Below are 72089 nucleotides of genomic sequence, written 5' to 3'. Positions count from 1 at the left end.
TCTTTTTCCATTTGTCCCTCAGAATAGAAGTGAATCATAAAAATAGCTATTTGAAAATAGCCCAACTCTACAAACAAGGATTCTTTAGAGTCTTTCCAAGATCTGAGTAGTTCCTAGGTAGTGGGCCAGATTTTTTTAAAACTAGGTATCCAAAGCAACTAGTCAGTTTCTTTTGTTACCGCCTTTCCTCTTTAAATCTCATAAGATCACTGAATTTGGAAGTGTTCCTATTCAGCATTAAATGGAGTTCACTTATAGGGCTAATTTACTTTCTTATATGACTGCACAGATATCCAACCAAGACCAAAAAGAAGAAATAATGAAGCCAAACATTGGACTCACACTGTATATTGCATATGAGGTTAGAGTTGAATATTGCTTCTTTAATAGCAAGATCCATCAATCTGCACACTCAGGAAGTTCTGGAGACAGGAAAGATCTCCAGAAAGATTGTGCCAAGCCACGAGTTACTTCCTAAATGATCCACCCTACCTATGGGTTAAGCATTATGAGAAGCATAGTCCCTGACATAGAGAAGGCACTTGTTAATTGTTAACTCTTGTTGCTGTCATTGCTGTTACCATTGTTATTATTTTGATGAATACAGTTTGGGAGTGAGAAAAGCATCATTGGGTAGTCTCATTGCCTCTCTGCTTTTACTGGTTCTAGGATATCAGAGCTGGAATGGGATCTCACAATGGTGGAGTTTTATTATTGTCCTCTGACTTTCTCTCGATATGTGGAGGAACAAAAATAGCTCTCATGATCCCCAAACCAGGGGCTGATAACAACATTATCACACCTTGCAGACTCCTATGTATTCAGCAATTCTTGGTTATAGTATTAGTTCTTGGTTACTACATCAGCCAACCACACTGGCCTGTAATCATGCCCTTAGCAAATTCTGCTACAGTAAAGTGGCTAATGGTATATCCTGACCCTTTGGCATCTCTAAAAATTATTTCCCTCCACAGCTAATATGATGGTTAACTTACAACAACATGCATTGTTTTGCTTAATGTTGAACTCTACGTCAACATTTCTGACTCTCCAATCTGCAGTGCATAATTCTGACTTTGGCCCAGTAGCCAGAGAAATTGCTCTAAACAATTTATACCCAGTCAGAGCAGATGCTATGATTTCATTATTTTGGACCACTATCAGTTCTACACAGAGCTCAATGCAGCCACTATCCCTTGCCAGATTTATCTCTATCTCACAGTGTCAAATCGGAGTGGCAGACACAGCTTTATTGATATTGCCTTCTGGAAATTTCCCACTTACCAATATGTTTGATTCTTGGAAACATGATTTAGTTTATGCCAATAAAAATCCTATAACATCAAATGTGAGCAGAGGGCTTAAGATTAAGTTTTAAATTGTTCATTTCTGGTTCACTTGGCCGTTGCTAAATGGATAATTCTGAAAAATTAACTATAAAAATCTATATAGTTTTTGACAAGCACAGTTGGATTCTCATATCTACCACCCTCCCTGTCTGTCTTTTCCAACACTGATACTTCAATGACCACTCCTATTGACTCCCAAAACTACATCTCAAGTTCAGATTTCAAACTGAGCCCAAACCATAATAGGCAGCTGAGTATACTGTGTATATGAACCGGTTATTGAAAGAAGAGGAAATGCAAATGTCTAGTAAACATGAAGATACTCGACCTCTTGTAGTCAGAGAAATGCACACCAAAATGGGTTTTGATTTTTAAAAGTTTGTTGGATTGACTAAAATTTGTGGAAGGCTCAAGATTAAAGTACCATGCTCCTAACCCTAAGCCCCTAAATAACTTTCTAAGTTTTGATTTTTGTCTACAGTAGAGTTTTTAAAAATTATCTTTGGCACATGGGGTTCAGCCTCTGGAAAATCAACTAAGGCAACCTAAGTTTCAGCTCCCAGTAGCTTGTTGGAAATTAGAATATTTGCATGTTGACTAGGTAAGACCTGACAAGGTGGGCAATGAAACTGCCAATACCCTATTCCTTCATTGCTCTTGGAGGTTTTAAGCCATGAATTATGCTCTAGTGGTTTGATAGGAAGTGCTAAAAGGGATGGAAATAATATCCAATGCCTTTCTGTGGGCCATGTCCACTGGACAAGCATTATGCTAAGAGGGCAGACAGAGACATTTATGACACAGTCTTTGATTTTAAGGACCTCACAGCTGGGGTGACTGAACTAACAGACCCTGCAATTAGCAAACCATTGAAGGTGACACTTTGTGATGTGCTCTCACTTCTAACTTGGAGGTTTCATGAAACAGAGATGGCACTGGATGGCACAATCAAAGAAGTCATCCTGAAGAATGTGGTACGTGAGCTGGAACTCAAGTAAAGTTTGTGTAAATCTTCAGGGTGCAGAGGTAAGGCATTGCAGGAAGAGCTTCTACATTAGCATGAGCAGTAGGGCAGGATGAGTAGAGCTTGTTTGGGAAACAGCAAGAACAAAATCTTAATAAATGTGAAGGTTCTTGTTGAGAAGAAATAAACAATAAAACTATTCGGTTGAGGCTTGAAAACTCTCAAAAGCCAAGAAGAGAAGTCTGGGACTGATGTAGAAGGCCAGAGGCAAACATTTTATCTCAGTGAACATTTATTTTGAACATCTTTTATGTGTTCTCAGGATTCGGAGGAAACAGACAATTGGACGGGGCCCTGCCCTGAAGGAGCTTGCCAGTTACAGTAGACGATAGAGGCAAAGTGGAATCTTAGAAAGACAATTTCGGCAGGAGTGTAAAGAATAGATGGGGGATTAAGGAACCCTAAGCACCAAAGCTGAGGCAGAATCCAAACCCGAAAGCAAGGTGTGTCTAGCAGCTCGTTTTAGGGACATTGAGGTGTTTATAAACCCAATGTTTTCAGCTTTAGGTGCTTCATTTGAATTTTTGAGACAAGAGGATAAGTCAAGGTTGCTAGATTTAGCAAATTAAAAATATTTTTTAGGTATAATATATATATATGTCTTGTGCAATATTCATTGTTTATCTGAAATTTGACTTAGCTGGGCATATTGTATTTTGCAATGCATTTGTTTATTTTGGTCATTGTTTCTAAATGTCATTTATCCTCTACAATTTATGTGCTTGATTGTGCACTGTTTTCATTTCCAGGGGAAAAAGGAGAAGGGAAATGAGTTCTTCATAATTTTATTGTTTTGGCGTCAAAGATTGTAGTTGATTGCTACTTCCTACCTCTAACATCCGGCAAAACCTATTTAGTTCCCCAAATGCTTCCCAAAGCATAAACAAAACAAAATAAAATCATCAAAGATTCCAGATGATTGAGAAAGGTGTGGGGGATACAGATTAAAGAGTAACTATGAGGGGCCTTTGACAGAAATTTTATTCTTTCAGTGGATTCATAGTAATTTGTTTTTTGTGCTTCATTTACTACAGAGAGATTTGACTTAAACTCTGTTTTGTTACAAATTCTTGAAAACCGAGGATGTAGTTTCTAGCCTTGTCATATGTTTAATAAAATTCCACAGTCATAAAACCACTGGGAGCCTGAGGCAATTTGCCAACGATTGGATTTTTGTTAAGAAACATAATAATTGCCTAAAAGTACGGTTTAACCCAGGAAAATACAGATCACAGTGAAACGACACGTGGAAGATACACAACGGCATGGGCTGGCATCTCTTTGTGGCAAGCAACAGAAATCCCTTAGGAAAGCTCAAGTGAAAAAGCAGTTTATTTCAGGGAACTCCAATGTTGTTTTGCAGAAAGTAAAACTGAAAGCTTTGAGATACTCCTCTGTCTCTCTCTCTGTCTCCGCCTCTACCCTCATAGTATTACTGCATCCATTCCAAAATTAAGTCAGCACTTGAGTTTGTTTATACAACTTTCCCAGTCCTGTACCTGTGGCTATATAACTACAAGGTTGGTGTACAAATTCAAATCTCTCTGAAAGAAACTCTTGAGTGCCCACCTTTAATCAGGTGTTCATCAGTAGGACTTCTGTCCCATGGGGTCCTGGTCCCCTTAGCAGGGCACTGGGCATGGACTTAGGCAGAGGTTTGGACAGAGCAGCAAAATCCAGTATCATGATGATTCAGATGTTTTCTTTTGTATATTTTCCTCTAATTGCCCCTAACCAGAATAAAGAGCCTGATTTGTGGCCTGACTTTAATGAACTTTTGTATTTTTTATTAAGTTCTAAATCCACAGGAGTAAATCCTTCAGAACATTTGACTTTGTATTATGGGTTTTATGGTTTAAATTTCCCCTGAAGTTAATCATACCATGGAAAGTATTGGGGTGGAAGTGCTGTCCCTAATCATTTAAAAATGTCTTCAGTCTGTCTTAGATTTTCAAGACGCCCTTTGGCCTATAAACACTCCATATGATCATGATAAGCAAAGACAACACTTCATGCAGCTCAGTTTTAAGTGGGAGAAGGAGAAATCTCTTTAAATTAAACTCGTTAATCAAAGGCTTGAGGCTTAAGAAAGGACATTTCACTGAACAGCTGGTTATTGCTGAGTTTTCTAGAGATGATTTTTTTTTGCCTTCTCTCAAGTTGTGATGTTGTGCGTTGTGCAAGAATGGGAGTAGACAAGAGGGAGTGGAGATGGCCTTTTACAAGATTCCAGTTAAGCTTTTAATTTACACTGGTTATCTATACCGACTGATGTTCCCACATCATTATCCGTGAGAGAGTGAAGAGAAAAAAAGTGGCATTCTATTTTTTGCACCCTCTTCTCCTTGAGATCTTGCATCTTTTTTTAAAAAGCAATCGGATGGGCAGGTGAAGGGAGTGAAGAAAAAGGATGGCTTTTAATGGCTTTTGAAATCAAGATTCCAACTTTCTGCTTAAAGGCTGGCTCACAGTTCTGTGATGTCTGATGTGTTATTTTCAGTTCCACCTTGTATGTTTTAAGAAGTGTGCACTTTTCAGATTAAAAATGCCTTAAAGAAGGACAGCAGGGTATCTGGAGGTAGGATAAATAGGAGACAGATTGCTCTTCAAAATCTACCGGATTCATTTTATCAGTCAATTGCAACATAGCTGACCTCCAACACTAGCCTTAGGTTTCAGTCTACACAAGTCTAGGATAAAGAGCTCTCTATGAGGAGCACCCACAGGAAGTGTGTTGCCCACTTGGCAATACTGGGTCATTATTATTATTTTTGACTCTACCATTCCCCCCTTCTACTTCCAACTGGCCTTAGGATAGGTTGATGCCCTGAAGTTAGACTCTTAAGCTGGAGAATGACCCAATCAGAGTCTTGGAGGAAAGCCAGGTGTTGTACACCCGGAAGTCCACGTGTAGACACCAAATCAAGACCAGGATCTCATAGCCAAGGTCAGAGTGGCAGAAATCAAGACCAAAGTAAGTGGAAAACATATAGGGAAGTAGAAGAGAGGTGGGAATGGGAGGGTCTCAGGGAGCTGGTGTGAGGACTTGGGGTTTAAGTGTTGTGTGGGAATATTCTAGGCCAGTGGTGCTCAGCTGCAGTGCCCTAACATCATTGGCCTGTGACTCCTGGCAGTGAAGAGGATGGTGGGTGGGGCTGTTGAGCAAACCCTGCAGTGAGGCCAAAAAGTTGGCGGAGTCCTCTGTGCTGGGTTGCCACAACTTTCCTTTACAGTGTGGCACAGTTGGTTTATAAGAACAAAATTCCCCGAAGTTTGAGCCCTGGGCGTCCATGGATACCCACATCTCTGGGATGGATCTCTATGACTCTTTGACATGAAGACAAGCAATGAGCTGATGATGCCATGGCAGTGGCTATTGGAGGCACCTGTGACTGAAGGGCATGTGCACATACCTGAGTTGACCTTCATTCTTTGGTGCCACAGGGACACATCTGCCTACAAAGTTGTGTATGTCCTGCCTCAACATCATAGCCATAATCACAGAGACAAAAATCATGCAATTTTGTTTAAGTCTTGAGGAGGGACTCAAGGAGGAGGAACTGTGGATGTGTATTAAAATGTCCGACTTCTAACTCCCTGGGTGACTGGGCCAGGCGGGAGGCAACTGAGCGGCTGTGTCCAAATGTTCCATGAGGCTGGCCCTGCTCAAAGGAGGATAGGGGAGCAAGGGGGCATGCCAGATCAGAGACACTGTGGGAAAGCCATGGCTCAGACAGCAGGGATATCACACACACACACGCCAAGTCCAGAGGGTCTGAGGAGGGACCAGGTTAGGAACCAGATCAGGGCAGAAGTCAGTAAGAAACAGGAAGAGAGAGGAGGGGTGGTGGTTGGAGGAGGCAGAGAGATGTACTATTAGTTGCTAAAATAATCGGGAATGTGATTTATTAATTCAGGATATCATGCAGTCATTCAACAAGTGTCCATCCATTCATTGAACAAATATTTAAATGTCTAAAATGTTCTAAGTTCTGAGCCTAAATCTCGGGATACCCTATGACATGACCAGACACCAACAAGTACTGTGACTTGAGAGAGGGTTATGAGAAGATAACAGGGGCATCTACTGGAGAAAAAGTGACAGAAAAAAGCTGAGTCGATGCTCAAGAACAGGAGGCAGGGGGGTGGAAGATGCTTGTTTGAGGCAACGGGAGCAACATATGAGCAGGTGCCAAGAGAGCACAGCACTTTGGGAAAGCCATATAGTGTTCAGACAGGTAAGGGCATAGAGTGGAAGGTGGGGCATGGCAAGGGATGAGGATTCAGATGAAAGCTAAAGGGCTTCCTAAGCCATGGTAAGCACTTTGGACTTTATTCTAAAATCTGCCAAGAGCTGCTAGAATGGCTTTAAGCAAGAGAAACTCAATTTTAGCTGTGCTGGGGCAGACCACCCTGGCTACGAGTTGCAGAGTTCAGAGCTGAGACAGCAATGAGCTGGCCTGGGACGTGGCAGTTAAGCTGGAGAGAAACAGGCTGGAGAAAGATTCTGGTGTCAAAGTAACAGGGTTTGGTTATTGGCTGGTAACAGGAGGCGAACATGAGTCCTAGGTTTCTGGATTGGACAGTGGAAGGTGGATGGCAGTCCTTTATCTATTTGGGGAACCCAGAGGAGAATTGGGTTTTGGAAGGAAGGCAGTGAATTCGGGTTGCACTGAGCCAGTGCATGTCCTGGTGGATGGGTAGGGCTGTTCACAGGACCAAGCACAGGCTTATCATCAGTTAACAGCTATATGTTTTTTTTTTCTCCCTGGTATAGAAGAGAATCTTCACTGGGAATATAAGGAATTTGGGTTGGAATATGCCAGAGGGATAAACTTTGAGTTAAAAAATGTAGATGTACAATAACAAGATTTAGCTTCTGAATGCAGAGATAAACAAACAAAATCTTAATATCTCAGTGTAATAAAAATAACTCATAGAATTGCACTTGCACCAATGGCTCTTGTTTTATGATTTCCCCGACATGCTTCTGTAATAAAGCAATTGCTTTGTTATTGTGTTGGGGGGAGCTTCCTGCAGGGCACGCCTAGAAAATGGTGCACTTCACAAAAGATATGCCATCTCCCTGGGCTCTGATTTTTTTCTTTCTGGGTCAGTATTTCACTCTTGTCAGGATATTGCCTGATGCCTGCCTGTCTCAAACCCCAGAAGAGAGCCATCTGTCGAGCTGTGGAATGTTTTCAGCCACAAGTCATACATCATTATTCTAGCCAGGGCATGCTGTTGCTTGTAGAATTTTTTATAGGTGGAGGCCCAGCTTATGTTCGGAATTAGAGGCTCTCATCTGCCCGTGGCATATTGCAGCATGTGCTAGTAGAAATTCCCTCCTGGGTGATAACTTGAAATATTTGGGATGTTATTTGTTCAGGCATTCTATAACTCCTTTTAAACAACTCTTTCTGCATTACCATTCAATCTTCAAAAGCAGAAATTGTGTGTGTATGTGTGTGTGTGTGTGTGTGTGTGTGTGTCTGTGTGTATGTGTGTGTTTGTTTTGGATTGTCTCATACCAAAAGCATTTTCTATTTTCTCATTAGGAACTTTCTCTTTATCCAAAAGGAGAAAAAAAACCTGTGGAGCACACATTTTATATTTAAGCTTAAAAAACACGACCCACTTATACTTTAAAGGTTGTATTCTGGCATAACATATTTGTAATTTTAAACTTGTAAAGAGGGAACGTTTTAAAATTTAGCCTAGTATTAGTGATGTCTGCTAAGGAATAATTCCATTTATTAGCTTTCAAGTTAGATAAAAGCTCTAGCTTCAAGGAAAACGCAGCTAAAGGTAAAGGGGATGGTTTAGAGGAGAAATGCATTGTAGAGGCTGATTAGTTATGTGGGTTCATGCTACAGGAACTGAGTGATTATTGTCTTTCTTCTCTCTGTGTGTGGATCAGAGGGCTCTATTGCTTGAGTTGGGGAACAGGGAATACCGTAGCAATGAGCAGGTAGGGAGGGCTGAGCATGCTGAGTGGGTGGAAAAGTCCACAGACATCAGGAGTTTCCTTTTCTATAGTAATTAAAGTTTCACTGCAGAAGAAAAGCTTTAGGAATTTTAACATGTCAAGAGGCTAAAAATTCTGAAAATTTTTAGCTATAAGACAGTGAGGTGACACTGTACTCAATCCTGCAGACATAAATGGGGTTAAATCTAGAAACTCCTGATGAAAATCCTTCAAAGGTGCTTTATCACCCTGTGGCTAAAGCCCTTCTTAAGATGGCATGTGGAGCTTTTATGATTTGGCCCTGATTACATTTCCAGCCTTATTTTTTTTGCCTTCCTTGCCCATCTCTAACACCTTGTGCTGTGTCCTTCTTCCCAGTATTTATCCTTAGCTTTTAAAATAAAGCATACTATTGTGAAAAGAAGAATGCAATCAAATAAAATCCATACTTTTCTCTGTGTCTCAATTACAAATTCCTTGGAATAAACTAACAGGTCTTCCATAAAATCAAATTTGATTCCTATTGAAGTTGGGAAACATGCCATTGTCAAGCAAATATGGCTTGGAAATGAATGACCTTGCTACTTTTTCCCAAGGTCACATGGAAGTTTGGTGATGAAGAGGATCTTTGTTTTATTATCTGTAAAATAGAGATATTACAGTTTACTACATATGGCTATTGTGAGAATAAAATGAGATCATACTTATAAAAGACTAGGTAGGCATCATCCTTTATAAGCATAGGTGGTGCTAAATAAATAGTGACCACAAAATTTATCTAAGGGACTGCCTCGATACCTTCCAATGGGTGTGGTTTCTAGAGACAAGCATGAGCTCATAATGTTCTGACTTCCTTACTGTGCTTCTGAAATAGTCCTGTGTGTGTGTGTGTGTGTGTGTGTGTACAAAGGTGCTCACACACTTGCCCTCTATGTACAGCATGGCCTGTACATAGTACAGAGGCTGAGTTTTCCAAACCCTTTTCCCTCGTAATCTGCGTTTCCATCAACTTTCTATTGACCTTGCCATGCCATTCAGAGCATCACCTAGGTATTGCTGACACCTTTGAGCACATCTGATCAAAACTGTGGTTAGAGGGTAGAATATTTTCAGGGTCTGTGCATAATGATATAAAGGTTAAATAATAAATTAATTGATAGTTTAGAGCCCTCATTACGGCCATCTGTGTTAACTTCCCATTACAAATTAAGATATCTATTTTGACACAAGTTTAATTTTTCTAAAACACCTGTTCTAAAAGGCAGTATACATTTTACATAATGGAACTGGCAACATTTTGGAAATACTACACTTTACTAGAAAGTTAGTTATGTCCCAGAATAAATGTTATCCATGGTGTGTGTTGGGGAGAAGCTCTCATTTGTAATGAAGAAAGTCGACCCCTAAACAAAAACCCAGGCAGCATATATAAAATTCATCCACAGATTTCCTTTTCTTTCTCTTTCATTACTACTTTTTTTTTTTTAAATGAAGCCCTTTGGTTTTATTCTCACATTTTACAAAAATCATTGTAGAAGCATAGGTGTGATCAGTTAACAACTATTAAATTCTGAAAAAAACAACAAAGCTTCCATCTCAAATCATCCACAGAAATTGGAGCAATTTCCATTGTGGATTAGGCAGCTTATTTGTTTGTGCAATCCATTTTCCCCTACACTGGCTACTCATTTCATAAATAATTCTGGTAGTGTGGTTGCACAATATACTAGTATTTTGTTAGTTTTTCTACTAATCCAAATGGCATCATTCCTTTAATGCGATAAGTATCTTTGAAGACCAATTTCTACACAGGCTAAAATAAGAGAATTCTGGTTTACGATTGTTTTGCCATTTTCTAGGCACCATTTACTGTAACCAGGTAGCTAAAGAAATACCAGCATTTGCTTAAAATAAGACAATTTGCGAGGCCTGTCATAAGAAGTGAAAAGATTTCTCTTCCTTCTTGGTTTCCTTTAAACTATCCTCATAAAATAAAGGAATTGCCAGAAACTTTTAGATGCTTCTGCTACCTTCATGAAAAGGACTGCTTAATTGAAGTTACCGGCCTTCTTTCCTTTTCTGTTCAAAGATCACCTTTGCCCCATGGAAGGATGTCAAGGGAAAGATTTTTGCCTTTCAGGAGCAGCCTTAGAGAATTATAATCATCTGTCTCCATGTATTATATACCCTCCTTTTAGTATATTAAAAAGCAAGAAGATGCAAAACATGGCACATGTTCTTTACTACTTTTCAAATACAGGTTCTTTGAAGGCATGGTGGGTAAGTTCAGGAACGGATGGATTTAAATAAATTTCTGATCAATCCTAAGATTCTGTGATGTTGTCACTTGTATGATCTAAGGTGCTGCTCTAAACCTCACTTCTATGGGCTGACTGCCAACTACTTTCCAATGTTTATTTCTGCACTGTTCCATACTCAGGCAGTTTCTCATCCCTCTAACACACTTTTCCTCAAAGGTGGAAAGGCCTGCAGAGGAAGCTTGGCGTTTTAGGGGGAACACAAACGGTTTGCTGTGATCTGGATTTCAGATAGCTGAGTGGGGAAGTGTGAGTGAGAAGAGGCTGAAAATCACAAAGAGTCATGTCAGTCTTGCAAATGAGCTTGAACTTGATCCTAAGGACAGAGAAGCGGCATTGAGTATTTATTTTACAGACTAGCCATATGGTAAGAGTTTAGTTTTAGAAACATCACTGTTAAAATCTGGGTAGTGGGAATATGAGTGTTCATTTTACCATTCTTTGTACTTTTCTGTATTTTCAAAAGTCTGACTCAAGGAAATAGATAACTAAAGTTCATTTTCTGAGTATAAAGTAGAGAATAGATTAGGCAGATGCAACAAATATATATCAGTTGGAAATTAGTGACATTAATACACACAGGGGACAATGATGTGCTCACCATGCCAGTGCAAGGTTTCTGGAAAGCCAACTGGGTGAGTGCTAATGGTCCACACAGGAAGACATGGGGAAGATGACTATGGCTGCTTGGGACGGTTGGAAGTACCTGTGAGTCTTCTCAGTAGAGGTGCCACACAGGCAGTTGGATCTTTCAATATGGAGCTTGGGAGAAAGTTTTGGACCACAGACATTGATTCAGGCATTGCCAGTTTGTAGAAGCCATAGGCGCAGGGGAGATCACTACGAGAGTATGAGAAGAATGAAAAAATAGGTTGGGTGGGGGATGAAACTCAGAGGTACACCTGCAGGTGTTGGGATATTATAAGAAGTGGACAGAGAACTAGTTTCGTAAGGAAAAAAGCCATCAGTTGTGCCAAAGGGATCAAGTGAGATAATTGTGTTTTTTTTTTAATTTCAAAATATTAAGCAGGTACAAATGATTTTGTTACATGGATACACCATATAATGCTGAAGTCGGGGCTTTCACTGTGCCCACCACTGGGATGGTATTTATTGTACCCAATAGGTAAGCTTTTTATCCCTCACTCCCCTCTCACCCACCCCCTTCTTGGTTTCTGATGTCCTTTATATCTCTTTGTGCCCATGTGTACACATTGTTTAGCCCCCACTTATTAGTGAGAACATATTTTGTTTGGCTTTCCATTCCTAAGATACTTCACTTAGGATAACAGTCTCCAGTTCCATCCAAGTTGCTGCAAATGACATTATTTAATTCTTTTTCATGGCTGAGTAGTACGCCAGGGTCTCTGTGTGTGTGTGTGTGTGTGTATGTATATGTGTATGTATAATGCTGAATTTTCTTTATCCTCTCATGAATTCATGGGGACATAGGTTGAGTCCATATCTTTGCAATTATGAATTGTGCTGGAATAAACATTTGGGTGCAGGTGTATTTTTGATAAAATGATTTCTTTTCCTTTGGGTAGATACCCAGTAGTGGAATTGCTGGGTTGCATACTAGGGGTATTTTTAGCTGTTTGAGGAATCCCTATACTGTTTTCCATAGTGGTTAAGCCAGTTTGTAGTCCCACCAGTGTATAGACATTTTTTTTCTTTGCATCCAGGCCAGCTATCTGTTGTTTTTGACTTGTTAATAATGCATTCTGATAGGGATATGTGGTATCTCATTGTGGTTTTAATTTATGTTTCCCTGATGATTAATGATGATGAACATTTTTTCATATGGTTTTGGTCATTTATCTACTTTTTAAAAATTTTGTTCATGTCTTTTTCCCACTTTCTGATGGGGCTGTTTGCTTTATCTTGCTGTTTTGTTTGAGTTGTTTGTAGATTTTGGATATAAGTCCTTTGTCAGATGTACAGTTTACAAATATTTTCTCCAATTCTGTAGGTTGCTTGTTTACTCTGTTGATTATGTTCTTTGCTGTGCAGAAGCTTTTTAATTTAATTAAGTCCCATTTATTATATTTGCCTGTGGGTCTTAGTAATACATCCTTTGCCAAGGCCAATGTCTATAAGATTTTCCTATGCTTTTTCTAGAATTTTTATGGTTTCATGCCTTACATTTAAGTCTTCAGTCCATTTTGAATTAATTTTTGTATATGGTGAGAGATATAGGTCCTATTTCATTCTTCTGCATGAGGCTGTCCAATGTTCCCAGCACCATTTATTGAATAGGGCTTCCTTTGCCCAATGTATGTTTTTGTCTGTTTTGTCAAAGATCAGTTGGTCATAGGCATATGTTTTTATTTTGGGGTTCTCTATTCTGTTCCATTGGTCTATGTCTCTACATTTATACCAGTATCATGCTGTTTTGATAACTAATAACCTTGTAGTATAATTTGAAGTCAGGTAATGTGATGCTTTCAAATTTGTTCTTTTTGCTTAAGATTGCTTTGGCTATTTGGGCTCTTTTTTGGTTCCAAATGAAGCTTAGGATTATTTTTTCTAGATATATGAAATAAGATATTGGTTATTTTGGTTATTATTGGTTATTTTGTTATTGGTTATTTTTGGTTATTTTGGTTATATTGGTTATATTTGGTTATTATTGGTTATATTTCTAGATATATGAAATAAGATATTGGAGTTTGAGACCAGCCTCAGCAATGTAATTCATGGGAATTACATTGCATCTTTAAATCACTTTGGGCAGAATGGACATTTTGATAATGTTGATTCTACCAATCCATGAGCATGGGATGTTTTTACATTTGTTTGTGCCATCCATAATTTCTTTCAACAGTGTTTGGTAATTCTTATTGTAGAGATCACTCACCTCCTTCGTTAGGTAAATTCCTAAGTATTTTGTTTTCTTCATAGCTTTTGTAAATGGTATTGAGTCCTTGATTTGACTCTCAGCTTGACTGTTATTAGTGTATAGAAACACTACTGACTTGTGTACATTGATTTTTGTAACCTGAGATTTTGCTGAATTTATTTATCAATTCTAGAAGTCTTTTGATGTAGTCTTTAGGGTTTTATACGTACAGGAACATATCATTGGCAAACAGGGACAGTTTGACCTCCTCTTTCCTGATATGGATGCTCTTTATTTCTTTCTTTTGCCTGATTGCTCTGGCAAGAACTTCCAGTACTATGTTGACTAGAAGTGGTGACAGTAGGCATCTTGGTCCATTTCTTAAGGGAAATGCTTTCAACTTTTCCCTACTCAGTGTGATCTTTGCTGTGAGTTTTGTCATATGTGGCCTTTGTAATTTTGAGGTGCATTCCTTTTATGGACAGCTTGTTGAGGGCTTTTATCACGAAAATGTATTGGATTTTATCAAATGCTTTTTTCTGCATCTATTGAGATGATCATATGATTTTTGTTTTTGCTTCTGCTTATGTGATGATTCACATTTATTGATGTGTGTATATGTGTATGTTGAATCATTCTTACATCCCTGTGATGAAACCCACTTGATCATGATGAATTATTTTCTGAAGTGTTGCTGAATTCGGTTTGCTAGTATCTTGTTGAGGATTTTTGCATCAATGTTCATAATAGATATTGGTCCATAGTTTTGTTTATTTTGTAGTATCCTTTCCTGGCATTGGTATCAAGGTGATACTGGCTTTGTAGAAAGAGTTAGGTAGTATTCCTTCCTTCTGGATGTCATGGGATAATTTCTGTAGGATAGGTGCCAGTTTTTCTTGTAGGACTGGTAGAATTCGTCTGTGAATCCTTCTAGTCTGGGGCTTTTTGTGTTGGGCATTTTTTTTACTACTTCTTCAATCTCGCTGCTCATTATTGATCTGTTCAAGATTTCTATTTCTTCCTGATTGAGGCTTGTGTGGTTATATGTTTCTAGAAATTTATCAATTTCCTCTAGGTTTTCTAGTTTGTGTGTATAGAGGTTTCCTAGTATTCACTGATGATATTTTGTATTTCTGTGGTATCAGTTGTAATGTGTCCTTTTTCATTTGTGATTGTGCTTATTTGAACCATTTCTTTTCTATTTCTGGCTAATATGGCTGGTGGTGTATTAATTTTGTTTATCTTTTTAAAGAACCAAGTTTTTATTTCAAGGATCTTTTGTATTATTTTTTTGGGTTCTCCTTTGTTTAGTTCTCCTCTGAGCTTTGTTATTTCTTTTCTTCTGCTGGCATTAGGTTTGGTTTGTTCTTTTTCTAGGTCCTTGATATGTGACATCAGGTTGATAATTTGTGATGTTTCTGTCTTTTTGATGTAAGTATTTAAGGCTACAAACTTTCCCCTTAGCACTGCTTTTTCTGTATCCCATAGATTTTAAAGCTTGTGTTCCCTTTGCCATTTAGTTCAAATAATCTTTTGATTTCTATCTTAATTTCATCATTGACCCAAGGGTCATTCAGCAGCAAGTTATTTAATTTCCATGGCTTTGTGTAGATTTGAGAGTTTCTCTTGGAATTGATTTCTAGTTTTTTTCTATGCTGTCTGAGAAGACACATGGTATGATTTTGATTTTTCTGAGTTTTCTGAGACTTATTTTGTAGCCTAAGATATGATCAATCTTGTAAAATGTCTCATGTGCTGATAAGAAGAATATATATTTTGTAGTTTTTGGGTAGAGTATTCTGTAAATGTCTGTTAGGTTCATTTGTTCTGAAGTTCCATTTAAGTCCAGATTTTCTTTGTTGGTTTTCTGCTTTGATGATCTGTCCAGTTCTGTCAGTGGGGTATTGAAGTCCCTTGTGACTATGATGCTACTGTTTATTTCTTTGCTTAGATCTAGTAGAATTTGTTTTATGAATCTGGGAGCCCTGGTGTTAGATGCATATATACTTAGGATTGTTATGTCTACTTGTTGAATTTCCCCCTCTTATCATTATATAATGACTATCTTTGTCTCTCTCTTTTTTTTAACCATTGTTGGTTTAAAGTCAATTTTATTTGATATAAGAATGGCTATAACTGTTCACTTTTGGTTTCCACTTGTGTGGAATCTTTTTTTCTATCCCTTTACCTTGAGTCTATGTGAGTTCTTGCAAGTTAGATGGGTTTCTTGAGACAGCATATACTTACATTATGATTTTTCAACTATTCAACCAGTCTATGCCTTTTAAATGGAGCATTAAAATCAGTCATGTTCAGTGTTAGTATTGATTGTGGGATACTGCTCTGTTCATCATGTCAAATGATATCTTATTTTGTTTTCCCTTTTGTGTTATTGTTTTGTAAGAGCTGTGAGCTTTAACTTTGGGGTGCTTTTACACTGGTGAGTATCTATTGTGCTGTTCCATGTATAGTGAACTTTTGAGCATTTTCTGTAGGGTAGTCACAGTTGTGACAAATTCTCTTAATGTTTGCTTGTCTGGAAAAGTCTTTATTTCTCCATCACTTATGAAATTTAGTTTTGCAGGATACAAAGGTCTTGGCTAGCAGTTGTTTTGTTTAAGAAAACTAAAAATAGGGCACCAATCCCTTTTGGCTTGTAAGGTCTGCTCTGAGAAGTCTGCTGTCAGCCTGATGAATTTTCCTTTGTAGGTTAGCTGTTGCTTTAATCTTACAACTTGTAGATGTTCTCCTTTATTTTTGATTTTGTTCAGGTTGATGACTATGTGTTTTGGAGATGTCCTATTTGCTATGAATCTTCTCAGTGTTTAATGACCATCTTGCATCTGGCTGTATGACTATCTGGCAATATCAGGGAAGTTTTCCTCAATAATTCCTTGAATGGGTTTTCTATGCTTTTTGCTTATTCTTCTTCTCCCTCCAGAATACCTATAATTCATATATTGGCTCACTTTAAATAGTCCCATATTTCTCTTAGTGTTGTTCATTCTTCTTTACTTTTTCCTGCATTTTTGACTGACTGTGTTAGTTTGAAAGCCCTATCTTCAAACTCTGAAATTCATCCTTTTGCTTGGTCTAGCCTGCTGTTGAAGCTTTCTGCTGTATTTTGAAATTCCTTAAATGACTCTTCCATTTTTTCAAGTTCTGTTACATCCCTTATTAGGTTGTCTATCTCTTTAGTGACCTTTTCATTTTTGTCATTCATGTTTTAAATTTTTTTTTTTGCTTCTTTGTGTTGGTTTTCATTTTTTTCTTCAATCCCATTCATCTTGTTTTCCATCCATATTCTGAATTCCATTTCTGACATGTCAACAATTTCCTTTTGTTTGGGGTCTGTTGCTGTAGGTCTATTTTGATCCTTTGGGGGTGCTAAACTAGCTTGTTTTCTCACATTGCCAGAGTTCTTTTGCTGGTTTCTTTTCATCTGAAACCTCTTCTCTCACTTTAGGACAGGTAAGTTTGTAGTGTACCTGTGTTCCTTTGTTGTGAATGCTCCTATTTAATTAGAGGAGGGAGAAATCCCTAGATGGTGCATTTGTGTCCTATTCTGGAAGATTGGTCCAGCAGGCAAGGGGTGGTTATACTGAGATCTTGTAATGTAGCTGGTGGCTGTTTTGCACTGTCCCATTCCTCTGTGGTTGTAACAGTCCAAGCCAGTGCTGGGTGATCTTTGTGTGGAGTGGTAGGTTGGTCCCCAGCTGCTGTTGGAAGTTTGGGTTGGGGCTGTGTGAATCCCTCTCCATGGAGGTGGGCGTTGTAAGAGACTGCTCTGCCTGGGCTTCCCCATGGTGGTTGCAGTGGCTGCTGGTGTCCAGGCTGTGGGTGTTTGTTCTATCCAGGTCCAGGTATAATGGCAGCTTGTGGCAAGGGGTGGCTCATGAAAAGCAGGTCTGTGGTGGAGTGCTGGACCACAGGTGTGACATTGCATGATGTTATAGGGGTTTTGCTTGCTGGGTAGCACGTGAGTCCACAGGTGGTGGTGGTGGCCCACCAGGTCTTGTGCAGTTCTGTAGAGGCACGTTCCACTGCGCAGCTTGTGGGGCCATGGGAGCTGGGTTGCCAGATGACTGGGGCTCTCTCCCTCTGAAGCTGTTGCCGTAGGGCCTCTCAAATGGCATCAGTGCCCCTCTGTTTGAATTTCCTGGTTGGGGGTGCACTCAGGTCCTGGTCATTGGGCATGTGAAAGCCCCTGCCCTTCCTACTCCCTCCCTGGCCCAGAAAGGGTGATACAGAGGCTGTTGCTGTGAAGCTGATCCCTGTATAGACTGGGTGCTCTGGACCCAAGAGCTCAGAATGGCATCAGTTGCAGCCACCTGGGAACAGAAGCCACTGTATCCCTGCTGTGCCTATTCTCTCGTGCATCATTGCTATATAGTCTCTAAGCAGTTCCTTGATCAGTGTGGGGGGCCTGCAGTAGTGGTGGGGGGTCCTCACAGCTCAGGTCACAGTGTCAGCAGGGAGAATGTGGAGTCCCAGGGTTCGCTCCTTTGCCCCCTAGATGTCCCCCCAGGTACCTTCCAATCTTGGTGAGTGGATCTCCCTGTCCCCTTCTCCTTCACTCTGAGTTTCTCCTGTTGCTTCTATGATGATTTACAATGCTCTCTCCAAGAGAGTCCATCTGTAGGTAGACATCTACTTGCAACTTTTGATCCTTTCCTTGAGAATGGCGTGGGCAGGCTGTTTCTAGCCTGCAGTTGAAATAATTCTGAAAAATCATCTTTGATCAAATTTAGCAATGAGATTTTTGGGAAGAGCAATGGTGGTTGAATCGTAAGGGAAGAAACTAGATTACAAAGTCTTAAAAATTAAATAATAATTATAGCTACATTTTTAAAAGCTTGTTATATGCCAGACACTGTGCTTAGCTCTTTACCAGTATTGCCACATTTTATATTCACCCAATAATCAGATTAATATTTATTCCATTTTACTTGAGAAAACTGAGATATAGAGAAGTTAAATACTATGCCCATGATCACATAATTCAGGTGGGGAAAGAGCAACTCTGCCTCAAGTCTGCTTTAATCCAAAACTCCTCCCTTTATTGGGGAGCAGAGAGGGAAAGTGAGTGTAGACTTGCTCTCAACAAATGAGGGTATGAGGTGTAAGAGGAGGCACGAGAAGACCACAAGGGCCAGCCTGGGCAGAAGAGGGGCTTTATCTGTCTGATTGTTGTCAAGATGGAATAAGCTTTTAAGTATATTTAAATACTGATGGAAAAGAACTGGTAGAAAGGGAGAATTCAAAGATCTAGAGGAAGAAGGACAGACTAACAAGATAGGTCTTCTGAGAAGGTAGTGTAGGACAGAGGGGACCCAGAGCATCCCACTGTCATTGTCACCATGGTGATACCCACAGAGGTGAGCTGGGGAGCCGATGAGTGAGGGAGTCCTTGCCTTATGGTTTCTGTTTTCACTGTGAAGGAGGAGGAGGGGGCTTTTCTGAGCAAAGCCAGGAGTGGGAGTGGGGGATAAAGTAGAAGCTTTGATGAGTGTGAAGATTTACATTGGCCTGTGTGGAGGATGGGTGAGAGTGCTGACCAGAGAAATGCAGAAAGACTTCAAGCAGCACTTAAGGTCCAGTGGAGGCTGATCATGAATTTGTAGTGAGACTGATCTGGGGCAGAGAGCAGGAGAGAAAGGCATAGTTTATGCCAGGTGCTCAGGAGGGATTTATTGAATTTTGCAAAATTAAATAGATAGATAGATAAACATTGAATTTGCATTGACCTTGTGTTTTCCCCTGAAATTAGTTTCTTTAAAAAATTGAATCTATGATATCAGTTAGCTGTTAGTCCTTTTCTCATAAAAGGGAGCAAAAGAAAAGAAAATAAATCTGTGTATGTGAATGTTGTGGAAGTTTAGACATCAGACAAATAGAAAGTGTCTCTGATGAGCTTAGGTTCTCACGTGCTACTTTCCTCTGCTCCTTCAATCCTGTAAGTCTTTCAAAACTGAAGTGGGGAGACAAAAATAGAGGAGAAGCAGGGGAAAGTGAGAGGAAAGAGGAAGTGAGAGGAAGAAATGAGGACGAGGGACAAAGAGGGAGAGAAACTGGTGTGGCTTTGGAGTCCAGTATTATTAAGATTTCCAATGCTCACTGGCACTTCTTTGTCTGAATTTTCATGTCTCGGAAATCCTCCTGGGTGCTGGCCAGTTCACACGGTGACTTTCTAGCACATAGCAGTGACTGACAGCTTTGCAAACGAGGCTTGATGTCTGACAGACAACTACATCTCTCCTGCTAAGTATTACATCTGGACTTCTGTGTAGCTTTGCAAATCCCAGAGTGAGGGTTCCTTTCAGGACCCTCAATTTTTGCCTGATTGTTTTTATTCCTGCTCCTATCCAATTTCAGGATGGCATTTCATGCATCATTTTCTTTGTAGGAAGAGTTGGGGGTGGTGTGCCCAGTTAAAAATCCAGGTGCAGTAAGCGGTCTTAATTTGGATGAACTGCACTTCTAAATCAGGGCCAGATGGCTTCGAGGGTGGCAGCCTCAAATCTTCCTTCCATGGGGATCTGCTTCTCTCCCGGGGAAGCACTTCAGTGGCCATGGAAGTATTACCTTTGGTACATTCAATCTAACACCTAATGGGGCACATCACCACTCACAATTGACCTTAGACCATGGGCTCCTTCAGCAAGTCTGGAAGGAGCTGAAAGATGGGCAAGACTTTTAGACTAAACAACTCTTGTTCTTGGTGGACTCTTGTGAATAAGTGTTAGTGTCATGAACTGAAATGCTGGAACACCATGCTAGGATTCAGGATATGAACATATTTCTTCTTTGACAGTTGCAAACAAATTACTCTTCCATTTTATTCATTCATTAAATATTTATTAAGTGCCTACTATGCTCCAGGCACTATTGTAATGGGACCGTCCCCTTTCCTGCTGCTGTGGGCAGACCTTTCCCCCTGTGGCTAAGCCCAAGTATTTGGGCGAGGAATTAAAACTCCTGTTCATCAAGCACCTTCCACAGTCTGCATCACACCATCTCCAGGCCCGCCAAGAATGCATCGAGGTAAGAAGTGTTATGTTCATTTTACAGATCTGGAAATTAGGATTAAGACATGTGAAGTGACTTGCCAGCGAATGGCAGGACTGGGATTTGAACTCTTGTCTGTCTGTTTCCAAAACTCTTCCCACTAGTTAAGCTGTCAAAGGAGAAAAGAAGAAATAAAGACTTCAGTTTCCAAGAACACCATTTCCTCATACAATTCTATTTTGGCATTGGAAGCAGCCATTTACTCCTTTATGTAAATAGGGGTCAATCTAACGGTCATTTGCTTAGCAATGAGGCTGCATGTGAGGTTATAGCCTGGCTAAAAATTATTTGGTTAGGAGGGTAAATGTGAAGACCTCATTCACAAGGTAGGGCTAACTACCTTGAAAAGCTGTGTGGGTTGTAAATCCTCATTCATTTTGTACTCACTCTCCTATCCACTTGGCACCAGTACAATTAGCTGATGTTAAAGGCATGTCAACAAGGAAAAGATAGGGGAATTTGTCTTGGTTGAATATCCCTGGGGGGCACTTGCCTTTCTCACCCCATTTAATCACTGTATACCCTGTAAAGGGGGGATGAAGAAACCAAGGGAAAAAGGGTTGTAGGAACTTGCCCAAGCAAGAAAGAAATCAAGATTTGAACTCTGGTGTACCTGGCTCCAAAGTCCTTGCTTTTTCTTCTCTTACAATAATAAAGATGGGGGTTAGGGATTGTTTAGAGCTAGGGGGGAAGGGAATAGGTGAGAGTTTAGATGTTATCTCAGCTGAAAGCAGACCCCCAATTCAATCTCCTGGGCTTTTGCTGTTTTTTTTTCCTTCAATTTCAAAGGGATCCCTATTTAGAACTGCAGAGGCTGACTATAGCTACATTTCCCCGATGTGAATTTTCTTATTATGTTTTGCGAATCTCTGTAGGTATTTCCCTAGAAACTTCTACCTCTGGCAGCGTTGTAAGGTAGAAATAGCACTACTTTTGGAGTCAGGAGCCTCTCTTGGAGTCTTGGGTCTATGGAGGAGCTGTACATCCTTGAGTAAGACTGAAATTCTTTGGAGCAAAATCCTAAAACTCTTATTTTCTTTGCATTTTGAATGGAAATGAGGGTACCTACGGTTTTCATTCACTCATTCAATCCATTCACTCATTCATTGGTCTCTATGCCAGGCACTATCTAGCTGTGGGAGGTATGAGGTGAGCAAGAGCATGCTTATTCTTAAGGAGCTCATATTCTAGTGGGAAACTTAACAGAAACAATAAGCAAACACAAGAATGAAATAGGTTTGGATTGTTTTAAGTTTCATGGAGGAAAACAAAAATAAATGGGGTCATATGATGAAGGGGGGTGGCATGGGGTAAGGAAGGAGAACACTGTAGGCTGGGTGGCCAGAGAAGGCTCCTCAAAGGATGACACGTGAGCTGTGATCACAACAGCAGCAGAAACCAGTGGAGAAGAGCACACCCCAGTGAAAGAAGAGAACAAAGGAAAGAGAGATAGACCAGTGCTTGGAGTGTTTGCAGAACGGAAGGAAGATCTTGCATGATAGAGGTAAGAACCCAGGGATATAATATGTGTAAAATATTTTGTATGTTAAATTAATATTAATACATAATTATACAAAGACTATTATTTTTATTTTCCTTGCCCCTGCTACCTCTCCTCCCTCCCTCCCTTCTTCCCTCTTTTCCCTCCCTCTTTCCAATGTGTCTCCTACACCAATGCATCTCAAACTCTGATTAAAAAAAACAAAGCAAAATAGTACTTTTATTTTTAAATTTCCAATCTATTGTGGACTGATACTTTTGTACAATGTCCCAGTACTGTCAGTAACTGCAGAGATTTTAAAGGCTGTTCTTGGTTTCTCTACCTCCCTCCTGGTGGGCTGGTCTCAGATAGTTCGTTCACCACACCTTGAATTGCATTTGCTTATAATGACAGGTTTTCTCCTGGCCCAATCCTCCACTCCTAGGCTTGGTTATCAGAGGTTGCTGACCACTTAACAAATTGTAATAACCCAATGTCTTGATTGGCACAGAGCACAGTGGAGAGAGCACCGTGCATTGTAAAGTTGGGCTCTGAAGGGCTTTTGTGGGACGGGGTGACGTCTAGGATGAATTGAGTTTGAAGGTTAAGTAGGAGTTTGCCATGTAGACAAGGAAGAGAGCAGAGGAAGGAGGTCTGTAGCGTTCTGTATCTGTTTCATTTTGCTATTTGTCAACCTATCATATGAATGATATGGGGGGGCTCTTTAGCATTCTGTAACTGTTTCATTTTGCTATTTGTCAACATATCATATGAATAAGAAGCATTTTATCTAATGGGGCAGGGAGCCCAAAAGCACAGCCCAGGCATCCATGTAAGCAAGTCATAATGTGGGCCTTGGTGTGTTGTTCTCTGATTGCCACAGATCCTCCAGACTCTCAGAGACAGAGGCCTGGAGGCTGGTGTATAGAATCACCCTTAGTTTTTCCTGATGCTGTTGTACAATAAAACAGCCCAATTAGCCAGGAGCCAGGGCAGCCCTATGGGAAATTTCATCCAGAATCTAGAAGGAGAGCAGCGACGGGCAGGCATTTCCCACTAGGTCTCAATTCCTTTCACTAAGTTTGAAAAGCCAGGGGGAAGTGTCCAACAAGGATGGAATCCTTGCCAAGGTGAATTTCAAGCTGGCTTAAAAAGACTTGAGCAATAATGGCTGACTCTTAAGCGGAGAACGGACAAGGTTATTAAAACTATCAAAGCGTGCCTCGGGGTATTTGCGGCAGCCAGGGCTAGCTTTCCTGTGCTGTGAAACTACCCAAAGGAGAGCAGAGCTCCTCGCCAGGCCTGGGTGAGGGATAAAGATAAGGATGTCAGCCTTCTGAGGGAAACAATGCTCGTCAAGGGCGACACGGAATTCCTCTGATACCCCAAGCAGTGCAAAGAATTTCTAACCACTGGAGAGGTTTCAGTCATGCATTAAAAAAAAAAAAAAACAAAAAAACCCCCACAGAGACTATTGGCTTCTAAGGACAGGCTTCTCATTTTGTCTTAATTTTTTGAACAACTGAAAATCAAGCAGAAATTTTCTGGAAGACTTCACTGAGGGAGTGTTCCTCTAGACGAGGAGATGGAGTTGTTCTCGACTCTACTTTTTGAGGAGCCACTTGTGGTTTGGCAGACATAAGCCCATTATCCTTTCCTTGGATATTTCCCTGTGATTAAAAAATAATCTTTCCTGGAAATTTAAGGATGTGAAAAGAGCCTAGATGTCAATGAAAAGAATTATGTCTTACTGTTCAGTTTCAGTCTCCGTGGGTACAAGTGTTTCCACCAACTTGAATTCTGTTTCCAAAAGAGGAAGACCATGTTCATGGCAATTTGAAGTAGAGTGACTAGGAGCTTTGGACTTTGGAGTCATATAGACTCAGGATTGAGTTTTGGCTTTTCCTTATCTGGGTAAGTCATTTCGTCTCTCTGGATGTCCATCCCTTGTGTGTAAAATGGGGTAATGATGGTACTTATGAAAGGTTCTTGTTGAGCATTAAATGAGATACACTAAGGGGGCCTTCAGCACAGTGCCTGGTACAAAGTATAGGACACTATCAATTAATGTCTGATGCTATTATCATGTTATTCATTATTATGTTTGTGGCCAACTCAAATCCAGGGAACCTGTTACTAGTTCTGTCCTCTGCTGACACCATTGTGGCATGTGATAATTGGGTTACTTCCATGCTATTGGTTGCCTTACTCCTTCTCATCAATCAGCCAACCAATGTATGGATTTAAAATTTGCTTTTATGCAGCAGTGAGCTCATACTGTTGTGTTAGCTGCTATGGTGGACATAGAAAATGGATAAAGAATAGCAGAGGGGAATTGGTATTTACTGAAGACCCACAAATGGGCTTACCTATTTCATCTCATTTAATTGTCACAGCAGCCCTGCACGGTAGGCATGTTGCTCTCGTTTCACAAATGAGGGAAGGAATCCTGAGAGGCTAAGTGACTTGCCTAAGCTCACACAGCAAGGAAGTAGATTTGCACTCAGCCCACTGTGTCCCTTAAGATAGTGCTTGTCTTATTGTGTCAAACCACTTCTTTGCCTTTGATGAGTCCATGAGCTAACTAGGCAAGATGAAATGCACATAATGCAAAGCAGGGTGTAGACTGATAGAAAGCTACAACAATCAGATTGGAAGGACAATAGCAGCATACACCAGCCAGCTTGTGGGCCTTGTCTATGCCCTCTTCCCTGAGGTTGTATATCCACAACCACTGCAGAGGAAGTAGTGGGAAACATGGCTGGGCCCACTGGCCATAGCTGTCTAGGTCAGTGTTGGACATTTGACCCAACTAGGGACAAGCTGATTTTTTTCTAGTCTCTTAGAACACAGAGTTGGATGTTTGAATTGGGAGATTGTGTAGACCCAGGAATGGTATACTAGTATTCTATTATTTTGTAACAAAATGCCAGAAATTTAGCAGATTTAAACAATACTCACTTATCAGCTAACAGTTTGGTAGGTCTGGGCCTGTGTCTCCAGGTTCTCTGCTCAGAGTCTTAGAAAGCTGAAATCAAGGTGTTGGCTGAGCTGTGTTCCTCTATCAAGGCTTTAGAGAAAAATCCTTCACCAAACTCTTTTAGGTTGTTGGCCAAATTCAGTTTTTTTTGTAGCTGTAGGGCTGAGGTTCTCATTTCCTTGCTGGTTGTTGACTGGGGGCTGTTCTTAGTTCCCAGAGACTGCTCTCAATCCTTGCATGGGGCATTTCATCTCCAAAGCCAGCAGTGGAATCTCTCCCTCCGTTGTATCCCTCTCATGCTTCTCATCCTCCTCTCAGGAAGAGCCCAGATCTTTTTATGGTTCACCTGATTAGGTCAGACACATAAGCATAATCCCCTTTTCTTAAAGTGAACCGTGTCATAATGATATAGCCTAATCATCACAGTGAAATCCATGGTATCCACAGTCCCAGGGATTATATAAGGCATGTGCACCATCACTGGGGAGTCTTGGAGACACTTGCCTTACACAGATGGGGGTTGCCATTTGAGGGGGGCATATGCAAGCGGGGCAAAGAGATCTGGAGGGGAGGAAGAAGAAAGAGATAGAGAGAGGAGAGAAGAAGAAGAGAAGAGGAGAGGAGAGGAGAGGAGAGGAGAGGGGAGGGGAGGAGAGGAAAGGAGAGAAGAGGTTCTTTATAGTGGTCCCAGAAGAGAACATTTCTTTGCCTTTTCCAGCTTCTAGAGGCCACCTATGTTCCTTGTCCTTTGGCTTCTTCCTTCACCTTCAAAGTGCATCACTCCAATCTTTGCTTTCATCATTGCCTTGCCTTCTCTTCTCTGTAGTCCAACTTCCCTCTGCCTCCTTCTCATAAGGACCTGTGATTACATTTAGGGCCATTAGGATAATTTGGAATAGTCTCCTCTTCTCGAGATCCTTGACTTAATCGCATCTGCAAAGTCTCTTTTGCCATATAAGTCAACACCCACATGTTCCAGGGTTTAGGGCCTGCATATCTTTAGGGGGCCATTATTCAACCCACCAGAGTAGGTGTGGATTCTAGAGCCATGTGGCTTGAGTTCAAATCTCAACCTTGCCATTTACTGACCTCATGACAAGTTACTTAGCCTCTCTGTGCCTCCTTTTTATCTTCTGCTAAATGGGGGTAATACTAGTAATATATATGCATTGCACCATTTTTGTGATGCTTTAATGAGGTAATGAACAAAAAGTGCTTATTGCAGAGCATAGCAAACATTGAGTGAATGTTGGTAATTATAGTTTTCCCTGATGTTATTTAGGGCCTATGCTATGTATCCATTGTTTTTTGCCTTCCAGCATCCATTTCCTTCTGGGGCTTCTAATAGCACCTGTGTTTTTCTTGGGGAACTTCCTCTATCTTGCTCTCTGTGTATGTGGTTTAGGCGAGGCTGAATTCGCTGCTAGCCCCAGGACTGGCTGTGGGACGCAGGCCCGAGCCCACCAATATAATTTCCTTGCCTTGATCCTAGGGATTGCTTCCACGATGGATGCCTGAGCTAAATTGGTCCAAGTGGTGTGAATCTGTGACTTTTCCAGGAGCAAGTAGCAAGGGATATTTTCATGGGGTCGCTGAGAGCAGAGTGTGTGAAGCTGTAGCTACAGGCAGCCTTTTTTATCCCCTTTTAAAGTTTTACCACACTGTGGAGCCAACCCAGAGGATGGGAAGCAGAATCAAGGAAAGGAGAGAAACCCCTGAAGTTTGAGGTTAAACTTCAAATACCGCTGGTCCTGAAACCAGCACTTTTGTGGTCTCTCAAGTTAAGTGAGCCGATAAAGTCTCCTTCTTACTTAAGCCAGTTTAGATTGGGTTTCCTGTCATTTTTATCTGAAAGATTTCCAGAGTCATGGGGGACTGGGGAATCCCTTCTTTCTCTCTGAGAGGAGATAGAGGCAGGCCATCCCTTGGCCTCAGCAGATGCATCACCAGAAGCCCCAGCCATGTGTTTGTGGCCCCAAAATGTCACTGGGGTGCAATGAAGTCCCTAATGTTCTCCCTACTCCTTCCACCATGACGGTGATGACGGTGATGCCTCCCATCCATAAGGAAGAAAAATCCTTTCTAATACTTGCAACAACCCTGCAAGGGAAAGATTATTTTATAGATGGGAGAACGGGAGCTCAGGGAAGTAAATTTTCCAAGGTCAAATAGCTAATGCTAGCCAACAGTAGGGGTCAAACACAAAGCTTGTCCCCTTCCTACTCGGCTGCAGTGACTCCCAGAGGCATTCTGGGAGGAGACTCTACAATCAGGAACTAAGTGATTATGTGTGCAGTAGCCATGGCCGCTTGGCCTTCGGGAAGGTTGGGATTCTTCTGTTCTGTGCATTGCTCCTAAGAAGATGCTGCAGACATTAGACTAAAAATCTAGGCCGGGCACAGTGGCTCATGCCTGTAATCCTAGCACTCTGGGAGGCCAAGGCGGGCGGATCATTTGAGCTCAGGAGTTTGAGACCAGCCTGAGCAAGAGTGAGACTCTGTCTCTACCAAAAAATAGAAAGAAATTAGCTGGACAACGAAAAATATATAGAAAAAATTAGCCGGGCATAGTGACATGCCTGTAGTCTCAGCTACTTGGGAGGCTGAGGCAGTAGCATTGCTTGAGCCCAGGAGTTTGAGGTTGCTGTGAGCAAGGCTGATGCCATGGCACTCTAGCCCAGGCAACAGAGTGAGACTCTCTCACACACACACACACAAATATATATATATATGTATATATATATATGAATAAATAAATACATAAATTTAAAAAAATCTCCTCCCATTGACTGGGTAAATTTGCATTCTGTATTTCCACACTTTCCTGTGTTTTATGTAAACCTTCTCATGTGTTGGATTTGTGTCTAGAGGATTCCTTCAGTGTTCAAATTAGACATTATACACTCTTGGGAATATTCTACTCAGTGGGCTTATCATTCTTTCTATAGGTATACGTCTAAACTGAGACATGAGGTACAACGTAAAGCAAATAGAAAGTAGCTACTGCCTTTTGAGTTCTTGTATTCCAAAGCAAATAATAATAGCAGTGAACCAGTGAATAACAAGCGTAAATACATGCACACATAAGTAAGGATAAAATATTGTGTTGTGATGACAAACAAACGTTGGCCACTAAATATATATGGATCTGAGCTTCACACACACACACCACTTTCTAATTCTGGGCAAATTACCTAATCATTTACCTTTGAGTTCCTCAACCAAAAATTGGGGACAATAATAATTCTTCACAGCATCACTGTGAGGATTGTGGCTATAATTGGGAGGATTATAGGGCTGAATGGCAATTGTAAACATTAAGCACCCAGCATGGTGCCTGGTTCAAAATGAGAACTCAACAATACTGAGTATTTTTTAGTGTATGTATATGTGAAAAAAGTAAAATATTTATAATGCATACACAAACTGTCTAATATACAGAAGGTACAGAATCAGATTTATAAAAGATTAATAAAGACTGAATATATGTATTTCATTATTATAGTTACACTTTGGTCCTAGAGACTAGACAGCTGCCTAGAAAAGCTGCTTTTCATGGGAAAAACTGAATCTATTATCCATTCAGACCTTAGTCAGGGACCAGGAGCCACAGGTTTTGTGACATGATCTTTGGAATTAGGATGCAGAAACCAGTTATTGGGCTGTATGGGACATATTCACCAACTCTCAGGGGCACAAGAGGATACTCAGGACAATCTTGGAAAAGCAAGATCCGAAGGTGGTCCAGAAATCAGAACTGAAGTTCAGGTGCCCCCTGGTCTCAGCAGAGAGAACAAGGCAAGAAGCACTGTCAGGTGTTAAGACAAATTCCACACAAGTCTCATATTCACTCATTGCCAATATCTATGTCTCCTCAAAATCTTTATATGGTATCAGCATAGCCCTGATTTTCCCCTTCTGAGAGCTGCCACCAAATTGGTGCTCGCTTGAAGTCCTATCTCTGTTGACCTGACTCCACCTTCTGGCCATTGTTTATTGGACAGTTGGAGCTGTCAATCCCTATCCCAGGATTTTAGAATTGGGATGTGTAGTTGCTTAGTGCATTTTCTGAACTAAGGACCTGGGAACTCAGGAGATGTGAAATAACTATATGCACAGGAAAGTGAGGAAAGTAAGTTTGGAGAGATGGGTGAGGCAGATGCAAAGAGTATAGAAAGAGATGCAAAGAGAAATAGAAATGAGAGAAAATGTATGTGTGTGTATTTGTGTGTGTGTGTGTGAGAGAGAGAGAGAGTGAGAGAGAGAGAGAGAGAGAGAGAGAGAGAGACCTCAGTTTCTGACTATTCTTCAGTTCTTGTTTTCAGCCTCTTCCCTAACCCTCAAGAGTCTTGAATATTTTTGAGTCATGATAAGTTCCACTCGCTCTGTTTTTTTTTTTTTTTTTGCTAATTCTAATTTGAGATGTGTCTTTTGTTCATTAATACAAATATCTAAGCAGGTAACACTTAACTTTCCCAATATCTCCTTATAGTCCCTATTTTTAAAATTTAATTTATGAATTTAAAGATTTCTATTCAATTAAGGATACTGTGCACAAAGTTAAAAGACAGCTATCATATTGAGAAAAAACTATTCGCTATGTCTAAACTGACAAAAGACTAATTTCTAGAATATGTAATAAACTTTTACAAGTCAACAAGAAACAAAACCCAACACCCCAAAAGAAAAATAGACAAAAGGTATGAGCAGGCGATTTATAGAAGACAGAAATCCAAAAGGCTAAGAAGGATATGAAGAATATTCAAAGTCATTATTAATAAAATAAAGTAAAAGTAAAACAAAGAGTTATCTCTTGACACCCATTAGACTGGCAAAATACAGAGAAAACCTGAAAGAGGAGACACAGCGACCACCTAAGTGCTTGTAGAGCGATGAGCATGTAGAGTGAGGCAGCCATTTTGGAAAGTAATCCAGCATTCATACTCTTATGATATATATAGGTGTCTTCCATGCCCTGGTCCTGGGTAGACAGCCCAAAGAGTTCTCACACAGGTTCAGTGAAATGCATAGGAGTACAGTAATTTCCGTATTGTTTGTGGTGGTGCGGTGTTAGAAGCCATTTCACCACCATGGGAACGTGTAGGTGAAATGTGGTCTGCACACATGAATACCGTGTAACAGGTAGAAAAAAATGGACTCAAAGCACAATGTGGATAGACATTAAAAAGCTAGTGCTTAGTGGAAATTGGAAGAAATAGAATGAGATATGTAACAATCTATCTCTATATAATAAAAAGACTTGCAAATATAGTACATATTTATAAATAAACCTTAATAAACATTAAAATGATTGCTGATGGGGTAGGGAACAGAAGAGAGAAAGGTGATGAAAGGGAAAAAATACACTACTTCACACTCATTAGGATGGCTACTATTATCAAAAAACCACCAAAAAAAATACTAGAAAATAACAAGTGTAGGCGAGAATGTGGAGAAATTGGAATGCCTGGACATTGTTGGTGGGAGCATAAAACACTGCGCCACTCTAGAAGACAGTATGGCAGTTCCTCAGAATATGAAAAATAGAATTACCACATAATCAAGCAACTACATTTCTGGATATAGACCCCAAAGAATTTTGAAAGATGAGTGTTGAGAGCCATTGGTATACTATGTCTATAGTAGCATTATTCACAATAGCCAAATGGTGGAAGCCCCCAAGTGTTCATCAGTGGATGAGCAGATAAACAAAACGTGGTCTACACAATCGATGGAATATTACTCATCCTTAAAAAGAAAGGGAATTCTAGTACATGCTACAACATGGATAAACCTTGAGGACATTATGGTAAGTGAAATGAGGCAGTCACAAAAGGACAAATATTATGTGATTCCACTTATATCATGTACTTAGAGCAGTAAAATTCATGGAAATAATGAGTAGAAGGGTGATTACTGGGGGTGAAGGGTGTGGGGTGGGGGGATGGAAGCTGTTGTTTGCTGGGCATTGGTTCAGTTTTTCAAGATAAAGAGTTCTGGAAAATAGTTGCACAACTAGTACTTGACACTACTAAATTGTACTTAAAAATGTTTAAGATGGTAAATTTTATGCTTTTTATTTTTTCCACAATTTAACTTTTTTTCCTCTCCATCTCTTTCAATTATTCTCTGTCTCTTTTTTTTTTTATTTCAAAGTATTATGGGGGTATGAATGTTTTTGGTTACATAGATTGCTTTTGTAATGCTTAAGTCAGGGTTATAAGGGTGCCCATCACCCAGATAGTGTTTATTGTATGTGTTAGGTAGTTTTTGGCCCATACCCTCCTTCCCCTCCCCACTGCTTGATTTCCTGAGTTCTACTTCCCTCTGTGCACATGAGTGCTCATCAGTTAGTTATAATTCAATAGCAAGTACATGTGATATTTGTTTTTCCATTCTTTAGATACTTCACTTAAGAGAATGGTCTCCAGTTCCATCCAAATTTTTGCAAAAGGCCTTAATTCATGCTTCCTCATGGCTGAGTAGTATTCTATGGTATACATGTACCACATTTTGTTAATCCACTCATGAATTGATGGGCACTTGGGTTGATTGCACAGCTTGAAGATTGTAAATTTTGCTGCCATAAACATTCTAGTGCAGGTGTCTATGTCATAAAATGGCTTTTTTTCTGTCTGGGTAAATACCCACTAGTAGGATTGCTAGATCAAATGATAGGTCTGTTTTTAGTTCTTTGAAGAATCTCCATACTATTTTCCATAGAGTTTGTACAAATTGCAGTGGCACCAACAGTATGTAAGTGTTCCTTTCTCTCTGCATCCATGCCAGCATCTATTGTTTTGGGACTTTTGGATAAAAGCCATTCTAAATGGGGTAAGATGATATCTCATTGTGGTTTAATTTGCATTTCCATGGTGATTAGTGACCCTGAGCATTTTTTCATATGTTTCTTGGCCAGTAGTCTATCTTCTTTTGAAAAGCTTCTGTTCATGTCTTTTGCCCACTTTTTAATGGGGTTGTTTGCCTTTTTCTTGCTGATTTACTTGACTTCTTTGTAGATTCTGGTTATTAGCCCTTTATCTAATGTATAACTTGGGAATATTTCCCCCTATTCTGTAGGTTGTCTATTTGCTCTGTTGATTATTTCCTTAGCTGTACAGAAGTTTTGTAATTTAATAAAGTTCCATTTATTTGTTCTTGTTGTTGCTGTGATTGCCATCAGGGTCTTCTTCATAAATTCTTTGCCTAGGCTGATATCTAGAGGAGTTTTTCCAACATTTTCTTCTAGAATTCTTATGGTTTACATAAATAAGCAAATAAAACGAGGGAAGGCCTTATACATGCTGATAATGTCCCATGTACCAAGGAATAAGGTTAACTCCACACTTTCCATAAGAGATGCACATTTTTAAAATGCAGAGTAATTCTTGTGGCCCTTGCTTTCCCTAAAAGCTCCACACTATGGAAGTAAAGAAGCAAGTGGCTTTATGACCCTTAGGCCAAATCCTCTTTTTGTTGCTTACAATCCTGTTTTTATGAGATAAGCCTTGTTGATTCAGATGGATCTGGAGGTTTTATGTTCCCATCCTTTTCTCCTATCCATTATTTCTTAGCTTTGAATTGGCAGGATTTATTATAGTTACAAAGTTCTGTCTTGTCCTTTTCTTTGTTCAATTAAATTCTGTTTAATTTAAACCTTGCCTTTCCTTTCTCCAGATTGTTTGGATTCAAACTTGCTGCCAAAGCACTGCCAGATCATTTCTTCTTGGCACAGCTTACAACATTAGGCTTGGCACAGTTGCAGTTGCTTTGTGTGGAGATGTTTAGCGTGGTATTGTCTCTCAGCTGACCATAGTGATGTCGTAGATGGCTTTAGTGTGCTACTTCAAGACAGATAGTGCATTCTAGCATGGAATCTGAAATAGACATGCAAATCTGAAGGTGTTCTTTGGGCATCAGGTTGGAGGTGGGAGTATTGAATGTGGTTCCTAGCTTGGGGGCACAGCTGGTCTATGGATTGTTCATGATTCCCAAATAGGTTGGACAACTTTCTTGGCTGGTTATGCACTCTAGTCTATAGAGAGTTCTATATAGTGTTCTATTCTATATAGTGCTTAAGCTGTTCTGCCCATGATTTTACAAAAGGAGATAATTCAAAATCCCCTGAAATCACGAGCTGATTGATGATCCAGTTTGACTGATGGATACGCTAAGCAACTATATAGAAAATTATATACGAAAATTATGTTTTCCTTCCTGAATTGCATAGCTAAAATACTTAAAGTTTTTCCAAACCAAAGTGTTAAGACAAGTTGTCCCTTTTCTATTGGTATTTATTTACAAGTTTTTACTTTAATAGTTGAGTTTTAGGTCTTCAATATAGTTGGATTATTTTTCTGGTCTTTGCCAATAAAGTCCTGTTGGATAAGATTCTGTACCACTGAAAAAGTCCAAGTGTTCTCAACTAACAAGTTAGAGGTTCAACAACACACACACACACACACACACACACACACACACACTTACACATGGTGGGGGGAGGGCGGGACACAGAGAGAAAGACAGACAGAGAGCATATCAAGATCAAAGTAGCCTAAGAAGCACTTATGCATGGTCAGGGAAATATATAATGGGGACTTTTTTCCAAGGATGTGCATTCTTTCTGGCCAGGGTGATAAGGGATATGAGAGGTAGAAAATAAACCCTGTTCTTTTTTGATCAGTATTATCACCATTTCTTGTAGACACCAGCTTTCCTACACCTGATTGCTTGAGAAACTAAAGCTATAAATTATGAGTGATTTTATTTTTTATTTTTTTTAATGAGTAATTTTAAATGTTACTTCTATTTTTATTGGCCAGTGGTGGAGCTAGTAAGAGAAAATCATTCCCTTAAAAAACAAAAGGAATTGAAACATGTTGCAACATGGATGAACCTCAGAGACATGTTAAATGGAAGAAGCCAGATACAAAAGACCACATACTGTAGGATTCTATTTATATGAAATGTCAACAAAAAGGCAATTTATAGAGACAGGAAGTAGATTAATGGTTTCCTATGATTGGGAATGAGAACTAGGAATGACTGCAAAAGGATAGAAAAGATCTTTATTGGAGAGATGGAAATGTTCTAATATTGAATTCAGGTGATGGCTGCACAGCTCTGTAAATTTACTAAAAATCAATCATTGAATTGTACACTTAAAACAGGTGAAATTTATGGTAAATGAAGTAGACCTCAATATATCTGTTAAAAAAGGAGAGAATCATGCCAAATAGAAGCCATAGATTATTGCTGTTTGAAATTATACAAGTTGGCCCTATAAACCATCTCTTTTCTTTTTGCCTCTAAACTGAAGGGAAGTAGGTATCTAGTCTCAGAAGATAATTACTTTATTTCTTTTCTTTTCTTGCTTTTCATATGAATTTTATTGAATTCAACCAGAAACTGGACAAGTTAAGGTCACAACTGATTTTAATATACTCAGTATCTAATATTCTTTTATTTTTTAAAATTTCAGAATATTATGGGGTTACAAATGTTTTAGTTACATGGATTGCTTTTGTACTGCTTGAGTCAAAGTTATTAGTGTGCCCATCACCCAGATAGTGTGCATTGTACCATTAGGTATGATTTCACCCATCCCCTTCTCCCTCCTCCCACCTGCATGATTTCTGTAGGGTTTTACTTCCCACTGTGCACATGAGTGCTGATCAGCTAGTTTCAATTCAATAGTGAGTACATGTGGTGTATGTTTTTCCATTCTTGTGATACTTTACTTAGGAGGATTATCTCCAGTCCCATCCAAATGGTTGCAAAAGGTATTAATTTATTTTTTATGGCTGAGTAGTACTCCATGGCATACATATACCACGTTTTATTGATCCACTCATGAATTCATGGGCACTTGGATAGATTCAACAGCTCTGAGATTATGAATTGTGCTGCAATGAACATTCTTTTTTTTTTTTTTTTTTTTTTTGAGAGAGTCTTGCTTTGTTGCCCAGGCTACAGTGAGTGCCATGGCATCAGCCTAGTCACAGCATACAATAAACATTCTAGTGCAAGTGTTTTTTTTTGATAAAATGACTTTTTTTTCCTTTGCATAAATACTCATTAGTGGGATTGCTAGATCAAATTGTAGGTCTACTTTTATAATAGTTCTTTGAGGAATCTCCATACTTTTTTCCATAGAGGATGCGCTAGTTTGCAGTCCCACCAACAGTGTATAAGTGTTCCTTTCTCTCCACATTCATGCCAGCAACTATTGTTTTGAGACTTTTTTTTATTTTGGCATATTATGGGGGTACAAATGTTCAGGTTACCTTTTCCCCCCCTTCCTCCCCACCCCCGGAGTCAGAGCTTCAAGCGTTTCCATCCCCCAGATGATGTGCATCGCACTCATGATGTATGTTGTTTGAGATTTTTTGATACAAGCTATTCTAACTGGGGTAAGGTGATATCTCATTATGGTTTTAAGTTGCATTTCTCTGATGAAACTAATCATCTCTGATGATTAGTGATGTTGAGCATTTTTTCATATGTAGTCTATCTTCTTTTGAAAAGTTTCTGTTTGTGTCTTTTGCTCACTTTTAAATGGAGTTGTTTGCTTTTCCCTGCTGATTTGCTTGAGTTCTTTTTAGATTCTGGTATTAGCCTTCTATCAGATGTATAGCATACTTGCACAAAAATAGAGACATAGACCAATGGAACATAACAGAGAACCCATCTATAAAACCATCCTCGTATTATCATCTGATCTTTGACAAAATAGACAACAATATACACTGGGAAAAAGAATCCCTATTCAATAAATGGCGCTGGGGAAATTGGATAGCCCCATGTAGAGGATTGAAACAAGATCCGTATCTTTCACCACTCACAAAAAGTAATTCAAGATGGATAATAGACTTAAACCTAAGGCATGAAACCATAAGAATTCTAGAAGAAAACATTGGAAAAACTCTTCTAGATATTGCCTATGCAAAGAATTTATGGAGAAGACTCCAAGGGCAATCACAGCAACAACAAAAATAAATAAATGGGACTTGATTAAATTAAAAAGCTTCTGTACAGCCAGGGAGACAATCAGCAGGGCAAATAGACAACCCAAAGAGTGGGAGGAGATAATCACTTTATATTAGTCTATGTAGAAATGACCCCAAATGCCATTCTGCAACCACTTTAGGACTGAAGGGACTGGACATCCTGTAGCTTGTCACTACACTGGTGAGAGATGTGCCCACTCAGTGCTAGATAATGGTCCCATGCCTGTATCCATGCTTTATCCCTGGGCTCTCCATCTTCTCAATGCATGGTCTCCTAACCTTGGAAAATGGTCTTTCTTAGACAATGGGAATTATCACGTCCCAAGATAGCACAGTGCATTTTATAATCTTATCACTTTCCACATTATGATACAGCAGAGTTTTAGATGTCTGTGTTCCACCCAAAACATAAGCTCTGTAGGCTGAGTGACTATTGTATTTATCCCTGTGCTCTCAGGACTTGACACACAGTGCATGCTCAACAAATGTTTGCTGGCCTGAGATGACTTTGTTTGCCAAAGAGTTGCCACTGCTCTTGTGGAAGGGGATGGTAAAGGTATTATGCAACTTGGTTGACTTTCATTAGGAGGTTCAGGAGAGCACCAAGGTATAGGTAGACTCATTTTCATTTTATAAACTTTCCTTTAACACAGTAATTTTGCTTTACAAAAACCACACCAAAACAACAGCCTTACATGCTCACGCATGCGTCTGTGTGTTGGTTGAGGGTTGGCTAATCTAGGTTCTGCTCAGGTGAGCTTGGCTTGAAGCCGTGGGTTGGGTCCAATTGTCCTCCACATGTCTTTCTTCCTCCTTGGATCAGTGAGCTACTGGAACACGTTCTTCTCATGGCAATGGCTGGATAGTGAGAGCATGAATGGAAACACGTGCTGCCTCTTAAGACCAAGGCTTAGAACAGTTTGGCATCACCCACACCCCACTCAATGACGTAAGTCACGTGGTTAAGTCCAACATCAGTGCATGGGGACATGGACTCAACCTTTAACCAAAAGAACTACAAAATCACAAGACCAAAAGCATATGATCAAGAATTGGAAATAATAATAATGCAACATGCTTACTCATAAATGCTTTCCCCAATAAAGCCAGGTTGAAATTATGGACGACAGAAGATTTGTAAGGGGGTATGTGGAGACATGGGAAACAACGAGTAACCAAAGCTCTATGTGGCCTGGGACTGCCCATCTGACTGGCTTGTACCTCCCAGTCATGAAAACATTGCTGCTGTCTCATTTCAGCTGAACTTGGCCTGTTAATCGCACAAGTATTAATAGAAAAGAATGCCGAGTCAAGAAGCAGTTACTCTCAAGGGAGGTTATAACAGAGCTTTTGGTGGTTTCAAAAGGAGAGCTTGGATGAGAGCTGAAAAGGGGAACACTTAAGTTATCATTTCAATTTTAGAAACTGTTAGTCTCACCTGCTGAGGAAACTATACTCCAGAAGGGACACACTAGAGGAAGATGAAAATTGTCCCCAGTGCTTGTGGAGCCTGCAAAGTTGCTCTGCCTGACAGAATAATGATACGTTTTTTTTTTCAAGGGCTTCCATTTACTGAGAATGCCAACGTGGCCTAATCATTTAAATGAAATGTTTTGACCAGCCTGTTTGCAGGCAGGGCCCTTACTTTGTCTTTCAGCAGGTTTCTTTACATAAAGTAAAAAAAGTCATGGGGAAGAGTTACCAAGCACAAAAGCAACTTTGAAGCCCTGAGATACATTACAAAATTATACCAATATATAATCAAACATAGTAAACACATTACCAAGGCCCTGGTGGATGCAGAGGCCCTGGATCCTGGCCACTTTTCCTTCCTTTCTATGTCAGTTTTGGAAAATAAGTGTTATATTTCTGCTTTATTTATTTATTTATTTGGTCCACCTGAACAACATATATTTTTTTCATTTGTTTATTTAACATTGATTGAGTGTTTACTATATAGTGGCAGCAGGCTACCTTCTGCTCACAGTGATCAACCATCTCATTTGCCCAGGACTGAAGGGTGTCCTCAGATGGGGGTGTTTAAGTTTTAAAATCAGGACAGTCCTAGTCAAACGAGATGAGTTGGTCATGCTAGTTCTGAGATACTATGGCCAACAGGGCAGCGTCTGCACCTTCACGAAACTAACATTCTAAACACAAAGAGCACCTCCCCGGATTACACAAATGCATAAAATAAAGCAAGTCATGATAGGTACTTTAAAGGAAGATAACATGAGCTCAAGATAGAAAACAACAGATAGAAACCTACTTTGAATGTAATGACCAAGAAGAGGAGGCATCTAAGCTCAGGTGTGAAGGACACTTGGGGCTAGCTAGGTGAAGAGTGGAGGGGAGGGCATTCAGAAGAGGGAACAAAACAGGCAAGGGTCCCAAGGTGACAATGAACTTGGGGTATTTGAGAAGCTAAAAAAAAAAAAAAAAAAGACCCAGGCTGGCACAGGGAAAGTTGGGGAAATAGACTCAGGAAGATTGAAGAGAAGGCAGGGCCTTATAGGCTGTGGTTGGAAGTTTGGATTATTTTTTTTTTTTCCTTTAACTTTCATTGAAGTTTAAGACACATACAAAAACCATAAGCACACTTCTCATAAATGTTTTTACACTCAGGGTACCTGTGTAACCAACACTCACATCAGGAAACAGAGCCTGCAGTGGCACCCCATGGTCCCCGCTGCAGTCACGGTGGCCCCACTCCTGCCAGGGTGATTACTAACCTCACTTCTGACAGCGTTCATTAGTCGTGCCTGCTTTCAAATGTAACATAAACAAATCATATAGTAGTGCTCTCTTGTTCAACAGTATGGTCTTAAGATAACCATGTTTTTTTCTGTGATTGAATTCATTTTTATTGTTGTTGCATGTTCTATTGCATGACTATACCAACATTTATTTATTTATCAGCCATTGATGGGCATTTGGTTAATTTCCAACTTGAACATATTTATGAATAGTGCTACTAAGAACAATCTTGTACCTATCTTTTGGTGTACGCGTGAGTGTATCTGGGGAGAGGAGAGTGTATATACCTAACGGTAAGATTGCTGGGGCATAGGATATGAATATGTTCAACTTTAATAGATACTGCCAAACAGTTTTCTAGCCAGCTTGTTCCAATTTACACTCTTGCTAGCAGCATGTGAGCATTCTAGTTGCTCCCAAACCCTCTAACACTTGGAATTAGCCCATCTGCCTTTAGCCATCCTGATGGTGGCCGTGGTATTGCAATGTGGCTTTAATTAGTCCCTGATGATTAATGAGGCTGAGTCCCTTTTTGTATGTGTGTTGGCCATTTGGATGTTCTCTTTCATCATGCAGTTGTTCAAGTGTTGGGCTCATATTCTATTGAATAGTTCTTATTTTTCTTACTGATGTATTTGAATTTTTTATATTCTAGATATGCATCCTTTAACAGATGCATGTTTTGCAAATATTAATACCTTCTCTCACTCCATGCGTTGCCTTTTCACTTCTCTTTGATGAACAAAAGTCATAATTTCAAAGTAATTCAATTTATTATTTTCCCCTTCACGACTAGGACTCTCTGTGCCCTGTGTAAGAAATCTTTGTGGATTCTAAGAGAAGTGTTTGGAATTTTATTTCATGTTCAATGAGGATCCATTGTAAAGGTATAAGCAGGAAAGGGCCACGATCTGATTTACGTTTGTGAAAGTTCGTGTATGCTGCTACCTAGAAGGCAGGAAGCAGGGAGGGAGTCTGGGTAGGGGTCAGCTGCCTCAGCACGAGCAAGAGAAGATGATGGCTCAGCACTGATGGGATTCACAAGTGGATTGGCGGAGGTGACGCGGAAGAAAAGGAAGGCTTGGGGGTCATACTCAGCTTGCAGTTTAGAACTGAGTGGTTGGTGGTACCATTTACTGACATGCAGAACTGAGGGCAGCTTAGGGAGACAGGAAAAGAGTGGCTTTTTGGTAGGGGGAAGCGAGATGCATTTTGTACATTTTGAGATGTCTCTGAGGCATCCAAGTTGAGATATCTGGGGGTGTCTAGATATGCAAGTTTGGAGCTCAGACTTGTGGCAGGTGTGCGTGTGTGTGTGCAGGGAGCGAGGGATCTGAACTCAAAGGCCCTTGGAGTCTTTCCTGATCTCTCTGGAGGAAAAATTGATCAGTCCTTCCTTTATATGTCTCTGTATTCTGTACAGATTTCTGTCATTTTTTTTTTTAATAACAAATTTGTCTCACTCAGTTACTCTGGGAATTCATTGAGAACAAGGTATCTGATAATGTCCTTGTACATTGCATGAGTCAATCCATTTTTGTTACCCAGATGAATGGATTTTCTTCAAAAGGAAAAATACAAAACTAATAAAAAGAGGTTGTTTGAAATCAAAACCTACCATTCAACCAGAATTCACAACATGTTCTGCAAATTCCAGTAATAAGTTGATAGGGTAAAGAAGAACCCCAGTATGTAAGCAAAAATAAGAAAGTGTGTTTCTAAGACATCGCATTCCTCCTGACAGTGAGTGTTGAAATGATTCTGAGCCTAGTGTCCCCATGAGAAAGGGACGGCACTCCTCACGCCATCCCATGGCGTCTCCTATGTAAGGAGACTGTCTGTCTGCGTCAGGGTCAGCAAGAAGAAGATGCACATTTCCGTGACAAAGCGGAGCTAAATTAAGGAAAAAATAATCAGGGCAGAGAGGGGAACTGACACCTCTTTCCAGTTTCCTATTTCCCGTGCCTTCAGCATACCCCCAAATTGGTTCTTTTTCGGAGGCAAGAGGAAGAATCAATGCATAAATTAAAAGCCATGTTTGTTCTCTAGGCTGGTTGTTGGTGTCAGGGCCAAAATTCTCCGACCTCACTGCTCTACTGGGGCTGATTTTAGTGATTCTCAGGGAAGCCTGAAGCTCAGGGGTCCAGAGGAGGAGGGCGACATTTCAGTGTGGCAAACCTATCTACCCACAGTTTTGAAAGTCTGCATCTCTTTGTCCAGACCTGTGTGTACATAGATGCATAATGTGAACCGCGTTAAAATTGGTAAAAAGAAACAGGTGAGGCTAATTTTAATCATACAGTTTAGAGGAGGAGAGGAAGGGCAAATTCACACCTGTACAATGAACACTATCTGGTGGATGGGCACACTTATAACCTTGCCAAAAGCAATTTATGTATCTAAAACGTTTAAATCCCCATAATATCCTGAAACAAAATAAATAATATAAAAATTAATATATTTTATTTAATCCATTATATTAAAACTATTAATATTTCAACATGTAATGTAAAATAAGTAGTGACATCTAATATCCTATTTTTATATGAAGTCTTCAAAATTTGGCATGTACCTCAATTCCAAGTACCTGCATTGCAAGTGCTCAGTAGCCACATGTGGTGAATGGGTACCACATTTCGTTTGCTCAGGTCTAGATTTAAAAACTGATGCAGCTCCTGTAAGACATCGTGCTTCCCAGAGGTCTGGTTTTGGTCTAACTTCCAGAGACCTTTCTGAGTCCAAGAACATCTTCCTCCATTTGTCTTTTCTTCCTAAAAACACTGTAGAGCCTCAATTGAACTTCTTCTCTCCTTGTAGCTGCTACCACGTACACTCTTCCTTGGTTTCTGTTGCCCCTGGAACCAGTTGTGTGCAAGACGGTATCTTTCTGCTCTTTCTTCCTGCATTTCCTTAATTCAGGGCCACGGGCACCTTTCACGCTTGGGTTTTCCTGTTAATAGCCTGTGAAAACAGGAGATAAAATGACAAATACAGTGAAGACATGAGAGGAAGCTTCAAAACCCTCGAAGTCCTTTCCTGTACACTGACTGACTCTTGAGTGAGGTGGAAGCCAGAAGCTTCCACTGCTTTCTTGCTGTGTGGACGGCCTTCAGCATTTGTTTGAAAGCATGGGGCTCACCAAGCCTCCTCACTTTTGCAGCTCCCACCAGCAGCGATGGCCAAAAGGTGGCTTCCCACTAATGTCCTGTCTTCCTCCCTGTTGGCCCAAAGACGCAGCTAGGTGGCGATTGACAAGCAAACAATCTCTGAAGGGCTCTGGACTGGCTGACATCTCTCACTGGATTCCTCTCTCGGCCGGGAATTAGCAGACACCGTCGGGTATTTCCTTCTACAGGACAAACCGAATGTGAGTGATAGCGTGGCTTAATAAGGGGCACGAGGTTATGATGAAACTCAGAGTGGGTGTTAATGGACTTGGATTGGGGTGGCGAAAGGAATCGGCTCCATTAGCTTGTTAGAATTTAAAGAACTTTCAAAGAAGGAAATAAAAAGTGAAACCAATTTATTTCCACGCCAAGAATGATAAAAGAGCACGGGGTTGACGGCAAACTCCGTCACCTCCTGCCTTTCACGTGGCACGGGCAGCATTAGCAGCTGGGCCCAGGTACATACTGACACGACTCAGTGCGGTGACAGCTTTGTGTCCAAAACACTCACTCTTCTGCCTTTCCCAGTCTGCAGTGAAATGTTTGACAGGCCCAGCTCAGCGGGCATGCTGTCTTTGCGACCTTCTCAGAGGGGGTCTCACCTCTGGGAGATAAGCTCAGTGAACCGTGCAAGTCGCCTGGGACTTAGGAAAAGTTAAGTAAGCAAAATAGCAGTCAGGGTCCCAGGCTGAGTCAAAAGGCCTGCCTGAAGCAGCTACGGGCTGTCAAAGGGAGGCTGACAAGGAAACTGTGGTCTCATTAGACATTCAATCAAAATGGGAATATACTCCAGATTCTGTCTCCAAAGACCCTTTGTGGCCTAAGTTATCAATCATTACCTGTCTCAGCCACGCAAACTGTCTGGATATTAATAAATGACTTTTAGGCAGCCATCCTGTGTTACGTGTCTCAGTGTGGACGTGTGGAGAGGGATGATTTGGCAGTGTAATCAGGAGCTGTTGTGTGGCAAATCTATTCCTAACTCTTTCTGACATATGTCTGAACACTCAGATAAATGCAGGGAAAGGGCAATGTGAATACCCAATCATTATGAAAAATGTTACTCCTATTGTGGGCAATTAAGATGTATTAAGCCCATTTTATGTAAGAAATATGCAGATCAGATTCATGGTAGGTTAATCACAAAGTTGAGTGCTAAAACTTCTTCATTTTTTTCTAAAGGAAGATGAAAGATTCAAAATGCAATGGATGATGAATCCCGTCCAGGATTTAGATGAAGATTTCCACTGCCAAGACCATGGTATGTGTTCTCATCGCCTCACCTCCAGATTATTAAAGAACCCTTTTCTGTGCAAGACCATTGGATCCTACCCAGCAGCCATTCTTCCTTTTTCCCTGGTAGCACAACTTCAATGTTGCTATCCACCAATTCCCATGAGGCATTGTGTGAGAGCTGCTCCCAGGGACGCCCCTCCTTGGTATGTCCAGCCTGCCCCTCCCATGGGATGAGAACACCCCAGTGGCTCGTGAGAGCCTGCAGGCAGAGAGTCACAAGTACCAGCCATCAGTAGCAGCCTTTGGATCGGGGTCCACCAGAAGGGTGAGTTCTGAGAGAGATGGATGGGCGCTGACAGTTTCTGCCAAGTTGCACAATGAACCAACACTAGAAGCACCTTTCTCCAGATTTCTTTTCATGTGAGTAAGCAACTCTCTATTATTTAAGCTATTCTCAGGAAAGTGCTCTCTGACTGAGGAATAGGGTTGCTATTTGCTTTCTAAGCGCTGGGATAGCAGTCTGGGTTGTTAACAGTCAACATCCAATCTGACGACTCAGTCACCTGTTTTATTTGGTCAGTGCCATTGCTATGCCATTTAAAAGATATTTCAAATATTACCCTGTTTTGTAGAAGAAGCATCCAACTGATAGACCTCTTCCCTAGTCTTTTTGCTTTTAGCCTCTCCCATTCCCTAAATTATCTACTGATTAATGACTGATGAGGAAATCTTCCTAGAACAGATTTTTTTTTTATCATATCATTCTTTTTCTTGAGAGCCCACAGTCTTAAAGATAAAATTTTTCAACCTGACATTCAAGATCTTCCCCATTCTGGCCCCAACCTACCTGTCTAATATTATTACCCACTACTCTCAACCTTTTATACATAAACCTTTAATAATAATAACAAAATTACTACTACTACTACTACAACAACCAGTTATTGAGTGCTTGCTCTGTGCCAAACATTGTGCTAAGTAGTTTAGGTGAGCCATCCAATATAATTTATAGAGCAATCCCAAAGGGTAGGCTTGATCATCAAAACCATTTGATAGATGAAGACACTGAGGTTTCAAGAAGTCACACACGAACAGGAAGCAGATTCCAGGCCTTCCTAAATAGAAACACCATGTTATACTTTATTATATAATTTATTCTCATGTGAACTCTCTGCTTCTAAAGAGCATATTTATATATTTTAAAATTTGATCAGTGCCTCGTACAGTTTTTGCACAGAGAGTAAATGTCTGAAAACATATTTGCTGAATAAATAAATTCTCCCTGAGCTCCACTGGGGAGACTGCCTGACACCATGAATTTTCCTTTTGGATCTCTCTCTGAGCATGTCTTTCATGGCACCACTTTGTGAAAAAGGAGGAAATTATCCTAAGACTGATAAGAAAACTAATGTAAATCAGAATAGCTCATTTAAATGTTTATTAAGGGCATGTGGAGAAAAAGGGATTTTTATACATTGCTGGCAGAAATATGAGGTGTTTCTGCCTTTCTAGAAAGCAATTAAGCAATTTCTATTAAGTTGAAAAAAAGTATATATTTCCTTGGACTCGGCAATTACCAATTGTAGGAATTGATCCTACAGAAACAAAAACACCAGTGCATAAAACATATGCAAAAATGTCTTTTGCAACATTGTGTGTTGTGGCAGAAAACTGGAAAATATGTGAATATTCATCAATGGTGGGACCACTGAATAAATTATGGTATGTAATTATACCATGAAATCTTATGTAGACATTTAAAAAGACAGATTAGAGCCATATAAGATGATTTTGAGAAATTAGCACAAGGTAATATTGAGTGAGAAATGCTAGATGCAGAAAAGAACGTCTAATCTTATTTTTGTATCATTAATAATAAAAAGTGTTGTGCATCTGTGTGTATGTGCATGTATGTGTGTGTAAATTTTATGAATAAGCAGAAAAACATAAAAGACAAAAATATTGTTAGCATGGAGTACCTGGGGAAGGGGGCAGGGCCCACATAGAATGGTACTTTGGAGAGATGGAGAAACAAGCTTTTGAGAAAAGGGGGGAAATGACATTGCAGTAAAGAAAATAATCACATTTATGTATCTAAGCAAAATTAGGTGTATGTGTATAAATATATTAAATTAGAAGTAATAAAGTAATAAAATAGATGACAACAAGCACTTATTTTAACCCACATATATTCTACAGACTCATTCTGACATCGTACCTATGAAAAGGGAGGTCACATACTACTCTTAAGATGTCTTTTTCCACAGAGAAATCTTGCTCTTGTTATCACACCCATCTTCCTATCTTTGCAGAGCATCTAAAGGTTTGGTAAGGTTCACTTTTGTCTGCATAGGTTGGGTGCCCTCCTATATTTTGTTTATCTCCCAGTAGGATGTTGCTCACCCCTAGGCAGTCAGATGTTTGGTAACTATTAACCTTAAAATGTTTTTTCTTTCTTTCTGGTTTTCATGTCCCTGTTCTGGTCAGCCGAGGTCACTTTACAATTTCACACATGTTACATGCCTGAGTTATCATCAGTGCTCTCTTTGAACACAGTAAATACAACATTCCCACCTTTGCTTCCTAGAAGCTCTCCAAAAGGAAAAAGGAGAATGAAAAATACAGATACCAACTCCCTTTTCAGCAAAATTAAATAATAGCAGAAATTCCAAACTACAAAACCCGTAGAAGGGCTGCCAAGAGCAATGGAATTCAAGCAAAGGGGTCCAAGCAGAGAGATATATCATGGCCAGAAAGCTCAGAAGAAGCACGAAACAAGTCACCCATGGAAAGTGAGAACACAGCCTCAGGTGACCAGATCGAAATCTCAGCAGTTGCTGAGACTCCCCAGACCTGGATTCCTTTCAAGAAACAAAAGAGATGAGGTTAAACGAAAAATGATGTGGGTGAGCCACATCTGCAGGAAGCAGAGTGGAGGAGAAAAAAGTTCTTACATTGCAGAAAACCCTACAGTTGTTTATCTCTACTAGCTGAGTAGAAGGAAAGGGTAAACAAACTCTTTACACACACACAAACCAAACAACATTCAAGTTTGGATTCAAGTTACACTACACAAACTTCCTACATGTAGTTGTTACAAAAAACACCAATTTCAACTGTGAGTAATGAAACATGTACAGCACAGGATCAATATAAGAAATAAACAACAGAAAACAGTGGCAAAGAAAAAAAAGATACTATCAAAAAGATAAAAGTCACAACCAATTTTCCATCATAAACTACAATAAACTTAATTATCCTATCACATTTGTGATGCTGGAATGCAAAGCAGAAATGTAAGAGCTCAGAGAAAAGACAGTGTTTTGGTCAGTTTGGGCTGCTATAACAGAATACGGTAGCCTGAGTGGCTAAACCACAGAAATCTATTTCTCACAGTTCTGGAGCTGGGAAGTCCAAGATCAAGGCATGGGCAGATCTGGTATGTGGTGAGGGCATGTTTCCTGATTAGCAAATGGCCATTTTCTTGTTGTATCCTCACATGGTCGAGAGAGAAAGAGACATCATGTCTCTCCTGAAAGGGTACTAATCCCATTCATGAGGCTTCACTCTGATGACCTAATTACCTCCCAATGACTCCACCCCCAAATAACATCACACTGGGGATTTAGTCTTCAACATAAGACTTTTAGGGGGACACAATGTTCAGTCTCTAGCAGATAGTAAGAATATAAGAAGAGTCAGATAGTAGCTCAGCAAAAAGTAGGAAAGAACATATTAAATAGTGGATATTAAACTACCACATAGATGAACATTATAAAGCAATCTATTAAAAACAATAAAATAATTGACTATGATTGGACAATAGAGGTGAAAGAAGGATGGTGAAGGAAGAGAAAATATACTAAATTCATCATTGCTTATAGTAAGGAATTAACTGGTAATGTATTAAGTTATAGTTATAAAAGTAACCACTATAATAAAAGTATGTATGCTATTAAAGATTAGAAGAAACACAAATGCAAAGCAAAAGATGACATGTTAAAGAAAGCTTTAAAACTAGAAAAAGGAAGCATAATATAAAATAGTATATTAACATATTTGTCATATCAGTATTTATAAATGAGCTAAAATCTCCTGTGGAAAGGAAAAGCCTTTCATATTGGTGTCATAAGATATATCCTAATAAGTTTCCTGGACCTCAAAGACAAAGCAAAGCATACTTTGGGTAGTCACCTATTGGGGGGAAAAAAACCAACTGGCTACAGATTTTCCCCAGCAACACTCAATACTAATAGACAGTGAGAGTAATAACTGCAAAACTCTTAAGGAACTAAATGGGATTCAAATATTTGATACCCAGACAAAAGTTGTTCAAGGATAAAGGCAACAGATCAGAGCTTGAAGCTACACAGAAATTGTTTTCCTTGTGAGCCTTTCTTGAGAGATGTCTACTAGAACAGGGATTTGCAAAGTATGGCACTTAGGCCACCTGTTTTGTTTTTTTTTAAATAAAGTTTTATTGGAATTCAGCCACACCCATCATTCACATATTGTCTATGGCTGCTTTTGTGTTATAACAGAAAGTTGAGTAGTTAAGACCTTATGGCCTGAAAAGCTAAACACACACACATTCACACAATCTTGCCTTTTACAGAAAAAAGTGTGCTGATCCCTATACTAGACTGTAAGTTCTTTAACGATAGGGGCCTATGTTAGTTCCTTGGCACTTATTCCTGGCGTGTAGAAAATGCTCCACAAATATTTGCCAAATAAATGAGTAGGTGCCTTAGTTCTCATTCTCTCACCTTGAGTGCGTGCACTCCATCTGCCTCCTCCTCCTGAATTGTCATTCTTTTCTTCATTCCCCAAATAGACCCTTGGTAATAGGGGCACAGGAAGGTTCAGTAACTTTTCTTTCAAAGACTACAAGAAGCTGGAAAGAGTTAGCAAACTGGCCAAGCACTCAGGAGAGTAACAGTGAGTTAGTCTGTGCAGAATTGCATTCACTGAATTTCGTATGGCTTCAAATACTGCTAAAAATGTCCTACATTTGTGCAATGATCTACAGATAACAATTTACTTGCTCTCTTGTCCTTTCTCTGCCTGACTCCCATTAAAATGTGTTCTGTTCTCTTATAAAAAAAAATGTTTAAGGGAAGAAGGGCTATATTTAGTAGGTATAGAAATTAAACTAAAGGATTGCTTGTTAAATCAATCCTATTTCTCTCTCCTCAGATCTTTTTTTGTCCCTTTTCGTATCCCTCCCCTTTAATTCACGCTGGGCTACCTTAGAAACTCCAGTAGGTTCTGAGCTCTGGGGACGTGGACATTAAGCAGGACACCTCGGTTTTCCAAGAGCAGTGAAGTGATGGTTGAGGATGTGGGCTTTAGAGTGAAAAGCTCCATTTAAAATCTTCGCCTTGTCTCTCACGAGCTTGGCCTTGGATGTGTTATTTAACCCTTCTATGCCTCGGCTACCTTAGCTGTAAAATGCGTTTCGTAATAGCACCCTATTTCATAGCCTTGCAGGAAAATTAAATATTTTAGTATAGAATAAAGCACTTATAAAAGTACTTGGCACATAATAAGCATTCACAAGTGTCAGCTAGAATGCGATTGTCCCTGTCACCATCCTTCGCTCTTTGGTGTTAAGGGAACAATTAGCCAGTGGCTTCCGCAGTGATATCTGCAGCAGAGCTGTCAGAAGAGTTTGGGTAACAGGGCTTGGATGTGCATGGCTCTCAGGCTCCCGGAATGAAGCGTTTTCCTTCCCTCGATCTCTAGGTTAGCTTCTGCCTGGCCTCTGGACCTCAATCGCTCCACATGATGTTGATTCTTGTATGCTGCTGGTGAGGGCCAGTGTTTCTTCAGGAATTCCACTTTGAGTTGATTATTCAGTGAAGATAGTAAAGACGATACTCTGTACAGCTCCAGGAAGAAGTAATTTCTGGTTTTTTGCTATTTTGGGAAAACTTGTTAGTATGCATCATTACTAGTTAAACAGATAAAGCTTCTGCTTGCTATGAGATTTACATGTATTTTGGGCTTTCCAGGAAGTGAAACATAATGGTACTCTAAGTATTAAGTGTCTTAACGAATGACTTTAATCCGATTGTCATGAATAGGATTCGTCTTATGTCAGAGCCAAAGAAAGCAGTTCGTGTTATAACAAGCATTGTCTGAAAGCATGAACCAGGTAGTTTACCTGGTTTTGCCCACACTGGGACTATAAAAGACCTTCAATAATTCATCAGGACCCAATTGTCTAACTATAACCGTACTCAGAGAGATATTTTTTAAAAAATCTTGGGATATTCTTATGACAATAAAATCTTAGGTAAGAGTGACCTAATCCACACTCTAAAATTAGAACAAGGTACATGGCTGTGAGACTCCTAGAATGAACTATTTTCCTTCTCTTGGTCTCTGCAGAGTGGTGACTGCCTTCACACTGACGACATACTGTATAAGATTTAAAACACCATAACCATAAAGGTAATGTAGTAAATCCAAGATAAACTTAAAGTCTCCTCTTTAAGGAGCGGGTGATGACTTTTAGACACTGAGCCCAAGCAAGTGGCCTTCACTCTGCCTTGGTCTGGTGCCTTCTTTGCACTGTCCAAGTTCTGCTCGCCTTCCTCAGATAATCCCAAGCCTGCTCTGTGGGCATGTACTTTCTTTTGATCACAGCCCTTTACAATTTACCACAAATCCTTAGACTTGATGATGTACTTGTTTTATAGTGCATTTCAGCACAGTCGACCCCAGCCTCTGCCACCTGCAAAAGATACCTATGGAAGTTTGGGTCCAGCCAAACTGGCCTTTTTTATTTTACTAATTATGTATATGAATAACCTTTGTCTGTTTCCTTGGGGTTGGGATGATTTTCTCCTAAGAAAATGAAGATTTTTCCCTTCATATTTTTTCCATTAATTCATGATAATGGTAGTAGATATGATCATGCAGGTGATGATGTCCATGTTAACAGTGATTGCAACCCCAGTGGCAAAGTTTATGTATTGTTTAACATTTAATTATAGTTTATTTACATGCATATATTATATAAAATTATAATTTATTAACAATATAATTTAAATTTAATGTTTATTCTCCTTTATAGACAAGAAAATTGTGGCTAAGAGAATTTAAGCGTCTCGCCCAAGATTACATCATTAATTCATTTTCAAACTGCAATTAAAACCCAAGTGCAACTGTTTACAGAGTCCCACATTTTAATCACCAAGATAATAAAACAAAAACAAATTTACAAACATAATTTTAAATTAAGAGATCAGATGTGCAAGTCTAAAGGTTGAATGAACCAGGGTCTAATCAGGCAATTGTAATTGTGTGGAAGAAGCTATAGACTGGAAAGAACTCTAAGGATTCATTTAGTCCACACCCTGAACCCACTCTTCTCTATAATTGGACCATGAATTCTATAATGACTACGTAGTTTTTAAGTATTTGTAGGATTTAAGGACTTCATAGTCTTCAAAGACTTTTTTGTTTTCCATTTTATTTTTCATAATGCAAAACAAAAACACGAGCCTTAATTTTCATTTAAATAAATTAAAATGTTTTATCTGAGGTTACTCAGACAATAGTAGTAGATAATAGACAGCAATTAATGACCCTACTGTAATTTCTATTACTCTAAATTGTACAATAGTAGCAAGCTGTACTTTTAACTCTTTGGTTGGTTTCTAGGATGTTGGTTACATATGTAAAGCTTTGATGAATGAGCAGTAAAATGAGAATATTGAAAATGTGCATTTCCTGGCTTCTGTGTTGTCAACATTTGGAATAGTGGTTTCTTTCCCACAACCCAATTTTAATATATTTTGTATTCTGTGCATCATTTTGTGAACATTGTAGAAGTTCACCATATGGCAGCTTGATTGACATGGTAGAGTCTACTGCCTGTGTCCCAAGGCTTCTGAGGGAGCGTGGGGGGAGGAATCCTTTGCAACCTGTCTCTGAGCAGATCATGTTTTCTCTCTAATTTTTTTATAGCTCAACTGTACCCTGGAGGCAGCTTTGTTATTTAGATTGTGAGCATCATTTCCTATTTCTTAAGTTTATCTTCAGAGCCACCTAAGATAATGTAAGAAGGCCTCTACTTCCCTTAATTTATTGTAAAATAAAGATATCTTTGGATCCATCCCTTCATTTTCAGGATCCTTCTACAATGCAGGTTGCAGTGGGGAGGCAGTTACAGCAGCAGTTCCTGACTTTGATATTAAAGTTTTACAAGCAGCAAAGAAAATATCTCCCTGTCCTAAGGCACTGACTTCCTCCCGTGTGTCCTCCTTTACCTCCAATTCTGATTTTCCCTCCACACCAATTTCCTCAATTTTTGCCATCACCTTGTAATACATGCATTTTTGAAGGCTGACTAAAGTTCTTTTCGGAAATGAGGTTTGAGGTAAATAAATGTGCAAATGTATATTAATTATAGTTTTAAAGAAACTTGCTTTGTGCTTACCTACTTTTTGGTTTCTGTCATTTGCGCACTACTCTGAGATCCACTGGCGTAGAACTGTGTTTGGCTGGGTGAATGATGGTAGAGAAGGTAGAATGAAGATCAGGGAAGGTGGGAGAAGTCAGTAATTAGCATGGGATTAAGTCAAGGAAAGGAAACAGGGAAGAGACTGGAATGCAGTCCAAATCCCATTTGTTTCTTACAGGCTCCTGACATCTCTCCATTCCTCATTCACACCCAGGATTTAGTATAGCCTCAGAGGCATGGGATAATGAAAACATATTGGCTTAGCTCTGTGACTAACAAGGAAAGTGGCGACTGGTTAAATAATTTAATCTCTTTGAGCTCTGTGTCCTCATTTGTAAAATAAGGCTATTTTTCCTTCTAACTCTGCCCTTTTGACTCTTTCTGACATATTTTTTCACTATATTCTCTTATTTTCAACCAAAAAATCGAATGAATCTGAAATTCTTTCAAGTCATTAAAAATGTTTTATGTATATATAAAATATATATAGAGAGTATATAAAATTTTAAATGTACAACTTCGTGAATATTTATATATATGTATGTGTGTGTATTTGTATGTATGTTATTTACATATACACATGCCTACACGTATATCCACATACACACACCCATGTAACTACACCTAGATCAAGATACGGAACATTTATAACACCCCCGTCCTGCCTCTTCTCAGTCAATGCCACATATTTCTTTTGGAGGAAACTATGATTCTGGTTTCTATCCCTATAAATTAGTTTTGCCCATTTTAGAACTTCATAGTCCTATTCATAGTCATCATTCATAAATTAGCTCATCATCCATTACATACTTTTTTGGGTCTGGCCTTTTTTGCTCTTTATTGTATTTGTATGATTCACCTATATTGATCTGTATAGCAATAGTTTATTCTTTTTCTTGCTCAGTAGTATTCTGCTACATGTAGTATACTATTATTTATTCACTCTAATGTTGATGGACAATTGGGTTATTTCCAATTTTTGTCTATTTTGAATAAAGCTGCCATGAGCATTCTTGGGAGTCTTTTGGTGGACGTACACACTCATTTCTTTAGGACATATACTTAGAAGTGGAATTAGTGGGTCATATTTGTACATTTAAACATAAAACCAGGAAGAACTGCCAAATAGTTTTCCAAAGTAATTGTGCCAATTGACACTCTCACCAATAATGGACAGAGTTCTATTTGTTCCACTTCACTAACACTTGGTATTCTCTCATTAGATATAAAGGGCATTTTTCATTTATTAAAAAAAAACAAAACATTGATTGATCTATAAAGTATAGCAGGCACTGTGCTATGAAGAAGTTATTGTTTCTGCTGTCATGGACTTTATACTTGAGTTGGGAGCCCATAGACTTGTATAACCCATACTTGAACAACACATACTTGTACAGTCCATTACATGCACATGCACAATGTATAATATAGTTTCTAAGTGCTTTTAAGTACTAGTTCAGAAGGGAACAAATGGTTTAATTTTAATTTGGGAATATACCGCAGGGAGGAGCATTGAACCTTTTATCCATCCTCTTTCTTGACTCCTCTGCAAAGCAGGCGTTGTGAGCCCGACTGGTTAGAGCCTAAAGCATTGGCTAGGCAGCATCATTGGCACACTTCCTGAGCTTCAAACGGCATGCAGTGCTTCTCTGTAATCTTTCCTTGACTGTCTGTCTTCTACATGGAAGGTACAGCAACAACTTGGAGATAATCAGAGAAGGCTTAAGTGAGGAGGTGAGAATTTAGCTGGCTTCAGAATGATCAGTATGTCCACTTGATGAAGAAGTTGGGTAAGGGTATTCTGGTTAGAGAAAACAGAAAAGACAAAGGCGAATTAAAATTGTGACGTCCAGAAAGTGTTGGTGGACTGGTTAGGTTGGAATGTAGGATTCGAGACAGATATAATAAGATATATGGCCACAAAGGTAGAAAATGGATAAATTTTCAGTAGGTTTTTTTATGACATGCAAAGATGTTTTCCTGTTGGTAATGAGGTTACTGTGGGGATTAGCCCAAAGAGTGATACTATGGCATTTTCTCTCTTAAAGAGGCCGTTTTTGTATTAGTACAATGTGTCCTACATTCTGGAAAAGTAAAGCTGAAAATGCTAAGTAATATGTGTCCCATTTCTAACAAATATGGAGTGGGTGTAATAATGTTCAATTGTTAGACAGAAAAGTGCTATTTGAAAATGTTGATTATTGAGTCCTCTAATTTCCAGGATCTTGTTCCATACTGGGCTTATAAATACCTGGAGAGTAAGGACTATGTCTCTAGCCTCTTATACCTTACAATTTGAAGAAATCTCAGATTTAATTTTGTTAACCTCCATAGTCTTGCTTATTGTACCTCCAGCATCTCCAGATCCAAGTGCCTAATTCTTGGATGCACCCGGGGTTTGGGGGTTTGTATATCTTGGCATTGTGGAGGTGGGACTAGCTCATGGTGAATGGATAAGAAAGCTGAGCATGAAAGCCAACAGCTGGGGTTAAGAGTGAACTGAAATATTACATAGACTATCTCAATAGTGGGTCAACACAAATGGCTGAGTAGGAAAGCAATGCCCAGGTCATAGGCAACAAGACAGAACTAGAAACCTCAAGGTAGGACCAATAGATCTAAGAGAGGAGCTGGAGTAGAGTTTGGAGACAATTTTGGGTATGTGGAACACTGAAACCAGGGTCTTGTTATATAGCAGCACATTGGATGATCATGACTGTTGATGGGGAGAAAGTCATTAAAGTGTATCACATCATTTTTTTTTTTTTTTTTGAGATGGGGTCTCACTCTGGTGCTGGGGCTAGGAGCTAGAGTGCATTGGCCTCATCATAGCTCACTGCAACCTCAAACTCCTGGGCTCAAGCAATTTTCCTGCCTCAGTTTCCCGAGTAGCTGGGACTACAGGTGTGTCTCACCACCACTTGGCCTTTTATTTTATTTTTTAAAGTAAATGTTACTTGATTGCCATGAGGATGGTTAAAACCTGATCTTGGTATGCCAAAAAAATGCTTGGTATTTTTTAGGTACTAGTTGGGTGCTGAATAAATTAAATCAGCTGATCCACTGTGTGGGAGCTGAAATTGAGAACTGTAAGTTGCTGCACACCATTTAAGACATCATGTTGCAGGGAATAGAGAGTCTAAATTCAACTGCCTTTTGATGAAAAGGATTTATTATTCTGTGTACCTGAGCATCCAGAGGCAATAAAATCTCCATGATTGGTTTATTCAGCATCGTGATGGTAGCACCAAAGACTCAGTTTCTTTCCGTCTCCCCACTCTGGTTCCCATGCTGTCATTTTCCTCCTAAGTCTGGGTCCCTTCATGGTTTTAAGATGGCTGTCACAAGCATAGAGATTATACAGTTTTTATTCAGCACTGGTGAGATACAGAGCATTTATGACCCAACATTTTGAGCCAGAGTCCTGAGATCAACTCTAATTAGATTGCAGAGGTCACATGCCCACCCTTGAACCCATGCTTGATTAAAACCAGCTACTGAAGTGAGGGGAGGGTTGAGCGTTTTCTGAAAAACTATGGGATGCATGGAAAGAAGTGACTGTTCAAATAAAATCTAGGTGCTATTAATGGAAAGATGGGGAAATGTATTGGGTGGGCAATCAGCTGTGTCCATAACAAGCAGGAGTGCTTGCATGCAAATGAAGCTTAGGCTTCTGAACTTCTGGATCCCACTTTCCTAGATTCTAGACCCCAGCACTACAGATACTGATTCGGTGGGTCTACATTTTAACCCATCCACCCTATCGATCTGGTACTGAAATACTTTTGAGAACTACAAGAGTACATGACTTTAGAAAAAATTTTTTAAAAAGTTTATGAATTACTTTCCCTTATAATGACACTATAATACATATTTATAACCTAAAACTTGGAAAATAGAGAACAGATAAAGACAACAATTTGAAAGGGTTTTTTTTTCCTTTCCAAGGAAAATGTCTATATTTCCTAAAGAAGGATGGTCCTAGTGTTTGTTAAGTGGAAATACTGAGCATTAAGTTTGAAAAATGTATTGTGATCCTTTTTGATGAATGTTTTACATTTCATTAGAATTCCTCTACATCTTTAGAGCAATTGTGGGATACTTGCCAACCGTTAATGGTCCCTCTGTACTATTAACACACAGGGACAGAGGAGCTTTGTCATGTCATCACCAAGACTGGCTTTATGGAGAGAGTCATTAATCAAGACAAGCAGGGTACTTTGCAAATATCCAGGCCTGGAGAAGATGACCACCTCAATTGAGGAAACTTGTACCTAAAAGAATCTAAATGTGACTCAGGCTTCCCTGGAAATGACTGGGCTTCCGCCTGAGGACTTCATTACCTGAAAGAAATATTTATGGATCAGGTTCGAGTTCTTTTCATTTGCATGCATTGTTGAAGGTAAGCTTGTTTTCCCATACTTGTATGTTCAACCTGAACCTCTGGGCTGGAGGGACTCCTGACACTTGCAGCTCTCTGGACAGGCCACCACTTGCTTTGCCAGGACCTTGTTTATATCCTGCTGGAAGGAAGTTTGATTAATACAGAGAAGATTTTATAGATGTGATGAGTTTTTAAACATGCAGATTATGGTAACATAAAATGCTCCAGAGTCCTATAACCTTCAAAACCTCCCAAGAAAGTTTTCTGGAAGTCATTTTACAGTCCCTGGAAATGACAGTCATATAGAACTGTGGTTCACAGCCCCCCACCGAACCCCACTGCAAACTGCGTATTCGAGGGATCCAGGTAGCTCGCTCCCCATAAGAATCCAACACCTGATGATATGAGGTGGAGCTGAGGCAGCGACCTCCTCCCATTCCTTATCGGTGGAAAAACTGTCTTCCATGAAACCTGTCCCTGGTGTCAAAAAGGTTGGGGACAGCTGATTATAGAAGGTTTTTTTCTTTCTTTTTTTTATCCATTTTGTTTATGCCATGGGTTCTTTTGAGAATCTTAGAAAACCTATGGGTCCTCTCCCTAGGAAAATACATACAGTAATTTCAGTGTAATTTTTGACCTATCCCTAGACAGATTAATGGAGCCCAGGTTGAGAAATATAACCCCTTGGATGGGTAGTTTAAAAAGTGGGCTCGAGAGTTAGGACACCATAGTTTATTTGATTGCCCTGCTACTTGTGTGATCTCCAGCAAGCTATTTAACCTCTCTGTCCCTCAGTTTCATTATCTACAAAATGGGAATAACATAAGAAGCTACTTCCTAAAGCGACTGTGAGCAATAAGTTAAGATAACAATATGCCCTGCCACAGAGGTGTAGTGCTAGAGGTGGATAGAAAGTTCAGGAAGGAACTGGGTCTTGACCAAACCCACTGTAATACTTTATCTACTCACTGATTTAAGTGAAGTTGTCGAGGGTGCGATCCACTACATTACATAGCATTCTATCCCCTTTAGGCAGTTTCATTTACCTGCTATGCTATGGGGAACCATGGAAGGGTTTTAAGTAGAGGAATGGTAGGATTATATTTTTCATATTTTTCTTAATCCTCCTCCTCTTCCTCCTCCTCCTCCTCCTCCTCCTCCTCCTCCTCCTCCTCCTCCTCCTCCTCCTCCTCCTCCTCCTCCTCCTCCTCCTCCTCCTCCTCCTCCTCCTCCTCCTCCTCCTCCTCCTCCTCCTCCTCTTCTTCTTCTTCTTCTTCTTCTTCTTCTTCTTCTTCTTCTTCTTCTTCTTCTTCTTCTTCTTCTTCTTCTTCTTCTTCTTCTTCTTCTTGCATTAGGTGTGCAGACAATGCACAAAATGGAAGCAGAGAGGCCACATGGGGGAAGAGAACACTAGTCCAGGATGATACTTAGGGAACACACCAGGGGACATGAGCAAGGCTGTTAAAGAGAAAACTAGATTACTAACTGATGTGGGAAGTGAAGGAGAAGGAGGAGTTGAAGATAATCCTGGGGTCTCTGTCTTGGGTAGCTGCATGGTTTAGTGGCACCATTTATGCAGACAGCTACAGGGCTTTGTTTTTGTTCAGGGGTGGATATAAGGATAACAATAAATTTTGTTTTGAATGTTAAGCTCCAGGGATCTGTGGACACTGACTTAGAGATGCCTGGCAGGAAGTTGAAAGTATGGGGAAGGTTGGATGAATTTATGGGACAGAGTCATCAACACAGAGGTGGTACGAAGTCCTCAAGAACTGGAGTGACAAGAGGATAACAACATGAAGAGAGGCTAGAGACTGATCAGCATTTATTGGGCAAAATAGGAAAATCAGTAAAGAAAACTAAAGTGAGCCAGAGGGCAGGAGGAAAATTAAGATTTGGGTCACAGATTCTAAAAGAGGGAGAGAAGAAGGGAACATTCAGTGAAGTTACATGATTCTAAATGATCATGTGTTATTAGGATAGAAAAGTATACAATGTTTGCCAGAAAATTTCACTGGAGTATTAGGGGAGAGCATCACCATAGTAAGCTGATAAAGAAAAGGGGTTTGGGAAATGAAAACCATGAGTGCACAGGACTTTTTCAGCCTCGGAATAGAGAAACCAGGTTGTGGTAGTGTACAGAGAAAAATATGGAAAGAGGCGTTGTCTTGGCCTGTGCAGTCTGCCATGAGAAAATACCGCAGATTGGGTGTGTCAAACAACGGGAACGTATTACTCACAATTCTGGAGGCTGGGAAGTCCAAAGTCAAGGTGCCAGCAAATCTGGTTTCTGGGAAGGGCTCTCTTCCTGGCTTGCAGATGTTTGCCTTCTCACTGTGTTCTCACATGACCCTTCCTCAGTGCCTGTGAAGGGGCCCAGGGGAAGCTCTCTGGTGTCTCTTCTTATAAGGACGTTAATCTTACTGGATCAGGGCCCATGCTTATGACCTCATCGAAACTTAATTACTTTCTTATAGGCCTCATTTCCAAAATGCAGTCATACTAGGGGTTAGGGTTTCAATATATGAATTTTAGTGGGAATACAAATCAGTCCATAGCAGGGGTATTCAGGGATGAGGAAAATTATTCATAGGTGAAATCTAGGATTTTTTTTTTCCTGCTGATTTGGCCTGCAATTAGTGAGGCTGGCTGCTGTATTCCCAGCTCAAAGGACTTCTAATGTAAATGTTAACCTTTCTCCCCGAGACCCACCACAGATCGCTTGTGCTGATGGGCTCTCCAGCATCTGTTTCTTGGAGATATGTGTACACTGCCCCCTGGAGTTGTGCAAAGTGGCCACGTTGGGCACAGTTCCTGATTAGCTTAAGCCCATCAGTGTGTCCTGTGCTCCTGGCTGCAGTGATGGTCAGTGGACGGGCACATATCCCAAGTCAGTCTTATGGGAACCAAAGATACTTAATTTCAGGGATTTTATTTAAACTCTCAGGGTGGCAGAGCTGATTTCTTCTGGATTTGTACCAGAAAACATGTAGCCCTGAATGCCATTGGCAACCATCTTGTGGCCATGAATGTGGAGAGCTATTGAGGAGCTGGAGCTAAAAAACAAAAGGAGAGAAACTGGATCTTGCCTACACTGTTTGAGCCCAAGCATCCAGTCTCCCGCCAGGCTTTTGCAGACATTGAGCTAATAAATTCCTTTTATTGCTTAGGCTAGGTGGAATTGGGTTGCTTCTTATAGGTAAGCAAAAACACTTTAGCTAATATACCCTTCCATTTCTTTGGACACAATTTTAGAAATAAAAATTAAAATATCCATTTACTTTTTACTCTGCAGTTTACAGGAATATTTCACATGCATTATCTCATTTGATCCTGATAAATAGCATGCCATTTTACAGGTAAGGGTCATTAGTGGACAATTTGGAACTAGAATTCGCATCTCTGATTCCTACTCACCACATCACCATTAAATCTCTTTTATTAATAAATGTAGTCAGCTGAATATTGAATTGGTAGTTGCATGTTCCGCTGCTGGTTTCATCCCCATGTTTGGTTTATATTTTAATGTATTGTTTGAAATCACTGAATCCTTTTACAAAGAATATGACCCATAGTGAATAATCAATACCTTAGTATTAAAAATACATAAAATATCAACGAGTTTGCAAAATATCACAAAGCTATAATACTTTAAATGCATATACCCACCTAAACCCAGATGGATTACATCTTAGAGTTCTAAAGAAACTTGCAGGTTTCATCTTATGTTTATTACTTTAAAAGTACTATTATTATCATGATCATTATTTTTGCGAATTTCTGGAGAACAGGGAAGGCAAAAGAAGGGCAAATCTGGAAAAAATTGTGACCTAATTTTCAAAAGAGAGTACTAGGAATTACATACCAAAAGCTTGATGTAAAAAAAAAAAAAAACTAAAGCAATTTGAGAAGATAACTAAAAAGTGCTTTATTTGTGAATATTTTGAGAAGAATTTGACAATTACTGATACAAGTCCTTTCTGTCAAGCTAACTTGGTTACTAATCACACGTCAGTTATATCAAAAACAATAGCTGATTAAAGATTTGGTTATTTTTTTGGTAGCTCAAAGATATTCTATATTATTCTATGATTTCAGCAAAATTTTCGATAGTCTCCTCTGATAGCTTTATGGTTAAGTTGATAAAGTGAAGGCTGCAAGATCAGAAGATTCAATAGATTTACAGGTAGTTTAAAAACATATCCAAGGATTGATTGTGTATCTGTGTGTGAGTCAGCTGCCCAGAAAGGAGTTTGATTTTACACTTCCTTTGGTGGCATTTTATCCACTTTATTCTGGGTACAGCTCCTCTTTTGTTTTATTTTACTTTGCTATTTTCCCTTTCACTCCCACTTAGACATAGTCTAAGAGATGCCATTTCACCTCTTCGACATTCATTTTGGTGTATGCAATACGTGAACTTCCTAGGCTTCTTGAACATGTTTATTTAGATATTGTTGTGGTTTAGAAAATGTATGGTGTTGGGTGTGTTTTTTAAAAAATTTATATAAGTGTAACAGAGATATAAATCAGATTTTCTTTTTTTCTTCTGCTCGGTGTTATGCTTTAAAAAACTATTTGTGTGTACTTGGTAAATCCGGTTTATTGCTTCTATTACACAGTTTCCATAGCATTCCATTATATGCATCTGTCAAGTTCTGCTTATCCATTCCTTTTTCTTATAACCTCTAACCATTTGATGCTATCCAGCTTCTATTGTTCTCAATATTATTTGTATCAAGGTGTATCTTTTCTTTAGCATTTCTCTAATGGGATTATCTATTTGCATTTCTCTAAACCATTTGTGTTTCTTAGTTTTTGAAGTTCCTAATCATGTCCTTAGCCCATTTTCTTTTTTTAATTTTGCTGATTTTCAGCCATTCCTTCATAGTTCTAGGTATTAATCCTTGGCGAGTTTTGGATGACTCAAATATCTTCTCTCAGTCTGTCACTTGCATGATAATTTTGTGCCCTTTGTTAAAGAGAATTCTCTAATTTTGATAAGGTCAAATTAATCAATTTTCCCCCTTACAAAAGTATAAACTAAATTTATGCTTTTTGGATCTTGTCTCACTCCAGTATTTCAGAGATATTTTCATATATTTTCTATTCTTACATTTATGGTTTTAACTTTTCCATTTAAGACTCTAATATAATTGGAGTTTTGTATATGTTGTGACATGGATTTCAACTTTATTTTTCTCCAACTGGTGAATCAATTTTCTTAACTATATTTACTAAATTGTCCAATTGTTTCCTCCTAATTTGTGATACAAACTCTCATACACCACATACACACATGTATATGAAAGTCTACTTACACACCTTTAGTTCTGTTTCTGGGCTCTCACATATCACGAATCTATTTTTATCTTCTTGAACTAGTAACATGCCTTTTCAAATAGTAATATGGTTTTGTAATATATCTTGCCTGTTGTTGGGTAAGTTATCCATGTTTGCACTTATTTATAAAAATTGTCTCAGCTTTTTGTAAAATTATTTTTTATAAAAATTTAAAATCGCTTTTGTCAAGCTCCCTCAAAAAATATAACCTGGTACAAGAATTAATTCAAATGAGCCATTAAATTTAATTTAAAAGCTAACATCAAAACAAAAATCTTTTGCTCTTCCAAGAAACCAGTAAGAATATTAATAGATGAGCCACCGATTAGGAGAAAATATTCACAAAATAGATATCTGACAATGGAATGTAATCTAGGACACATAAATAATGCCTATAACTTAATGATAAAAGGCAAGCAGTCATGTCATAAACATGTGACAGACATATCACAAAAAAGATAACGAACTGCCAATAAGCACATGGAAAAGTGCTCAACATAGTTTTAATCAGGTAAATACAAATTAAAACCACATCCATCAGAATGGATAAAATTAAAATAACTGACCATAAAAAATGTTGGTAAGAATGTAGAGCAACCATAAATTGTTGGTGGGAGTATAAAATGGTACAACCATTTTGTAAGAGATCTGACAGTTTCTTATAAAATTAAAGCTTTAACTGAACACTTAACCCTATGGTGTAGCAATTTTACTCCTAGATATTTACCCAAAGGAATGAAATATCAAAGAAAGGCATATAAGAATGCTCAATTTTAAGCACAATAGCCCCAAACTAGAAACAGCCTAGATATCCCCATCACTATGAGAATGGATCATCAAACTTTGGTATGTCCATACAATGAAATACTATCAAAAATAAAAAGGAATGAACTACTCATACGGGCAACAATGTGAATGATTCTAAGAACTTCCTGTTAAGTAAATGAAACCTTACACAGTGGTGTATATATTGCATGGTTCTGTTATATAAAGTTCTACAACAGACCAATTGTTTTCTGTGGTGGAAAAATATCAGAACTGTGACTGACTGTGGTGGGAGCAGGGGTTGGCTAGGAAGGTTCATGTTCTATATCTCAGTAAAGGTTTGGGTTACAAATGTGTATGCATTTGTCAAACTTGTTGCATGAGCTTTTAAGATTTGTACATTTAATTGTATGCATAAGACATATTCATGTACATTTTACCTCAAAAGAAAAAAATGCAAAGAAATATTGAACTCTAGTCAATAATGTGCATAGTAATGTATTAAGTGGGGACATGCACTAATGTTTGCAATTTGCTTTGAAATGCATCCCAAAATTAACATGGGTTGATGAATGTAGAGAGATAGATGGATAGATATGTGATAAAGCAAGTCTAGTAAAATATTAGTAGTAGAATCTAGGTGGTGGGTATGTGGGTGCTTCCTGTAAAATTCTTTCAACTTTATTGTTCTGATAATTTGTTCATTTTCTTGAGTTTTCTAAGTAATTTATCATATAATTTCCAGATAGTGACTGTTTTCTTGTCTTCCAATTTTATAGCACCTCCAATACCATGTTAAGCAATAATGATGACAGCAGGTGTGGTGTATACTTGGCATTATCTTGCTAAGCATCTTTTCCAAGTTCATTCTGATATGTTGAACTGGAGAGGGTGCAGGGAATGAAGCAGATATTTCGTTGGTGTGGATTGTAGGAGAGATGGCATGGCCCTGGAGCCAGCATGTTGCAGAAGCTTGCTGGTTCAATAGACTGTTCCAGACGATTTTTATCTTTTAAATAAAAGGTTATCTAATATTTCACATACACATAATAATAAATCTATAATATATATGAAAGTTACAATGCATAATAATAAAATAAGCATCTGTGCTGTACCCACAAGCCAACTTAAGAGTTAGAAATAGTATTAACACTATTGAGTCTGCCTGTGTGTATTTCTCCATTCCCTCACTCTGCCATATCACCTACTGCAGAGGTAACTCTCATCTTGAATTTTGTTTATAAAACCCCTTGCTTATGTTTTAGATACTATTGTCATCTTGTTTGTTTGTGGGCTTACATAAATGGTATCATCGTGTATCTTGTTGCTTGCTTTCGGGTACATATAAAGGTCTCATACTGTATTTAGTCTTCTAGTTCTTGCTTTTTTTTCTCTTAATATGATGTTTCTAAGATTCACTCCAATAGCTATATATGTTTATAGTTCATTTAACTTTTGTTTTGTTTTGTTTTTGATACAGAGTCTCACTCTGTTGCCCGGGCTAGAGTGCCGTGGCATCAGCCTAGCTCATAGCAACCTCCAACTCCTGGGCTCAAGCAATCCTTTTGCCTCAGCCTCCCGAGTAGCTGGGACTACAGGCATGCACCACCATGCCCAGCCAATTTTTTGTGTATATTTTTAGTTGGCCAATTAATTTCTTTCTATTTTTAGTAGAGACAGGGTGTCGCTCTTGCTCAGGCTGGTTTCAAACTCCTGACCTTAAGCGATCCTCCCGCCTTGGCCTCCCAGAGTGCTAGGATTACAGGCGTGAGCCACCGCGCCCTGCCTATAGTTATTTAACTTTTAATGCTATAAAAATATTTACTAGTGTAAATACTCTATAATTTATTTATTCATTCTCCTATTTACAGACAGCTTTAGCTATTCTATTTGCTACAGTCCTATTATGAACATGCTAGTAACTATATCCCGGTATACACGTGCAAGAGTTTCTCTAGGGTGTACACGAGTAAACGATAACTGTGCCTTAGGATATGTGAACTTTTAAATTTATGAGTGGGCCAAGTTTCTTGCCATAATTTGCTCTAACAATTTATACTCTGTTAGCAGTGCATGAATTTTCATTGATTCATACCCTTTGGGATACAATTATCAGATTTCTTAATTTTTGCCAATCTAGTCTATTTCAACTGACATTATGATCTTAATTTGTATTTCCTTCATTAATAATGCAGTTGAACATTTTTTCTCATGTTTATTGCTATTTGTAATTCTTTTCCATGCGAAGGATTAGTTTATGTCTTTTGCTCATTAAACATTTTTTATTTTTTTTAATTGATTTGAAGAATTCTTTCTCTATTCTAGGTATTATTCCTTTGTCGTACATATGTTGAAATATTTTCTTCTATTTTGTGCTTGTTTTTATGTACTTTTCATGTTTTTCAAAGAATGGGTATTAATTTTAACATAGAATTTGTCAATCCTTTCTCTTATATTTAGTTATTTTTGTGATTTGTTTTAATAAATTTTTTCCTATCTTGGTCATAAAGATATTTTATGAAATATAAAATGGGCTGATCATTTTCATGTTCTTTTCTAGTTTTGGTGACAAAGCTATTCTGCTTCCTTACAACAGGCTGTGAATAATGTTTTATTTATTAGTCCTTAGAAGGGTTGTATATTTTGTAACAACGTATCCTTTGAAAATTTGATAGAACCTGCCTAAAAAAAGATCTTGCCCATGGGAAGATTATTAATTACTGGTTCTATTTCCTTAATGGTTCCTATATTGTTTAGGTGCTATTTCTTTTTGAATCAAAATTGTTATACTTTTCTAAGAAGTCAACCATTTTGTCCATTGTCAAATTCATTAGCATAAAATTATTCATAATGTTATTTTATTCTTATATCTCTGTGGAATCTATCCATATAGCCATTTTTTAAATTCCAAATGTTAGGCCGGGCGCTGTGGCTCACGCCTGTAATCCTAGCTCTTGGGAGGCCGAGGCGGGCGGATTGCTCAAGGTCAGGAGTTCAAAACCAGCCTGAGCAAGAGCGAGACCCCGTCTCTACTATAAATAGAAAGAAATTAATTGGCCAACTGATATATATATAAAAAAATTAGCCGGGCATAGTGGCGCATGCCTGTAGTCCCAGCTACTCGGGAGGCTGAGGCAGAAGGATCACTGGAGCCCAGGAGTTTGAGGTTGCTGTGAGCTAGGCTGACGCCACGGCACTCACTCTAGGTTGGGCAACAAAGCGAGACTCTGTCTCAAAAAAAAAAAAAAAAAAAAAAAAAAATTCCAAATGTTATCTATTTTTGCCTCCCTCCTTTTTTTCCCCTTGCTTATGAGTACTAGGCCTTTGTCTATCTCAATAACCTTTTCAAAGTACCAACTTTTGTCTTTTTTGTTTTTATTTCAGCATATTATGGGGGTACAAATTTTAAGGTTTCAAATAATGCCCTTTCCCCCCTCCCCCCACAAGTCTGAGTTTCCAGCCTGACCATCCTCCAGATGGTGCACATCTCACTCATTATGTATGTATACACCTGCCCCCCCACCTGCCCAATACCCTATTACTGTAGTACCTATGTGTCCACTTAGGTGCTGCTCAGTTAATACCAGTTTGCTGGTGAGTACATGTGGTGCTTGTTTTTCCATTCTTGGGATACTTCACTTAGTAGTATGGGTTCCAGCTCTAACCAGGAAAATACAAGATGTGCTATATCACCGTTGTTTCTTAGAGCTGAATAGTACTCCATGGTATACATATACCACATTTTATTAATCCACTCTTGGATTGATTGTCTTTTTGATCCTATTATTCGATCTCTTGTTTTACCTTTTTCTTTGTACTTTTTGAATTTGTTTTTCTGTTCTCATAAATTCTTAAGTTGGACATCTACAAAATTTATGTCTAGCCTTTTTTTCCCAATGCAAGCATTTAGAACTATACATTTCCCTCCAAGTATCAATTTTGCTTCAACCCTCAAATTTTGATAGATAGCATTTTCATTATAATTTAGATACAAATATTTTTAAATTTCCATTATGATTTTTTTAATCCTATGTATTTTATCTTTGATTTCTGTTTCTTTAATTTCTACCTTTTTTCATCCTACTTTTCCTTAATTTGGATTTATTTTGATAATTAGCTCAGTACATTTCAGTCATTATTCTATTCTAAGCATTCAAGAATATATTCCTCTCTAAATACCACTTTCACAGTTTTCCACAAATTCAGTCTAGTAGTTCCTCACATTTCACATTTCACATTCTCACTATCTGAATTGCTATGTGAATGCAAAGAACAGCTACGCTCGGTTAATTCTTTTTTTTTTTTTTTTAGATAGATCTGGAGACCTTCACATTTCCTCATCTGCAAAATGGGGTTCATATCAGTCAAGGCTATTTAGTTCCACAAGACAAGAAGCTCGATTCCAATCTATTTAATAAAAAGGAAATGTAGTGATTCATGTAACTTAATAGATGCAGGACATGTATATTTTAAGAGTGTCTTCTGGATTGGCTTAACCAAGGTGAGTAACGTCTCCAGGCTTTCCTTTCTCCATTTCTCCAGTTCTTGGCTCTGATTCCTGTGTGTTGGCTACAAGCTCAAGCTTCTCATGGAAAGATAGTCACAGTAGCCTCAAACTAGATGTAAAACAGCCAACATGCAACACCACAGTGACAAACTTGAAGATGAATAATATAAACTAAGAAAATACAGACAGAAAGAGGCATACGTTTCTGAATGCTTCACAATGCTGTCTGACCCTTGTGCTTCTAGATACATGAAAAATAATTGTTCACACTTTAAAAACCTACTATATGTAAGGTTTTGTTTCTTGTTGCCAAATATGGTCCTGACAGAAAGTATTTGAGAAGCACATAATACGAAGACTGGCCCAAACCACATGCTCAAGAAATCATAGCAATTACCACTTCAATGCTCCCCAGGAGGTGGTATTTGTTGGGAGCACATGGCCTGGGCTTATCAAACTGTACTTTGTAGTTGCTATAGATATTTTATTTTTAAAAACTTCCATAAGGTCAAATCCCTTTTCTGAAATCAGGTTGCTGCCTAGGAAAGAAAAAACAAGGATTTGGTAATGTAATTGATGTATGTGTAGGATTTCTTCACAAAAGGAGAAGTTTTGTCCCATGGAGCAATGTAGAATAGTCTTGGGGAAAGTTGATGGGTAATTCTATCTAGCTGACCTCTGGGTCATTTTAACTGTGGTCTATAAGGCACAGAGATCACAGCCTAAAGAAAATACAGAGTGGCCACAGCTACATAATTCCCTGCCCCATGTCCAATCAATGACCCTGCATTCATATGAATGAAAGATTTTACATTGATCACACAGCTGTAATTGAGTACTTCGCTGTCTTTTTTTTGGTGTGAAAAATGGCTATGTTCATCCCATCAAGTGGAATAAGATGATTACATGCACTGTTGTTTCATAATAGTTATCCCGTCAATAAAACATGATTATCACATCTTTTGAAGGGAGCTAAAGTGCTAACATTTATTTTGAAAGAAAAAGGAGGCATTATAAAGACATCCTATATAAAACTCTCTAAATCATTTAAAGAATAAGAGTAGTATTTTCAAATGTACCTTTTGATAAGTTATAGCTAACATATGGCTGAGAAAAATAAATAATAGCTTAGTTAAAAGGAGAAGAAGTATTGAATCAGAAACCCCTCTTGCCTCTCTGTTTGCACTGTGATGGACTGAATGTGAAAACGGTTATAACTTTTTACCCCTTCCGTCATCCATGCCCTTTACAAGGTGACATTATCACCCTTTCCATCAAGGCTGGAGTCTAGAGACTGCCTGTGGCCCCAGTTTTAATGTATAGCCCCCAAATTCTTTGACACTTCTTCCATTGAGAGATGGGCCCATGTTCCCTCCCCTTGAATCTGGGTGCTTACTGCTTGACAAAAAGAATATGGCGGTAAGTGGTACTGTACCAGCATCTGGGCCAAGCCTTAAGAAACTAGCACCTGTTATTTCCTGTGTTTTGGGATGCTCGCTAACGCTGCAAGGAAGCTAGCCTGCAGAATTTCTCTGGAAGAGGAATTTGCCAGCTAGGTGATGGAGCCATATTGGAAGTGGATCCTCTAGCTCTAGTCAAGCTACGCAGCTGATGTCTAATAGACCAGAGATGAATTTCTGCACCAAACCCTGACCAAATGACAGATATGTGAGGACCGATGTTTTAAATTACTGCCTTTTGAGGTGGTTTATTACAGACAAATAGATAGCAGTATTTGTCAGCTATCTATTTGAATATGAGCTGTTTATATGTTTTGCTCTGGCCAACAGAATGTGAAGGAAGTGATATTGCACCAGTTCAAAGCTTATATCTATACTCAAAAGGCCTTTGGGACTTTTGTTCTCTCTTGGCACCCTACCTTTGGAGCCTGTTGGAGGATGGGAGACATGTGGCCAGCTGCACATGAATCTAGCCAACAGCCAGCCTACCTACAGCAATGTAAGTAAGACCATTCTAGACCAGTCAGCCTTCCATCCGCTGATCATATATGCATGAGCTACCTAGTCGAGATCCACAAAGCCTGGTCCAGACTAGAGCATCTTGAATATTTCTCTCATTAGAATAACAACATTGGCCTCGATCATAAAGGGGATAGTGTAGAGAGGCCGCAGATCACACGAGCAAGTCTCATTCTCTACACACTTACAAAAATTTAGGGTGAAACTATAAGCATAATGCATTCTATTAGGGACATTGGGACATGTCCTGATACCTAAGAAAAAATAATATTTTGGGGTGGTATATTGAAGTAATAACTGAAAATAACCATTAGTACAAGAATGAATTTTAAAAATGGATTATACAGGCAATGGAATGCAATATAGAACTAAAAATGAGTGAAGTAAAATCACATGTATCGATGGAAAAATCTCAAACATATAATGGTTAGTGAAAAAAGCAACTTGGGTGGCAAACTGAAGTAATTTCTTATGAGGCACCTAAAATTTTGCAGCTGTTGGCCATGTAATTGGACACTGATATGATATTTAGGTAGGCTGCATAGAAAGACATGGTGATCATAGATTATTTGATGGTAAAAAAAATGGATTTTTGTCAGTTATGTAAGTATCAAGAGACAAAATTATGATAAATTTAGTTGAAAGATCTAATTGGCTTTTATTTGTGATTCTAGAATTGGGCAATACCTCATTTCATAGAATAAGTGTTCTGTTAGGCATGACAGCACAATTCAGATTGTAGGGTGGGAACAAAGAATGAAATAATTTTTATAAAGCAGTTTGGTTAACATCAGGTTACTATAGGTTACTTTTGAAAGAGCTAAAGCAGAGGGGACTTTCTTAATATGCTGACTAGGGTAAACTGAGCTCTTTCTGTTTGGTTGCTGTGAATCTCCTGTTTTCAGGAAAAACTAGTCTGTTTGGAGATTTACCTGCTTCCTTAAAGTTTCAGTTTGATTAAGTGACGCTGAGCATGAGTGACTCCATTCTGGTTTTGTCTGGTTTGCTGGGGCCTTGTATAAGAGCTCAGTCCAGAATAATGGCCTCCGTAATTTGCTTAAAAGAGCATTTTCAAAGCCTGGACAACTTTGTTTACATAAAAATAAAACTTAACCTTATCCATCACAATCATTGAGCTATTGGTATTTTAATAGACAATAATTCTTGACAACTATGGGGTATATATAGGCACATTAGTGATGTTAGACTTTAGTTTTAATTTAGTCAGTTTTATGAAAGACAAAAGGCAATTAAATATTGCTCAGAATTTGGTCACATAATAAGATTTTCAGAAATTTTATTTAGTATATTCAGAATATATCTGTCCCATAATCCCATGGACTCAGGTTCTTATAGGGCACTTTTTACTTTTACCTTAATCAGTGCCTTTAGGAACTAGACACAGCAATAGGGTAAATGTCTAATTATTCCGACACACTCTAAGATTTGAATTACAGAGGCTGCCACAAGGATCAAAGTTTGATTCATACTTACACACATATTGGCTTCGGAAATTGTGATTTTTTTTTTACTCTGCCAAAATTTCAAGCTCTGCAGATTTTCAAGATCTGCGATTACATCAACTCAGGGACTTTCACTCTGAGAAATGAGTCCTATTCCTATTGCCTTATTCTGCATCTGGTCTGGATGCCAGCACTTCTGAAAGCTGATCAGCAGTGCTCTTTCTTCCTTTGCAGTTTTGTTTTTGCTGTAGATCAGATTATATTGCTCTATCTCTGTTAGAGGTATATATATATATCCACACTTTGACGTGTGACTTTGCAGTGCTTCCTGCTGTATGTAGGATATATCTTCCTTGTTTCTTGTTCCCTGATTTGGGGCTTAGCTTGGTGACTTACTTTGGCCAGTGGGTTGCTAGCAAGCATGACATAAGCTGAGGTTTGCTTGCACGGTTGACCTTGGGACCTTGCTTTTTCTTGTCATCACCATGAGAAGAAATGGTCCCAGGTAGCTTCTCTTCTAGAGGTGAGCAAACCTGAACTGAACCCCCATCTAAAGCAGTCAGTCCAGCTGAATTGCATACATTTGAGTCAGACAAATAAATGTTGGAAGTAGGATTTAGGGAGTTGTCACAGAGCAAAAACTAAGTAATGTAAGTTTCAAGTTGGGCCACTCAGAGTCATGAAATTATAAATAGTCCGTGATCTGAGCAAGTTTGGTAAACCTTGTCCATAAAAAAATACGACATGGCTATTTTACAATATTAAAACAAATTAAAGACACCCTGTAGACTAAATGAGTATCCTGTTTCTTCTGTTAACACAGCTTTTAAGACAATATGGATTTGGATTTCTACTTAGATGTTTACAGGTATTCTGTTTCTTTTCTGTTGTCAATGGCGTTATATTTTAAAAAGTTGAAAACATAATTGCCATATGAATATAGAATGAATACCTGTCAATAATTTAGCTATTTCATTAATGAGGGAACAAGCAAAACTGGTTCCAAGAGCATATGAGGAACAGTTGTTTCTAGATATTAGCAAAAAGAATGTTAAAGTAAGATTGCTAGGCTATATACAAAACTGGTTAATATTTTACAGGGCAATAAAACATTATACTTTGAAGTTTTCTTTTCTATTGGACTGTGGAAGTAAATGAAAACAAACCAAATGAAAAGAAGCAAAGGCTATTGCTCAGAGCTTGCTGTAGCCAGGCAGCCAGTCACTGTCACTTGTGTTTTAGAAGAGACTCAAAGGCAGGCAGAGGAGGAAAAAAAAAGCTTCATAGTGGCAAAAGGGAAGGTTTTGGAATGTCCTAATTGAAGGCTGTTGGCAGGGAGAACCTGGTGATAGGGTTAACTAGAAGTGGGGCATGCTATGTGATTGGGCAGGGGTACATATTTGGGCTTTTCCTGGTTGGCACTAAGTTGGAAGCAGAAACAGGAATTAGGGAAACTATCAGTTATTGATCTAGTTCTAGTCATTTGGGGCCAATTGTTACAGGGATGGTTGTTCGGCTTCCTGGATGGCTATTAGAGACAGGGTCTGATTCCCTTTAAGTCAGGCTGGCTGTAAGTCAGAAGCAGGCTAGCTTCCTGGGCTGGTTACTATACATAACAGGTTGGTTTCCTGGACTGATTCCTGCAGGCTGTGGATCACAGTTCTATTTTTATACATGGGCTGGCAACTTTCCATTTGCATATTCAGTCTTTCAGCAAAAAACTTTACAAATTAATATATAACTTCACAGTGTTTGGGCTCTATTCAAATAATAAGTAGTAAGTCAAATACAAGTACATTCTTCTAGAAAATTAAATAATTCATTCTGTAGGTATATTCAACAAAATTCTAGTATGACATTGAAAAGACATCCAACTTCCCCTTTACCTTATTTCCAAGTTTTAGATAATTTTTAACATTGTAGGGAAGGACAAATAACAGGAAATTGTGAGTAAACTGTATAGGGCTGGAAGAAATAG

General features: G+C 39.0%; 1 long non-coding RNA gene across 1 annotated transcript; it reads left to right on the top strand.

The window, feature by feature from the left end:
- The first annotated feature begins 23469 nt into the window (after positions 1 to 23469).
- Positions 23470 to 49653, top strand: LOC142861568 (uncharacterized). Its single transcript, XR_012912801.1, has 5 exons — positions 23470 to 23963; positions 42026 to 42161; positions 43144 to 43222; positions 48943 to 49098; positions 49591 to 49653. It is a non-coding gene; the product is annotated as an uncharacterized LOC142861568 (long non-coding RNA).
- The last annotated feature ends 22436 nt before the right edge of the window (positions 49654 to 72089 follow it).

Source organism: Microcebus murinus, chromosome 1, assembly GCF_040939455.1.
Source record: "Microcebus murinus isolate Inina chromosome 1, M.murinus_Inina_mat1.0, whole genome shotgun sequence".
Classification (NCBI taxonomy): domain Eukaryota; kingdom Metazoa; phylum Chordata; class Mammalia; order Primates; family Cheirogaleidae; genus Microcebus; species Microcebus murinus.
This window is presented reverse-complemented; position numbering and strand designations above follow the sequence as displayed.